This window comes from Panthera pardus, unplaced genomic scaffold (assembly GCF_024362965.1).
Source record: "Panthera pardus isolate Hobbes unplaced genomic scaffold, ASM2436296v1 HiC_scaffold_17, whole genome shotgun sequence".
NCBI classification, from domain to species: Eukaryota; Metazoa; Chordata; class Mammalia; order Carnivora; family Felidae; genus Panthera; species Panthera pardus.
Window position 1 is genome coordinate 122,325,699 of NW_026526732.1, and position 72,089 is coordinate 122,397,787.

Consider the following 72,089-nt stretch of genomic DNA (forward strand, 5'->3'; position numbering starts at 1 on the left):
CTGAGCCGAAGTCAGAGGCTTAACTGACTGAGCCACCCAGGCGCCCTGCCAAGGGTCTTTCTTAAATATGTTGCAGCATTGTAGAATAATTCTGAGTGATCAAGAAATTCATACCCAGAGTTTAGCAGACCTGAGAGCAATAAAATTTTCCTCTTGTAGCTAAACCATGACTTGATTATTGTTATTCATTTTGAATAAATAAGTCAATGAATAAATTAGCAAATGGCATTTTTTTTTTTCCTCCTAGGAGTTTCTGATTCCATGGCTGGGAACCTGGGCTTTTCTCTCTACTCATTCTCCTGAGTCAAATTAAATCGCTTATATTCAGGTGACTCCACTATTCATGTTTTTCCTGGGGTGTCTGGAGGCTGAGATCTCCCCCAGGCTGGGTACGCCTGTGGGATGCTGAAACTTGTTCATTTGAATTTCGTTCCCCGAAGGGTTTCCTAGCTGGTCCAACTCCTCACCTCCTCATCCACAAACCTGCAGACATATTGCATCTGGGACCCCCGTCAGATCTCACCCCTCCTGATTCAGTCACTGTTTAGAAAGAAAAGGTGAAGAAAGAAAAAGAAAACGATTCCTATCGCAACTTGTAGTTTTCCAGTTTCTCTGTGACGCGTCATCATTTCTGCTCACTCCTTACTCTGTTTTCTCTCTCTGTCCCTCCCCTTTCTGCTATAAGCTATTATAATTCACCGTACGGTTATACGCAAATTGAGATTATCTTAAAAGCAAAAGCAAAACAAAACAAAAACTTTGTGACTTGACCCTCTTAGGACAAGGTTTGCAAAACAATGACTTATGAGCTGAGACCACGTGTGGGGAGAAGGAGCCTCACAGGACCATCTTGCAGAGTTGCAACATGCTTGGGAGGGTCTGGTGTCAGCCTTCTGTGGTCATCACACCTAAAAATAATTTTTCTTTTGTTAATAAAATGGGAGAATGTTGATAAATTCAGCCCAAAGGGGTCAAAAGAGGAGAGCTCATAAATTCCAGCATTCCAATTAACTAACAAAGCCACAAGAATGTGTATTGGGGAATAACAAGAACACAGGTCACAAGCTCTCCTGGGTAGGACTGGAGGGGGGGGTGTGTGGGGGAAGCTTCCACCCTTTCTTCCAGAGACACGGTGGAGGGCTTGAAATGAGCCCTTCCCTAATCGCTCAGTCAACTCTGATCCTTCCAGTTCCCAGGTGTCCCAACTGGACCTTCTAGTTCCCATCTCGGATGGAAAGGGAATTGAGGGGCAAAGAACCCCAGGCATGCTCTTCAGAAGCTCAAAGCAAAAGAAGAATTGGTCCAGAAAATCAGAGCTACTCCTCTTGCATTTTTTTCCCTGTTTATTTGTGTGTTTATTTATTTTTGTTGAAGTGCAGTTGACACACAATGTTATGTTCGTTTCAGGCGCGCGACAGGGTGATCGGACAAGTCTGTACATTACGAATTCTCACCACAAGAGTAGCTCCCATCTGTCCCCATCCAAAGTTATTGCCATCTTAGTGACTTTGCTGTACTTTTCATCTCTGTGACTTACCTACTTTACAACAGGAAGTTCGTAGCTCTTAATCCCCTTCACCTATTTTGCCCACCCCCCACCCTCCCCGCTGGCAGCCCCCAGTTTGTTCTCTGTACTTAGGAGTGTGTTTCTGTTCTCTGTCTCTTTGTGCATTTCGTTTTCGTACAGATCTTCTTCTCCTTTTTTTTCTCTCTCGATTTCTTTTTCAACAGTTTTCTCCATTCTTTCTTTTTTTTTTTTTTCTTGCCAGTTACAGCCTAGCATCTAAGCTTCAGATTCTCCCTTTTTATAAAGTCTTCCTGGATCAGGGGCTCCTGGATGGCTGAACATCTGACTCGTGGTTTCAGTCCAGGTCATGATCCCAGGGTCGAGTGATCGAGCCCTGTGTCAAGCTCTGTGCTGAGTGTGGAGCCTGCTTGAGATTCTCCCTCCCTCTCTCTCTCTCTTTCTCTCTCTCTTTCTCTCTCTCTTTCTTTCTCTCCCTCTACCCTCTCCCCTGCTTGCACACACACCACTCTCTCTCTAAAATAAAAAAAACAAACACAAAAACAAAAAACAAAGTCTTCCTGGATGAGTCCTTGACCTCCCACAGTACCATTACATTTTTTCCCTTATGTACTGAACGACCACTTAATTTACTAGGATGTTTTTGAGAGCAAAAGGGCACACTGATAATAATTATTCTGGGGCGGAAGACATAGCTAAGTCCACAGCAAGCAAACTGGTATACACAGGGGCAGCTATCTAGCTGACTCAGTGTTGCTCGACGTCTATTGACATGACGCTTTTGGAATCTTTCTCGAATTGCTTCTGGCAGGCCAACTGGGTGGCAAACTCAGTGGCTTCTCTTCTTCTGGTATTCCCTTCCGTTTTCAGTCAACCCATAGCATCCCAGCAGATGCTTGTGACTTGTCTGGGTCAGGGGGAGAGCATTTAAAATGTCTCCTCTGAAAAGTGTGTATTTAAAATTCTGAGCCTGACGAAAGCACAGGTGTACGTGACAAATTTCTCTCACGCTGGCCTGCTGGATTCTGTACCTGCTCCTATGTTTATCTCTGCTTTTTCTTTTTTTCACATCGAAATAGAACTTTGGGTAAAATAAAGCAAATAAACCTGTACTGGGAAATTTATAATGCGTAGAAAAGAGAGTGTAAAATGTTTACACATGGTTCAAAGAGTAACAAGTGAAAGGAAAGGCCACAGACCCATCGGCCAGATTAAAAAATCGGATATTGCCAGTGTTTTAGAACCGCCCTCCTTACCTGGTAAATCTCAGGGATCGTGCCACCCTTGCCAGAGGTAAGTGCCCATTTCATTTTTCTGTTATTCCCAGCTTTTCTTTATAGTTTTACAAACGTGTGTATATCCCTAAACAAGATCTCTCCCTTCTGGTGCTATCATGTAATAAGGAATGAAAACACTGCCATTCTTTCTAGTATGGGAATAAACTGTTCTTTTTAGGGGGAACCCCCTCCCCATAAAACATGACGTGTTTTCCGATACTTAACCAAGGAGAACCTCAACACACGTGTAAGGGAAATTTAGGGAGAAACCCCAGCCCTTGCGTTCCACTTCTTGGGCTCCGTCTTTGTTTTCCATTTCCTCCTATTTTGTGATGAATACTCAGCCCTCCATGATGCGGAATTTACATGAAGAGCTTACATCACCAGGGAAGTGGTGACTGATGTAGGATTTCCAACTTTTGGCAATTCTGCAAGGCAGGGACCGCGTCGGGTGAAATTACTAACTATGTGAAGCATGTTGGCAATGGTGCCCACTAATTCCTATCTCTTACCTCTCACGTCCCCCCACCCTGGGGTAGTCGGCGCCCTCTCTCATGATGTATTATCTCATCCAGACAAATCTTAAAGCTCATCGCTTACGCTGATTGAGGCAGGGCTTCCTAAACATTTCCTACCGAAATGATCCAGAGGCAAAGACTAAGCTATTTTGAAGTGTTTCTGGGCATGAACGGTGAGGGAAGCATAGATTTGTTTATTTTTATTACGAGGTGTATCATCCATATGCAGAAGTGTCTAAAGTATACCTGTACTGTAAAGGATTACAATAAAATGAATACCCACCTGTCTACCACCCAGCTTTAGCAATAGAACAGAACTTATCGCTTAAATCCTCCTGTGTGAAACTTTCAGCTGCTCCCCGTATCCCATCAGAGGTAACCACTATCTTGAATTTTGTGTCAATCATTCTCTGCTTTAAAAAGTATATATCCATGTCTATGTCTGTATACAGGTGTGTGTGTGTGTGTGTGTGTGTGTGTGTGTGTTGTTTCAACATTCCTGTACACATCCCTAAACAGACTATAGTTTAGTTTTGACTTTTGTGGGATTTTATATCAAGGAAATATCAAAGATATCGAATAAATACAAGTGTTTATACTTCCCTGGGACTTTCTTCTCTTGCTCAATATTATCATTTAGGGATCTCTCCACGTGGATGCTTGTGTCTGTGGCTCACTCTTTTCCCCTGTTGTGGGGTATTCCTTCCCATGAATTCATTTATCCTACCTTGATGCCCATTAGAATTTGTTCATTCTGCTTTATTTCCTCTGATTTTGGCCCACGTGTGAATGCTAGTTTGGGACCCCTCCAAAGAACACCGATATGGATTTTCGGGTACTTGTCTCCTGGTGTGCATATGCAAGAGTCTGAGTATGGACTTCGAAGTGGATGAGTGGGTCATAAACTATGAATGTTCCGATTTCTCGGCAATTCCAAACTGTTTTCCAAGCAGTAGTTAAACCCCGCCTCCCGCCCAGATGTAGATGAGAGTTCCTATGGTTCAACATCGTCTCTAACACATGCTAATGTCCAAAATTGTTTTTCTTTCTTCAATCTGGTACCTATGGAGTGTAATCTCATTGTGATCTTGTCTTTGCATTTCTCTGATTACTGAAGAAGCTGAACATCTTTTCATGTGTTTATTACAGGCCATGTATATTTACTTTCTTTGGAATTACTTTTTGGTAATCTGCCCATGTTTCTATGGGGTTACTCCTCTTTTTCTTATGAATTGATTCAAGCTCTTAATAAAGCAGTAATAGTGATAGGCCAAAATTTTAACGATGTGGAGTTTCTTTACTTTTCTGCATTATATACAGGGTAATTATGGTTTCTCACTCCAAAGCTAATTATTTTCACTCTCTTGGTGGGCTCATTGGACAAAGAAATTGTTCTTAAAGTCATTAAATTCTTCAATCTTATTATTTAGCGTTTGTGAATTTTAAGTTCTGTTTATAGATACCTCCTCTTGGGATTCTATACTTCTGATTTTCACCTTTACTTCTTCAATCCTCTTGGAATTTGATTTTTTGTGTATACTATGAGAAACGGGTGTAATTTCAGTTTTAAAAATTTGAATGTAGGGGGCACCTGGCTGGCTCAGTCAGTACACCATGAGACGCTTGATCTTGGGTATGTGAGTTTGGGCCCCATGTTGGGTGTAGAGATTACTTAAAAAAATCTTAAAGTTTTTTTTGGATGTAGTGTTTATTAAATAGTCTGTCTTTTTTATTGATTTCAAATGCCATCTCTGTCATAAATTGAGTTTCCATGTTATACGTGGGTTTGCTTCTAAGTTCTCCATTCCATTCCTTTGATCTAGTTGTTAATTAGTGTGCAATATCGCCTTGTTGGTATCCTAATTAGCATAGTTTTACATGAGTCTCTACAGCTAAGAACACGGATTCCTCCTTTTTATTTTCCTTCCCTGAAAAGATATTGGCTGTCCATTTTCCTTTCATTCTGTTATGTAAATTTCAAAATCAGCTTGTTAAATTTCAAAAATAAACTTTTGGAAATTGTGATTGTAATCATATTTACTGTTTAGGTCCATTGGAGGAGAATTTACAACCTTATGATATGACTCTTCATATCTTGAGAACATGGTGTATTTTTCCATTAATTGAGTTCTTTAATGAACTTTGAAAAGCTTTCTAATTATGCATACCTTGTATATGTTTTTGTTAGATTTATTCTTATGTATTTATGTACTTTATATCATTTGTTGCTTTTGTAGAAGGTATTTTATTTATTTATTTATTTATTTATTTATTTATTTAGTTTTTAATATAATTTATTGTCAAGTTGGCTTACATACAACACCCAGTGCTCATCCCAACAGGTGCCCTCCTCAATACCCCTCACCTACCCTCCCCTCCCTCCCACCCCCATCCACCCTCAGTTTGTTCTCTGTATTGAAGAGTTTCTTACAGTTTGCTTCCCTCCCTCTCTGTTTGTAACTATATTTTTCCCCTTCCCTTCCTCCATGGTCTTCTGTTAAGTTTCTCAAGATCCAGATATTAGTGAAAACATAAGATATCTGTCCTTGTCTGACTGACTTATTTCACTCATCATAGAAGGTATTTTATTTTCAAGTTTATTTATTTATTTTTAGAGAGAGAGAGAGTGAGAGAGAGAGAGAAAGGTAATCCCAAAAAGACTCTGCACTGTCAGCATGGAGCCTGATCCTGGACTTGAACTCACGAACTGTGAGGTCTTGACCTGAGCCAAAATCACGAGCCAGATGCTTAACTGACTGAGCCACACAGGCGCCCCTGTAGAAGGTATTTTAAAATACATTTTGTATCTGAACATAGCTAGAAATGAATTTTGTTTGCTAATTGATTTGTTATTAATTTAAAAAATGAAATAATTCATCTTTTGATATTTTGGGTTTTCATATCACTTATTAGTAACAAAAGATCTGTTCCTTTCTTTTCAATTCTTGAACTTCTTAATTCTTGATTGATGGATTTCATTCATCAATTATTTATGTTTTACTATGATGGTTGGAACTTCCATGACAATGTGGAAAACAGGTGGTGATAGGGTCATCCCTGTTTTGCTCATAATTTCGGAAGAAAGAGTTTCAATTTTTTCCTATTATGTATGATGTTTGCTCTGGAGTTTTACAGGTCTCCTTCATCAAGTTAAGACATTGTCTCCTATTCTTACTCTGCCAAAAGTTTTATTAGAAACGGCTATTGAATATCATTATACAATTTTTTGCTGCTCTGGGGGTAATTATCTGGCTTATTTCCCTTAACTTGTTAATGTAGTGAATGACAATAATCCCGACTTGTAATATTCCTTGCTTTGCTTTGTTCTTAGCTAGTTTTTGTACAAGTCTCATGAAATATGGTAGGAAGTGTTCCATCTTTTTCTATTGTTTAGAAGAGTCTGTATAAAAAATGTTTGGTAGAATTCCCAAGTCAAAAAATCTGGCATGACATTTCCTTTATGAGATTTTAAACTACAGATTCAATTATATTTCTAATTTGTAAGGGATTTCTTTTTTTTTCTTAAAAAAATTTTTTTTGCACGCATTCATTTTTGAGAAACAGAGAGAGACAGAGCACAAGGGAGGGAGGGGCAGAGAGAGAGGGAGACACAGAATCAGAAGCAGGCTCCAGGCTCTGAGCTGTCAGCACAGAGCCCGATGCAGGGCTTGAACTCACAAACTGCGAGATCATGACCTGAGCCCAAGTCGGACGATTAACCAACTGAGCCACCCAGGGGCCCCTGTAATTTGTAAGGGATTTCTATTTCCTCTTGACTTATTTTTCAAAGTTTCTGTTTCCTACAAACTCATATATTTCATCAGTTTACAAACTTATAAGCCTAAAGATGTTCATCATATTTTCTTCTTAAACATCTGTGGGAATAATATTTATTTCTCCTTTTTTATGCCTATGCTATTTGTTTGCATATCCTCTTTATGATAAACCTACCAGAATTTTGTCTTCCCAAACAACCTGTAGCTTTTTGAATATTTATCAGAAATTTTACTGTTTTATTTGTTTCTGGACTTGTTCGTATTACTTCTTTCATTGGGTTTCTTCTCTTGCTCCTTTTCTAATTTCTTAGAATTGGTATTGAGGTTATTTAAATTTAAGTCTCCTCTTTTCTAATACAAGAATTGCAAACTATATTTTCCCCTACAAAACTGCATTTTTGCACCTCACATATTTTGTATTCATATATATAACACTTGCTTTTGTTAGCTCTAACTGCCTAAATATTGAATAAACAAAGCAATTACTATTTATTTATATCATCTGACAATGTGCTGAGAGCATTTAGGTCACAAAAAATGGTTTTCATAATCTCTAATGTATATATTTCTCTTAGCCAAGCTATACCCCAAGTGAATAGCTCCATAATTTCCTTTCTTTTCTACGTGTGCATGTCTTCAAAGGGTGAAAAATAAAATTAGCACAGTTAAAGTCAGAAAATATTCTTACAAAGGGCCAGTGAGTGGCCTTTTGCATTTTGCCACGTAAAACATCGAGAAAGCAAAACACGATACAGAAAGGAGAACCGAGCATAGACATATTCTCAGTCGTAAATCTTCCCCATCAGGCGCCACCACTGCCCTTTTATTTGGACTGTTTAAGAAACCCTGGTCTCGGATCCAGAGAGCTTCATTTGGGTTTTTTGTATGCAAGCCTTCAACACCATGTACCTTCAGCAAGACTCAGCTTCCTTATTTGTGAATTGAAAATTATCATATCAACCTCCCAGGCTTTTTCTGAGGATTTAATGAATGTGGAATCGCTTTGTTTTTTCGTTTTTCGGTTTTTTTTTTTTTTTGCTGAGTGGTTTTTTAAAAAGTGCTATGCAAACATAAAGTACCGAGTCTTTTTTTTCTTTTTGCATCCGGATTCATCCTCAAAATTTTGTACCTTGGTTCTTTTTCCCCCTATGTGCGTTTTTCTATTTTCCTATTTTCTCCTGGAAGCCTTCACCCTCCCCCTCCACAGACTCTTCTTTTCTAGAGGCCAAATATTCAGATCCTATCTTTATAGATGTGAAAGCCCTTAGAGATCACCTATTTAAAGCTCCTCCATTTGAAGATGAAAAGACAAAGGTTCAGGGAGTGATTATCCCAACGCTTACAAACAGCAGAAGTGAAATTTCCTAGTAGTTAGTGCCAAAGCCAAAACCAGAGCGAAGATATAGGACAACTGATCTGTGTTTTCTACCATATTTTTTTGCCTGATGAGTGCTGTCTTTTATTTTTATTTTATTTTGAATTTTATTTAAATCCAAGTCACTTAATGAATAATGTAAGGATGGTTTCAGGAGTGGAATTTAGTGATCCGTAACTTACATATAACACCCAGTGCTCATCCCAACGGTGTCCTCCTTAATGCCCACCACACATTTAGCCCATCCACCCTCCCTTCCCTCCAGCAACCCTCAGTTTTGTTCTCTGTATTTAAGAGTCTTATGGTTTGCCTCCCTCCCTGTTTTTATCTTATTTAGTTTTGTGTGTTTTGACTAGTAGTTAGCAAACGACTCATTTATTTATTAGGCAGTTATACTCACTACTGCATCCAACTATGACCCTCTATGAGCCCACTTGGAAGAACTAAGTTTTACTAGAAAGTTTAAAGAATTAAAAAAAATTAATGTTTATTTGTTTTTGGGGGGGGGGGAGGGGCAGAGACAGAGAGGGAGACACAGAATCCGAAGCAGGCTCCGGGCTCTGAGCTGTCAGCCCAGAGCCCGACATGGGGCTCGAACTCACGAACCGCAAGATCATGACCTGAGCCGAAGTCGGACGCTCAACCGACTGAGCCACCCAGGCACCCCGAGTTTTACTAAAAAGTTTAAAGAAAGCTGGGAAATTTTGTTCACAGCATACCTATCCATTTAAAGATGAATCTGAGGATATCCGTAAATTTAAAAACAAATACATTCAACAAAATACAACTCCCCATCGTGAAACTAGATACATATTGAGGCGCATAATGTCAGGCTGGATGGAGTGTATCTCACTGTCGTCCGTTGATCTCCCACCCTAGAGGAAATGGTGCTTACTGACAAGTCACGTGACCTGCAAACACATAGGCTGCATGAAATTTACATTGGTTGATTTGACCCCAAGGATCACCCACTGAGGTTCATTCCGCTCATGTACTGAAAAACAGTGTGCGGTCACAGTTGCCCCCAAGGTGCCATGACTTTGGTGCGTAGGCTGTGAATACCTCCAGCAAGTCAGTTGGCTTAAGCCTGGGTAGCAGTGGATGTTAAGTGAAAGGATGCAGACTTCACAAGGGCTATGGGGTGTTGCTGGTTCAACATCCTTCATCCCAAGGGAGCAAACTAGGGTCTGGTAGGTCATGTCTAGTCTGGCGGCTACAGACAGATTTAGTGTCCACCGACCGGCTCCAGCAGCCCGAGTCCAGCGGCACAAGGCATCTCTAGTCATCATGCACTGCAGAGAAATCAAAGAATCCGAGAGCAAGGAAGGCCTGGAATGCCTGGCTGCCTCCCAGCTCTCTTACGAAGAAGTAAATTCCATTGTTGTCTCGATCTCCTTTCCGCACTCTCGGAATACTGTATACCAGCCCCTTGCTCCTTCCAAGGAGAGGTTGCTCGGCCACACCAGGAAGCACAGAACTCTTAGAACATAAACTCAGAATGCTCCCCACATTTATCTCACCCCGGCTCTCCCGTCAGAGACCGCGGGCTTCGTGACTTTCTCCATGCGCCGAGCAGCGTCGTGGCTGCTGCTAGAGCCTCTTTGAACCGATCCCAAGCCTGTGTCGGAAAAGCCCGTGATGGATTCCCAGTGCCATCCTGAACGGCAGACTGGGATATCGCACCTTTCAACCACACAGCCTGGTAAACAATACAGCATGTACTCAGCTCCATAAACACTGCGCGTTGTTACAAAGGGCATTGCAAACTCAGTGTGATAGGACTTGACCTTAAAAGCTATAGACAATCTAGCGGGAGCACAGACGGTTTCATAAAGTACAATCACTTCCTGGAATTCTTGGGCCAGTGCAGTCGGAGCCGTTCAAATCCTGTTTTCCTTGCATTGTTTCCTGCATGTGAATATCATCAGTCTAGCAGGACTGTAACCATGGCACTTGTAAATAGCCCGGAGGCGACTTCTGATAAAGGCATACAGTTTTAAGAAGTTTTTTTTTTTTTTAAAGACAAGCATGAATCAACCCCTACAAATGCCATATGTCAACAACAAAGTTGACAGATTGCAGTTTTAAGAGCACAGACATCCAGACCCAGATATGTTTTTAAATCACCAAGGGGAACAAAATCGATGCCCATACTATTGAGAGCAATGTGAGTTCTTTTTCATTTTTTATAATGTGTAGATTTACACAAACCCACTGAGCAGAATCATAAGCGGTTCTTCCCATCGCGTCTTTCTCTCCCGCCGGTGGAGGGTGGGAAATCTTGTCAGTCCTTCCCTTTCTCCATGTAGTTATAGGAAGAAGAAACTTTGCTGTTACTTCTTGAAATACTCAGGTTAAGACTGTTACTTTTGGGGATTTTGACAACACTGTTGGGCGCCTCTATCCCAGCTGTGTTTGGTGCTTGACAATCTCTCATTTAAACTTTGGGATGAAATTAAGGGGGAGACAGGCCACGATAGACCACTTTAATGTCCACAGAAAACCTAAAGATATATTCCAGATTTGTTATAAATGTATAAAATTTGCACCCGCTGCATGGATCTTGATTCTTCAGGCTTATGCATGATGGAAATGTTGGTAGAGCTGACATTGTAAGTTAAAATTTTTAGCAGACTTGTATATAATGGATAGTGGACAAAATATTGACCTACGTATTTCTTTTAAGCTTCTAAGAAGGATTCCTTAGGAGAAAAATGAAGACAGGAGACGCTTATAAAACTCTCAGTTATGTTTTCATAGATCCCAGATTTGATTTTCTAAGATCTAAAATTTTAAATTGGTTTTAAAATAAGCAATGTTTTTTAAAAAGGGATGTGATGTAGATCATGGGGACTATACTTAATGCTGGATATTTGCTAAGTCGTGTAGTTGCTAGGAGAACTGAATATTAAAATTTTTCATCAAAGAAAAAAGTTTTTGTAACTATGTATGGTGATGGATGTTAACTACGCTTATTGTGGTGACCATACAGTAGGACATATACAAATTTCAAATCATTATGTTGCAAACCTGAAACTAACATAATGTTGCATGTCAATTACATCTCAATGAAAACAAATAAAACCTTCAATTATTTGTATCTCTAAATTTTAAAGTTGTTTTTAATTTTATTGGAGAGAGAGAGAGAGAGAGGGAGAGAGGAGGCGTGAGTGGAGGAAAGGGGCAGAGGGAGAGAGACAGAATCTTAAGCAGGCTCCATGCTGAGCAGGGCCCCATCCCACGACCCTAGGATCCTGACCTGAGCCGAAATGAAGAATTGGACACTCACCCACCCAGCCACCCCGGTGCCCCTCTATTTCTAAATTTTACATTAAAATCAGTAATATCTGAATCAATGTTTTCATGTGAATATCAAGAATTAGTTCAATGCCTTCGGGTAAAAATTAAATCTTTAACTTTGCTAACAGACACGGCAAGTGCTAAAAGTCTTAGGATGGTAATTAACAAAATGCCTCCCCGTTTAAACTTTTGTCTTCAAAAAAATAGCCTGGGTATTTTCAATGAGTTGCTTTTCTGAAAATATCTTAGAATGATGACCTGGTTTCATAGCCTCATTTTCTATGAAATTACTGTGTTTCGTAAGTTCTGTAGCTGCTGTGTAAAATCTGTAATGCATTTTTAAAGCAAGCAAGGCTTAGAAAGCTCTTGTCTGAGGCCACACAGCTAGCAGGTAGCAGAGTCGGGATCTGAGTCTGGATGTTCACGGCTTTGAAGCAATTTTATTTAACCCCAACAATGAGACCGCACTGATGGTGACAGACGTCAGACACCGATGTTCTAAGGAATCTGGAGAAATAGGAAAGGATGGGACAAAACTGATGTGCATGAGCGGAAGAGGCTGTGAGTCAGGATCAGGAAATAAATGACATGGTTTAGTCATGAAGCACTATAATTTCGTCTTGACTTTCCTTCTCCATTGTCCTTTCTCATTGTCTGGCTTGTAATGGGGTCACGGTTTTGTCAAGTGGTTAAATTCCTGCATGTTTGTTTTCCTCACGGGAGGCAAGTAATGCCACGTTGATTTAAGCTAATAAACTAAATTCCAGTTCTCCAAATTTCAGTGTCGCATACGTGACAACGTATCATTCAATTCACGTATTTAACCACGGCCCCTGCATGACCTAGTGCCCCGACGTCATTTCTCAAAGAATCTGACTTCTTTATTTATTTATTTATTTATTTTTTTTTTAATTTATTTTTGGGACAGAGAGAGACATAGCATGAACGGGGGAGGGGCAGAGAGAGAGGGAGACACAGAATCGGAAACAGGCTCCAGGCTCCGAGCCATCAGCCCAGAGCCTGACGCGGGGCTCGAACTCACAGACCGCGAGATCGTGACCTGGCTGAAGTCGGACGCTTAACCGACTGCGCCACCCAGGCGCCCCATGACTTCTTTTTTTATTAATAGAAGTTCCTCCACCTTGTGGATAAGGTGAGGAGCACTTTCCCGGAGGGCCAGCAGACTGGGAGACCTTGTTATTAAAAACCACTTAGGGGTTTCCTGTTACCATACTGCCCACGACCCAATAATGGCACCCAAAATTTGGTCCTCTGATAAGCATTACTAATTTCCTCTATAGCCAAAGGGAGGCACATACATGACTTTGGAGCCAGGCCGGGCTTTATATATTGCGTTTACTTCGCAGAATTCATTTACGGGCATAGGTAGGGGATAAGATGCCTCCTTTTCATGAGGGTCCCGAAGGGACAGCAGGCACACAATATTGCTTCATACCAAACAAACAATACAACACAGAAGACTCTTTCTAGCATAATAAACAACTCACGGTCTACAGTCTCTGTGTTCTTGACATTGACAATGTTTTTTAAAGTTAGATCAAAAAGGGCTTTTTTAAAAAACTAGGTGTCTGTATAGGCAAAAATTCTGTGCAGTTGTTGGATGCAATAGATCGGAAAGTCTGGTGATCAAAATGAACAGCATTGCCTGCATTTTGTGGGCATTTCTCCTTGAAAGCTGTGGGGTAGAAAGAGATTATTTTAGGTTGTAGTTCTGTCTGTAATGTTATAGCAATTATAGATTATATTACTTCTGGAAACTTCATTATGCCTGGTAGAAGACAGACCAAGTCAATAAAGAAGTGATATTTTAGTTTTAAGTTTTGAGAAGACCCCTGATATTTCTCCGATATTAATTATTACTATTAACTCATAATTAAGTATGTTTGTATGCTTCTCTGGGTTTTAAGAATTTTTTAAAGAGGAAGAGTGACAGACTGTTCTCTTTTAAAAGAAAACAAACTTAAACACCAAAAAGGAGTTAAGGCCAAATATGAGAGAAACATAGAAGTGCCTCCGAAAGTCTGACAGCTTCACTCTTTCTGTCTCTTCTTTTGAAATTCTTGAAAACCTACAATAGAAAATTTTCCCTAAAAGAATGTAAATACCATGTAAACCAGAAATACGAATGAGGATATTCTTAGTCCTGATTTCACCTACAGTTATCAACATATTTATCTATGTATAAATACATGCCAGCCTTCTGCTTAGAAGAAAGAAAATATTCTTAGAACGGTTATCTACACTCAATAACAATTTGTTTACCACGAGTATATACTATTGGCAGAGTAATAGTGAGGAAGAAGAAGTGATTCGGATCTGTGTCCAGCCAGCATGGGGATTACTGTCTCGTAAAGGAGCTAGGTCATGAGCGCAGGCATGATTTGTGGCCACAGATCAAAAGAGATAAATTGCAAAAGACAGACATGGATAAAGTGCCAAAGGAGGTCCCGTTTGAATTTTAATAGACTCGAATGCAAACTCAAGCCATCCTAAGGATAGCAGCACACAATACGCACGGGTATCGGAGCATTTTAATTCATCAGTAACTCTGTTGAACTGTGTTTGGTACGGAATGACCAAGATGCTGGCTATAGTGAGTTACCTGCTTGTGAAAACAACCAGAATTCAGTTTAAGGATCGTTTATTCCCTTATTCGTCATTGGCGGTTGAAGCTTCTCGTGGCTTTCTAAGAAATCCATTTTATCCCAGTTGAAGGAAGATAGATCATCTGCTGGGGGTAAAGTGTGTCTGGACAAGCTCAATGAGAGTTTTCCTGACTAGCAAATACGCTGTTCCCCAAAGGGTCACAGTAAGAAGTCTCTCCCTCCAACCATCAGAACTACCTCACTGATAGTCATGGTTTTTGAAGAACCATTTGTACAGCTGTGATCCTGACCTGTAGTGGTCAATTATCTCCAAATCCTTTGCAAGAATTGTTTCCAACCGTCTCTATAAACAGCCAGAATATCACCCACAGTTTCCTGAGGTAGCTGATTTCAGTTCAGACGCGGACCCAGCCCTCCTGAAAAAAGCTTGCCTCAGAGGGATGTTTCTTCTAATAGAGGCAGGGAGGAAGAATTGTCAGGTTTTCCCACAGCACTGAACCAATTCAACCCACACAAAAGTAAAAACTTTCCACTGTTGACAACCTGTGGCACTTTTTACCAGACTTCTCTTCTTCTCTTTATTTCTTTCCAAGAGGTAGGGAGCAAATGTAACAGATATCTTTTTTTTTTTTTTTTTTTTTTTTTTTTTGTCTTTAAGGCAAAAAGAGGGCACCCTTTCGAAAATCACAGGTTGGTCATATTTTACTGTAAAAGCAGAGAATACATTGCCCCCCAAGTCAGGGGCAGTCAGGTGTTCTACTAGGGCTGGGAAGGAGGGTACCTCCCATCTCCCACCCACCCCCACCTTCTTAGGGATTTCACCCCATCCATGAACAGGATCAACTTTATAAAATCAAAAAGTGAGATGGCATCCTCTGGAGAGGTTAAAATTTGGACACTTATTGGTTGGGCCTCAAAACACAGGTGTAAGCTGTAATCTGGAGATTTAAAGAAGAAAAGGAATACTTCGAGGTTTTCGGCATTTATTGCACCCCAAATGGCAATGCGGATGATTAATAAGCCTGGGTGGTGACTTACCAATAATAAGATTAGAGTCACCTCAACCGAGGTGGAGGCGATTCGTGAGACGAATGTCGTCCTGACATAATTGCTGCCAGTGATCGCAGATTTCACCCAAAAGGTATGTAAACAGGTCTGTCAACAGACCTACAGTCAGATTACTGCAACTGAGGACCATGGAAGGATTATGGATATTCTGGTACATCATCTTTTTCTGAAAGGCTTTGGCTATTACTCTTTTTTTTTCCCTTTAAGAACAATAACTAATTATCATGAGTCGTTTCTGATTCTGTTGGTCACTTCGAATAAGAGAAGTCGAAGGGTCCTTGGAACGGCCTGGCGACCAGGTCTATACAGTTTTGTTAAAATAATTGCTATCTGCAGGCTAACACGTCGTAGCCAGCTCCTCTGGGTTTTGTTTTTCTTTGAGCCACATTTGGAACAAGAATAAACAAATATCATTGCAAAGTGATGAATTGGATTTACTCCTGGCTGATTCAGGCCTGGGCGATGGCCCTAAAATTCTTGCCTATAAGTCTGGACCTGTTGAGTTATTCAAAATCAGCAACGCTGGGGTGCTATATGCTGGTGTGGTGCAAATCCAAAGTCATTAAAGGACCCAGAGCAAGAAAATATTATGCTCTGGGTTGCCTGGGGGATGAGCATACCTCACAATGCCTATGCACGTATCTAAAAATAGAGAGGGTCTTCAAACTTCTACCCAAGGTCGACTCTTCTACTTGGTGAGAAGTAAAAGTTGTTGGATGTTTCTAGGTGGGTTTCCTCAAGTCGACAAGTGATTCTGGGTTCTTAATTTAATAGATATAGGGTGAGAATTTCCCTGAAGGTAAAGTCTTGCGCTCAATATCCAAAGTATAGTTAAGATAATTAATCTAAATTCTTTTGACTTTATTCTTTATTTGAGATAATTTTGTCATCTCTGTTCAATAGAAGTCTTGAAGTCTGTGGTATATGACTTAAGTTACACTTAATTATTTTTTTAATGTTTATTTATGTTTTGAGACCGAGGGAGACAGAGTGCGAGCGGGGGAGGGGCAGAGAGAGAGGGAGACAAAGAATCTGAAACAGGCTCCAGGCTCTGAGCTGTCAGTGCAGAGCCCGACGCGGGGCTCGAACCCATAAGTTGCGAGACCATGACCTGAGATGAAATCGGACGCTTAACCAACTGAGCCCCCCAGGCCCCCCAGGTTACACTTAAATAACCTTGCCTACACCTTCAAAATCTTGCACGTGCACATTTTGGAAATTTCATGGGTCAAATGTCAACTATTTTTTGTTCAACAGCCAGTCTTTACCAAGAAACACATCAAACATAAAATTTGCTTCCAAAAAGTTTAATCCCATACTCCCATCCAAGTACTAACCAGGCCCGACCCTGCTTAGCTTCCGAGATCAGACAAGATCGGGCGCGTTCAGGGTGGTATGGCCGTAGACTAATTCCATAGTCTTATTACATCAAGTCACTTATACGAGGGTCTTGGGAGAAGGAGCCTAAGACATCTTTGCCTTGAAGACGTGATGTATGTCAGTCTGTCAACCTAAAGTTCTTCGCAGTTTTACACTAAAATATAGACGGATAAGATTTAATTTTTTCTCTGATGGACCAGTTTCTCCCGCAGAAACATTAAAAACCAGCTCCAAATGTCCAGGAAGACCTAACAATCTATTTTACTCGTTACCACTTCTCACCATAGTATGTACAATATTTTATGACCTTAAGGAGATGACAGGGCTATCTTCTTCTTCTGTTTCTCCTTCCTTTAATTTTTGGGGCAGAGGTAGAGATAGTTAACAAAATGGGGTATGTTCGGTGTGGGAATTCGAGGCCCACCCCGGGCTCTGTGCTGACAGTTCAGAGCCTGGAGCCTGCTTCAGATTCTGTGTCTCCCCCTCTCTCTGCCCCTCCCTGGCTCACGCTCTGTGTCTCTCTGTCTCTCAATAATAAATAAACGTTAAAAAAAAAATAAAACAACAACAACAACAAAATGGAGTATGATGATTGGGCAATTTTAAGACATTTGCAGATACTTTTGTTCTTAGCATCTGAGGCAATCAGGCAGCTCTATCTCTGTCTACAGTGTGGCTTAGGATCTCCAAACTGCCCTGGGCAGGGAGGGGAGGACAAGACAGACAGGGAGCACTTGGATTCACTAGGGAGGACCAAGTGTTCCTTGTTCAAGTCGCTGAGGCTGCCGGTCAGATTAAATCTGAGTGTTCTAGCTCATCATTCAGATGTTGAGGGCCTTGTGCTGAGACCTGTTGAGGGTCTTGTGTTGAGACCTGTTGAGGGTCTTGTGTTGAGACCTGTTGAGTGTCTTGAGACCTGTTGAGGGTCTTGTGTTGAGACCTGTTGAGGGTCTTGTGCTGAGACCTGTTGAGGGTCTTGTGTTGAGACCTGTTGAGGGTCTTGTGTTGAGACCTGTTGAGGGTCTTGTGTTGAGACTTGTTGAGTGTCTTGAGACCTGTTGAGGGTCTTGTGTTGAGACCTGTTGAGGGTCTTGTGTTGAGACCTGTTGAGGGTCTTGTGTCATTCTGGGCAGCCATGCCAGGGAACCCCACTGACACTTAATGCTCAGAAAGTCATACTTGCCCTGGGGTAGATAGCTTTCAGAAAGCAAAGACTCTTGGAGATACTGGGCATAAAATGAAGAGAAAGGTGAAAGGGAAGGAAAGAAGAAGAAAGACTCTTTCCATAATTTGGCCATTGTTGAAAGTGCTGCTGTACACATATGGAAAGAGCCTAAAGGTCCATCAACTGACGAATGGATAAAGAAGATGTGGTTTACATATACCATGGAATACTACTTGGCAATGAGAAAGAATGAAATCTGGCCGTTTGTAGCAATGTGGTTGGAACTGGAGGGTGTTATGCTGAGTGAAATAAGCCAGGCAGAGAAAGACAGATACCATATGTTTTCACTCTTATGTGGATCCTGAGAAACTTGACAGAAGACCGGGGGGAGGAGAAGGGAGGGAAAAAGTTACAGAGAAGGAAGGAGGCAAACCATAAGAGACTCTTAAATACTGAGAACAAACTGAGGGTTGATGGGGGGTGGGAGGGAGGGGAGAGTGGGTGATGGGCTTTGAGGAGGGCACCTGTTGGAATGAGCCCTGGGTGTTGTATGGAAACCAATTTGACAATAATTTGTATTTAATATAAAAAATGAAGTCTTTGTTTAAATCTTTTACCCATTAAAAAAAAAAGAAAGAAAGAGGAAGAAAGAAAAGAAGAATGTAGGGATGTGAGCAGAAGGAGAGAAGGGAACAACAGGACATTCTGTTGTCAGTAAGAAAGCCCATTTCCATTCCAGCCCTAAGGTTTGTTCATCCAGATATCACTGTATCCCTGGTAACACGGGCCTGCTCAGGGCTTGGGGAAATTTCTCCAAGCATTTTCTAATATAGGTTCTGATATGGGGACCTACAGGTGTTAGAGGGCAGGGTGGATGTAACTCCCCAGGAGTTAGAGGGTTTTTCTGACAGAAGCTGCTCACGGAAGTTTTTTCTCCTAAGAGGTGCATCTTGAACTAGTATTCATGAGGATTAGAGGACTGACTTTATGACGCATGAGGATTGGTTGACCATTCCCAAGGGAAAAGAAAAGCAGCCTACACAAGCTTGTTTAAAAAAGTTGTTTAAATGTTTATTTATTTTTGAGAGACAGAGTGTGACGGGCAAAGGGGCAGAGAGAGAGGGAGGCACAGAATCCGAAGCAGGCTCCAGGCTCTGAGCTGTCAGCACAGAACCCCATGAGGGGCTTGAACCTACAAACTGCAAGATATGAGGGGCTTGAACCTACAAACTGCAAGATATGAGCGGAGCCAAAGTCCGACGCTTAACCGACTGAGCCACCCAGGCGCCCCTACAAGATTGCATTTAAAATGAATTTAATAAAAAACAGAAAGAATAAGGACCGCAGCCAAGGTCAGCCATCCAGATAGTGGGAGCCTTAAAACAGAGACCAAGGGCGTAACGTTGGTAATGACTCATCTGCTGAAGGATCCCTGTGAGGGACAGCGGTGGAGGTGGAGGTGTTGTGGCAGAAGCACAGAGAAAAAGGAGTTCTGAGATCCGATGGGTCTCTTTGCATGAAAACAGTAGAAAAAGTTTCATGCCTTCCCAACCAGCCAATTGGTCCTGGGAGCATTTGGTCTAGCCAAAGTTCAGATGGCTACACTGAAAAGAGTCCAGATCTTTGCGTCAATTTTCCAGATAGGAAATAAGTGGATGAAGCAAGTCTAAACACTTTTGCCATCTTTTCACTGTTTATTGTCTCCCCTTTGCTCTCTTTCTCCTCCTGCTTTTTAAGTAAAGTATTATCCACCCATTTGTTTATTTTCTTCTATTTCTTTTTTCCCTATATTTCTTTTTAAATTATGCAAGAAATGTAAATATACTCACATGGTGGAAGATTAGAATATTATGGATGTACATGGAATAAACATGAAAACCCACTTCATGGTTCTCTATATTCCCACACCCCTCTTCAGAGGAAATCCATATCAATAGTCGGATATCTCTCTTTTCAGTTATGCATATGTCCGCATACATATACAGGCACATAATCATATATGCCTGTATTTACACATAAACTACATATATGAATATGCTACACACATATATACACATCTATACATGTATACACCTATATACACATACACATATATCCACATCTACAACTACACATAAACTATATATGTGGATATACTACATATATACACATCCATACCTGTATACAGACATTTACATACCCACAGGCATACCTACAACTACACCTACACATAAACTACACATATATGTACACACTCCTACATATATACACCTACACACATATACACATATATACCTACATCTACACATAAGCCATATATATGAATATACTACATATATACACATCCATACATGTGTGTACATGTATAGACATAGCATATACACATAAATACACACGTACATTTAATTTATATGCTTAACCAGAATCGCGATATTCTTTTTTCCAAAATCTTCAAGAGATAGATGAAAAATTTGGTGATATGTCATTGTTTTAAGATCCCCATGTCTAGTAATACCTAGAAACTAGTGTGTAAAAATATGTAACCAACGCCTGAAATTAATATCACCCTGTGTGCTAGCTAACTGGAATTAAAATAAAAACCTAAAAAAACAGGTAACTGGACATGTTTTCTCATGCGCACATACCTCCCATCTCCATCTCTCAGGATTGTTTTGTTAGCAAATCACAGTTGTTTTGTTTTATTTATGTGTTATGTGTACTGATTGGAGAGGCCATAAGCCTTTGGGAGACTGAATGGGGTATTCTCCAAAATTCTTGACATCGCCGCCTCAATCAGAGAATTCCACAGGCATGAGTTCTTACATGAACTTGGAAGTACCAAGATTAATGACCTAAGCGCTTCAGTTTTAGCTTCAAATCTAAAAGTGGAAAGAGACCCACCCATAATTAATGGAATACTGTTGACTTAGACTGGTAGGCTTTTTGCCACAGACAAAATAAATGTACCCGCTTTGCAAACAGCGTTCAGGTCTTACCTGTTCAAGACAATTTGGTATCCTAAATCCAGACTTCTCCACCAGACCCTCCGAGCATGCTGTTTCACCAATCAGACAGATCCCTAGCTTCATAAGTTCCTTCACCACGGGGTTAATATAAATAATAACTGACCTCATTCATGCGCTTGCAAAATAATTTAATTTTCCCCGAAGTGATCTACTCTCAAACCCTTAGGAATACCACAACTCCTATCCAGAAGAGCTGAAATTTTAATCTTCGAGAGATGCAATGTATAATAATTTATCGAAGTCGCCTTAGAACAGGAGACAGCAGGGGCACCTGGGTGGCTCATTCGGTTGAGCGTCCGACTTCGGCTCAGGTCATGATCTCGAGGTCTGTGGGTTTGAGCCCCGCATCGGGCTCTGCCCTGACCGCTTGCTCAGAGCCTGGAGCCTGCTCTGGATTCTGGGTCTCCTTCTCTCTCTGCCCCTCCTCCCGCTCATGCTTTGTCTCACTCTGTTTCTCAAAAATAAATAAATGTAAAAAGAAAAAGGACAGGAGACAGCAAAGCTTTCAAAACTGAAAGTGGGAAGCCAGTTTCTAAACTTTTTTTATATCCCAAATATGGGATGGCGAAGGCTAAGAATTATCCCAACATTTTTAGATGGAAAAAGAGGCAAAAGAAAATATTTTGAACCTTATTTTACTTATATATTATCGATGTGCTGATGACTGACGGTGACATTTTTGGTCAGTCATTTTTTCTGGGGTCAGACTTAGATATACAAAGACCAACTTTTCACCTATATCTACTTGAATGTCTCATAGGAATTACAAACGTAATTCCTGATTTCTGCCCTCTTCTCCTCACCATGTATACCTACTTTCCCAAAGACATCTTTCTCAGTAAAAGACCCCACCACCCACCCAGGTGCTCAACTAAAAAATGTAGGAATATTCCTACTCCTACATTTTCCCCAAATCCTCACTTCTAATTCACCACCAAACCTTGTTAATTTTACTTCCAAATAGATCTCCAATCTTTCCATTTTGACCCTAGTCTAATCTGCTGTTATCTCTTACCTGGATGTTGCAGGAGTTCCCCAAATGGTTTTCTTGCTTTTAATTTTACTCTCTCATTCGTCGTTTCCCAGATAGCAGCTAGATTGATCTTGAAACCCTTGAACAGCTTCCCATTTCACTTGAACTAAAACCTTATCCCTTCAAATGGCTTGTAAGTAGAGTGGCCGTCTGTCCAGGCTTGCCGAACCTTGTTTATACCAGTCTTGTTTTTATCAGTAGACTGAGTTCTTACTCTGAGCACTCTTTTTCATTTCTGAAGCGTCCCACTTTGGATGGCAAGTTGTGATGACTTTACTTATAAGCCCCTACAGGCTTTGGCATCTTTCCTCTTCGATATTAGGTCAGGCTGTCCTGCGTCTCGTTCCTCTTACTCTAGTCACACCAAGTATCTTTTCGCTACTCAAATATGCCAAGGTCCTTACTACCGAAGGGACTTCACACTTCCTGTTCTTTACTCCATTTTATATCTGTTTCTTTTCTACCTTTAGCTTCAACATCATCCTGTAAGGTTGTTCTTCTCTGATGGCTCAAACTATCAGGAGATTTGCCCCTTCCTGACCCTCTCTAATAGCGCAACGTTTGTTTGCTTTTCCTAGCAATGCATATGAGTATTTGCAAGTATACATTACTTGTGCATTTACTGGTGCAGTAGAGTTTTCTTCCTAGACAATTTGGGAAGACAAATGGGAAGAGAACACGTATGCTTTCTTTCAGCACTGAAACTGGGCCCAGCCAAGTGCCTGAGACACAGTAAGTAATCAGGATTTGTTGAATGGTGAGTGAGTGAATCAGTATATGAAATGGATGATTTGTAGTCATAAATTAGGAGAATTTGAGACTGATCCATTTGGGTGTAATTGGAAGAAGCCCAGCTATAACAACTGAGACCGTCTTGAAAGTCGGCCATACACCTGTCTTTGATTTGTGACCAGTTATCGATTATCTTGAGGCACTGAGCGAGGGACTGAGAATATAAAAGTTAACAGAGTACCTTTTTCAAGAGTTGACAGTTCTTTAGGAGAGATCACCAAAAACAAGTTATTTCAGCACAATTGGAGCACAGGGAAGGAATAACCTAATCCAGACTGGGGTTTGAGGAATCCTTTCTCAAGGAGGTGACCCCAGAATTGATTGGGACAGTTGTAGATCAGATGTAACATTGTCATTTTTTAAAAAAAAACTCTTTTAAAAAATGTTTAATGTTTATTGATTTTTGAGAGAAAGGGAGAGAATGAGCATCCGAGGCAGGTTCTGCGCTGACAGCAGAGAGCCCAATGCAGGGCTCAAACTCATAAACTGTGAGATCGTGACCTGAGCTGAAGTCAGACCCTTAATTGACTGAGCCACCCAGGTGTCCCTACATTATCATTTTTAAGTGAGTAATGCATTAAATAGGTGAGTGAACATCTGTCTGCTAAGAAGCTTGCATTGTGACATTTAGATCACAAGATTATAAAGATTTTGGTCTCACGACCACGTTATGCTGTTAAATATGGTTGAGGACCCTAAATAACTTTGACTTATGCAGGTTGTATCAACCTGTATTTACTGTCAGAAATTACAACGGAGGCGTCTCAAATATCTATCCATTCATCTAAAAATAACAACACTAAATTTATCAGATGTTAACAGAAATAACCTATTTTGATGCAAATCAGCTATATTTTCCAAAATAAGAATCAAATTTGGTGAGAAAAGAAGCATTGTTTTATGTTTTTTTGCCAATCATCTCTAGTGTCTGGCTGGAGTTCTCATATCAGTTTTTGCATTGAATCTACTGTGTTAATGTTAACTTTTTGGGAAGCATATGGAGAAAATCCAGCTTCTTAGAGATAAGTAGTCAAGAAAGTCAAGAATTCATGGACCATCTGGAACAGACCTGCTACTCTAGACAATAACCTTCCATTACATTTTGGCTGGTAAGCATTAAGCAGAGCCATGAATTGATATGATTTTGTGTTTTAGGTAGGTTATTCTAGCTGCTTGGTCACAAACTTGAATGAGTGAGACCACAAGTTCAGAGGCTATTCCACAAGGTAATGTGACAGAATTAAAAGGACTAACTTACTCGTAGATGTTGCACGTGAGGGAAAGAAAAGAGGAGAGGCTGGCCGCATGCAAGCGGAACACAGGTTTCTCTTTGACATGACCAAGGCTATAACGTTGCCAGCAACTGTAGTAAGGATTACATTTGGAAGGGTAAATCTCTGTGACGTGGGAGGAAAGGGTGAGAAGTTCTATTGCGAATATGTCGAGTGTGAGTTCGGGTGAAACGTCCAGATAAAGGTGTCTGGGAGACGTTGGATTATGTGAATCTGGTGTATAGGGAAGATATTCACAATGGTGATAGATAATTGCAACTCATCAGCAAACAAGTGGTGGCCACATATTTGAGAATGGAATGAATTCTGCAGAAAGAACAAACAGAGTGTGGAGAGTGAGCAAGCAGAGACACCTGAAAACTGCAAAGTCAGGGTTGGATGGACATTGGGAATCTCACAGAGTGACCAAGAATGAGAATCACTGAGGAGGTGTGGCGTAACTAAAACGATGAAAGTACAAAGTTCATGGAGGCTCATGGTTAATGAGTCCGTTGCATCAGAAAGATCAAACAAGATAACAGCAGACAAGATGACTGGTGTTCTTAGAACAGTGTCAGGAAAATGGATCGGGGAAGAATGTAGGGTAAATTAGATTGCGGAGGGCTGAGGAGTAAATCGCAGGTGCAAATGGATTGAGGAAAAGTAACATTTTCCTAGAAACTCGGCTGATGATGGCCTGAAGAATAATGCTGTAACTAAGACACTTAAGAGAATTTGTCTGATTAGCAGAGAGAAGACTTGGACGTGTTTATGAAGTGAGGCAATGAAGCCAATTGAGGGAAGAAGTTGAAGACATGTGCTATCAATCATCACAGAATATTCTGGCGAATGGAAGGGATTATCAAGAGAGTAGGTAGTATATATCTTTATCTTTGTTGTTTTCTTCCAAATATCACAGAATGTTGACCTGTCAGAGAGAATTACAGATCAGTCGTAAAGACTGAAAAATTCGGCAGTAAGCAACAAATCATTTCTGTGGTTACTAAAGGAAATATTAAGAACTTTTCTACATTTAGTGACTTGGGATGAAGAATAAGAAATAAATGCTCCAACACACACACACACACACACACACACACACACACACACGCGTGCGCGCGCGCGATGAGCAAGACCTTGAATAGGAGAGAGAAGGAGAAAAGGTGAAGATTAGGTAGATAGTAATGATTCTTTTACCCCACTGGTTACAAATTATTCTCTGCTTCTTAGGGAGGAGAGGCTAGCCATGATACCAATGCTTCTGCAGAGTAAACCGAGTGAAGTTCTCATTACAGAAAGCAGGTGTGGTTTTTCTCAACGAATCCTTTTATTGTCCTCAAAAAGAATGGGAATAAAGAATGAACTCCTTAGGGAACTTTTCCTAAGTTGTGCTGTTTGGAACACTAGCGTCCTTTGAAATGTTAACAAATCATTAAAAATAATAGGCAGTTTACAGGCAAATGAGTTCGGGAAACACTGAGTTAAGCAAAGCAGAGCAAAGCTTTTTGAACAGAAGGACTTCTCAGAATCAGTACTATGATTACATGCATTGGGAATTATTCAAGTGGGTGATATAGTAGGCACTATTTCCCAAACTTACTTAATCACTGTTTTCATTCAACACTCACTGACTTCTTGCCAGAAATTGGTGTACTAAGGAGTGTAGTTTGGGAAACACCACTCTAAGGTGTTAAACTCAGAAGTGCCTACCTGATTAATCAGGGTCACGATCCTTGTGTTTAAAATAGGTAAATTAGCCAGATACCTCCCTGACCCCCACATACTTAAAGAATTTAATCTTAAAGCTTATTTCCAAAAACATTACACTGCAAATAGTATTAACACAGTGATTTCTAGTTTTGGTGTTACAATGTTCTGTTTTTGATTTTATAACACCTACTCATGTCTGAAAAATAGTCCATAGACATAGTAGACTGTCAATAACAATGCTGATTGTTTTATATTTAAACTCTTTTTTTTTAATGTTTATTTTTGACACACAGAGAGAGAGAGAGAGACAGAGCATGAGCAGGGGAGGGGCAGAGAGAGGGGGACACAGAGCCTGAAGCAGGCTCCAGGCTCTGAGCGGTCAGCACAGAACCCGATGCCTGGCTTGAACTCACGAACAGTAAGATCATGACCTGAGCGGAAGTCGGACGCTTAACCGACTGAGCCACGCAGGCTCCCCTGCTTACTTTATATTTAGATGAATTGTTACTTAACTTTGCTTTTGAGGTCAGTGGTAATATCCGATGGTAAGGGAAGCCAGGGGGAAGGCATCACCCGTGTTTATGCCCCAAGAAGAAGCATGGTGCGCCCAGAGTGTCTTTGAGAACCACAAACAGACCAACAAATGCATTACCCCTCCAACAAGATTTTGTCATTTGGTTCCAACAAGAACAAGATAAGCTTATGGAAAATGTTTTATCTCGATTTTTTCTTAGCTGTTTTCTGTTCCTTCATAAGAAGATCTCGTGGATTTTTTTTTATCCCTTTGAAATGCAGAATGTGCTTGAATTCCAACTCAGTGTAGATGAGAATCACAAAAGAGTAAAAAGCATGATCCCTGCTCTCAGTGAGTTTATAGTTAGCTTTGGTAGATAAGAGAATAAATGAAAACATCAAATGATATAAGTTTAAATTGTGTTACACATTATATGTGAAGCCTCATAAGGCAGTACATAGTTAATTGAAATAAAAGACAGTAGACAAGGCACTATGAGTCATATCTAAGTGCATATATGTGTATGAATTATATTATGACCCGCATGTAAATGTATTTTAGAAACATGCTTACATTAATTTGATGTCCCGCCGAGACAGATGAGGCTTGTTTTTTTGGTTTTATTATTTTCGGATATACGGACGAGAGTTGAGACTAATCTGCTTCTTCCACCAGTCAGCTAACCACTAAGAACATGGAACTATCCCTGTGTCCTTGGAACACCCAGTCCCATCTGGACATTGGCTGGGATCTCGACAAGTTTAAATTAAGGTCTGATCTAAAGGAGAGACTCGGTCCCTCCACCTGGATCTCAAGAATCCAGTCTGACACCCAAACCAGCCATCTGGTAACAGCCAGGCATTCCTGACATAATTCCTTGATGAGTCATTTTCAGAACTCTCAAGTTTGTGAAATGCACTGCTTTATTTTCATCCACTCTCTCTCTCTCTCTTTATTTTCAGCGAGAAGAGCTTCCTGGTGTTGCTCTTCCTGTAAAAACATGATTAATATTCAGTCGTTGATTAGATCCAAATTTCTATAGATGGCAATGAACAGGTTGTTTTGTTCTTTCTCTCCAGCTGAGAACTCAGGGAAAGAACGTCATTGAATTTCAATTTCGACCTCAGGGAAATTCTTGATGACTTCATCCACTACATTATAGACTTCCCAGGGATGTGCCCCGAGCTTTCTGTGGAAACATTAAAACGAAATCCCTTTGAAAATGGGCCATTGAGAATATATACAAAAGAGAGGGTGGGCTGGAGAGAGTTGAACGATCATGGCTGATCAACTAGCAGCTCAGTTTGTCATATAGAAATTATTAATTTTTAAGAAATATTAAAATAATTGGGTTAGAAATTCTAGAGATCCTAGATTGCTAGATTGCACCAAGACGTATTCAGGACATGCCACGTCTAGACAAAAGAGAATAAGCTGAAAGGAATTTACAAAAAGAATACTGTTCTCTGATGTATAGTCCAGGCTTTCAATGTCAACACAGTATTATCAGTTAGAAGTTTCGTAGCCTATATCATATCCTGAACACAGTGAAGTTGATAATCGTGCTTTAAATACATTTTCCATACTTTCTTAGGATTCGTGTTTCATTTATTGAATTTACTTGTCCCCTTCTTTCCAAAATGTCTTTGATTTTGATATTTAGTTAACAAGTGACATTCTAGGTAGGGTGAGAAGAAAGCAATAAGCAAATCAATAAATGCCTGTAATTGTAAGCTGCCAACAGCTACAGAAGGCTCAAACAGAGTCGGCAGCCTTGGGAAAATAGAATAACAAATACATATTTCATACATTTTAATAGTTAGATATAAGTGTATAATATTAATATATAGTGGTTGAAACATACATGTCTCCATCGATATCGTACACAGATATTGTAAAGATGTACATGAATAAAAAAGCACCTACAGGGAAAAAGAACATAATTTATTAGTGCGATAGGAAAAGAGGAACAAATATTTCAACTTCAGGGCATGTTGAACGCAATTGTGCAAAAAGCAGCCCCGTGGAGTTCTGAGGACATTTTATTTCCCTAATGAAGTTTTCCTGAGGATAGAATATGAAGTGCTCTTAATTTTAAAGGGCATGAGGCAAAGTGAAGAGTTAGCAATTATCTCTAAACGTGGGCAACAAACCGCTTGCTTCCACTGCTCCCAGGTTTCAATAGTTATGGGTCATTCCTTTAAGCAAATTGTGAGACATTTCACAAGCTATTGACAGGGCTAGGTCCTAAGTAAATAGGAGACAAAAATGTCTGTGTCACTATTATGTTTCATTTATATACCAGGTCTTTGAGGGTTTTTTTTTTTTTAAAGTTTATTTATTTTGAGAGACGTAGAGACAGCCTGAGCGGGGGATGGGCAGAGAGAGAGAGAGAGAGAGAGAGAGAGAGAGAGAATCTAAAGCAGGCTCTGCACTGCCAGCACAGAGTCCGAAGTGGGGCTTGAACCCACAAAACTGTGAGATCCTGACCTGAGCCGAAACCAAGAGTCACACGCTTAACCCCTTGGGCCACCCAGGCATCCCAGGTCTTTGAGTTTTAAAACGGAATCCATTATCAGAAAGAATGGATGATATCTAAGACCTCTACTTATCCTCTGGAATGTAGCACTCTTGACAGGGATACCCTTGGAGCATCCAGATACAGCAATATTCAGAGAATAACAACATTTTCATGAAGTTAAAAATGCATATTTCTAAAAATATAAATGTAAGTATAATATAGCTTCGTGGGCCTCAGAATGAATTATTGGCTTCTCAAAAACCGGATCTCTTTTGCCCCTCCTACGAAGCAGGTGATCTGGGACTGAAGGGTAGGACTACTCAATCACAGAGCATTAGCTGTCTTCTGATATTTAGTACCATGTTTTAAATAATGACCTAATACAATATTTTTTTTTGATTTTAAAGTTGTTTATTATTTGTTGCTACTTTGCTCAGAAGATGAGAGTTTAGGAGTCTTACATGTGTCCCCACCCTACCCTAATTATTAGTAATTGAACCATGTAGGGTATTACGATTTCATTTCCCTTTTCGTGTATCTTATCATTTTTCTTGGAGTTAATTCTTGCTTTTCTTTTGTGTGTGTGTGTGTGTGTGTGTGTGTGTGTGTATGGTTACCATTAGGTTTGTTATTGTTTTAGTTTTTAATGTTTGGTTTCCTATGCAGCTAACACTAACTAGCTCATCCTGAAACTCACTAATAATCAATAAAACCCCTTTTCATGTAGTCAAATACATCAGTTGAACCTATGAGTTCCATATTTTTCCTGAAGCCAATTTTTTTGGAGCCCTCTTCCTCCTGCTCGAATCTGGATGGGTAGCTCTCAGGCCTGCTACACAATTGTCTTCTTGGACACAATTTCTTCTCTCCCATCATGGGAATGTCTTTCATTTCTCTTACGTGCTGGATCTCCTCTTTCCTAGATCCCACATCTTCCATTCTCCTGGTGCGTTTCTCCTTTGGTAACTCCTCTAATGAATTTCTGGGAATCATTCCAGAATGTTCGGCTTAGATCGGGGCCCGGCAAACTAGAGCCTGTAGGCCAAATTCATGGCCTGTTTTTGTATAATCTATGAACTAAAAACGGTTTTTACATTCTTGAGGTGTTGTTAAAAGTCAAAAACAAAAACAAGGAATAATAGGTGGCAGAGATTATATATGACTCATAAAGCCTAAAATATTTACTATCTTGTCCTTTACAGAAAAAGTTTGCCAAAGTCAGACTAGCCCTTGTGGTGATTTTGTAAAGGTGAGTACCCTGTACCAAATCTCTTTCTTTGTAAATTAGAGTGATTTACATGATTTACATTGATGCAACTAGTGTTTTCTTGTTTGTCTATGATTTTAAATCACTGATTCAATATCTTAAATGGCTAGGTTATTTCAGGTTTTTTTTTTTTTTTAATTAAGTCAATTTTAACGATGTGTTTTTAAAAAACTGTGGGTTTTTTTTTGTTTTGTTTTTAATTTATTTTCATTTTATTTTATTTTTACTTTTTGGCTTGATCAATTCAGCTAAGATGCTGTCAATTTTTTAGTATTTACATAGGATAAATTTTTAGGTTTCTTAGTCCTCTATTTTCTCTCTACATTGTATGTTACTAACTCCAAATTTAGCTTTATCATTCCATTCTTTCGTCCTTTTTTCTGACATTGTTTCTCAATTTCTTAGGCTAAATGCTTATTTTTTAAAATTTCATCTTTTAACATTTCTAATTCAAAGATTTAAGCTCTATACTTCTAAGTATTGCTTTTTCAGTATCACTCAGGGTTTGATGTGTAGTATTTTTGGGTATTGGATAGTTTTATTTTTTTTTAATTTTCATTATTATTTCTCTTATGTCTCAGATATTGAACTATGTTTTTCTTTGATAAAAATTCCATCATATATGAAAAAATTCCAGATAAAAAGAACAATGCTGATTATATTTTTATTTAATTTATAATCTTGCTGTATTATGGGTGGAGAATTAAGTCTTTATGATACCAAATTTTGAGATTTGCCATTTTCACAATTTAACCATACTATAGGCTAGATTAAAAAAAAATTTTTGTATGATTAAAAAGTACGTTTTGGGGGGCGCCTGGGTGGCTCAGTCGGTTAAGCGTCCGACTTCAGCTCAGGTCACGATCTCGTGGTCCGTGAGTTCGAGCCCCGCGTCGGGCTCTGGGCTAATGGTTCAGAGCCTGGAGCCTGCTTCCGATTCTGTGTCTCCCTCTCTCTCTGTCCCTCCCCCGTTCATGCTGTTGTCTCTCTCTGTCTCAAAAATAAATAAACGTTAAAAAAAAATTAAAAAAAAAAAAGTATGATTTGGGTGCAACATTGTAAACATCTCTATACTGAACTTGTTAATTGTGCTATTTAAAATCTATATACTTATCAAGTAGGAATAGGGATGTTAGTGAAATTATCTATTTCTTATTGTGGTTCTGTTGATTTTCATTTTACATATGTTGGTGATATGTTATATATATCATCCTCCTAGTGAACTAAACATTTTATCCCGATGTAGTGACTGTTTCTCCAGTATTGCTTTCTATAAAGTCTACTGGATTTGGTATAAATATAGTGATGTTGGGTTTCTTTTGGCTAACATTGTCTTTTACTCTCAAATTTTCTACATTATTTTATATATATATATATATATATATAAAAGATATATATACATATATATATAGAAAAAATATATATATATAAAAGATATATATACATATATATATAGAAGATATATATATATATACATATATATGTATATATGTATATATATATCTTTTGTTAACAGCATATAAGTGACTCTTTTAAATCCAAAGTAATAATCTTTGCTATTGGGCTGCTAAATTCAGTGGGTACATATTTATTATGATTATTTATATATATGGAATTATTTCTACCATTATAAATTCTTCCCCCTTTTCTAAATTTTTGAGTGCATTAGTTTCTTCTCTGTCTTGTTTTTTTAAATTATTTGACTTTTTCCCTCTCATCTCATCTTCTATTCCTCTATTGATTTTAAATTATAAACTCAATTTCTTTTTCATTAATACTTACCATAAAATTTTTTACCATACTCCTTTATTTTATTCTAACGTGTGATGATTGATTTTATGTATCAGTTTGAGGGGGTTAAGAGATACCCAGCAAGCTGGTAAAACATTATTTCTGGGTGGGTCTGCGAGGGTGTTTACAAAAGAGATTAGTATTTGGATTGCCGAACCGAATAAGGTAGATGATCCTCCCCCGTGTGAGTGGGCGCGGTCCGGTAGGACCCAAATAGAACAAAGAGGCAGAGGAAGGGTGAACGCGATGTCCCCGTTGGAGTTGGGCCCAGCTTCTCCTGTTCTGGGACACCAGGACTCCCCAGTTCTCAACCCTTTAGACTAAGATGGAGAACCCTGACTCATGTATAAAGCTAATCACTACCTTTGCCCTGCTACTTAACATTTTGGCTCCAATAGCACTACAATCCCAAGCAATTTATCCTCTCTTCCCTCCCATCAGTGCACTGTATTTTTGTTCTCATGTGTATTTTAAACAAATTAGAAAATATTAGTTATTTTATACAATCACTGCTTGTGTGAATTGCTCATATGCTTTCCCAATTTCTTTACTCAGCCATTCCTTCTTGCATTACAGACAATCTATATGTGATTATTCTGCCTAAAGGAGTTTTTTTAATCCTTTCCTTTAGTAAATGTTACTGATGGAAAATTCTCTTATGATGTTTTTTTCCTAAAAAATATCATTATTATTTTAGATAATATATAAAAAATAAAATATAATATCATATAAAATAATATATATTATTATATCTAAAAAACTATTAAATAGTTTTTTCTGGGTATGCAGTTTTAGGTAGATAATTGTTTTTGCATAGCACTTTGAAGATATCATTCCAGGCATTTCAGCTTCCATTATTGCTGTTGAGATATCAATGAGTCAAATTGTTGTTAATTTGTCAGTAATATGTTTTCTTTCAGGCAAATTTTAGATCATTACTTAATCTTCAGTGTTTTTCGGTTTTACTAGGATAGGTCTAACCGTAGATGTATATTATTTATCTTACACAGGATTCTTAACTCTAAAATCTCTTACTTTTCCATAATTCTGAAGAATTATTTTATTCTGTGTTCAAATATTTCCTTTCCCTTTTTTCTCTCATTTCTTTCCAATTTTATAATGCTTGTTGGGCATTAGACTCTCTCCTCTCCTCCAAGTCTCTTAAACTCTTTTTTATATTCTCTTTCTTTGACTCAATATGCTAAATTCTGGGTAAATTCTTTGGATATGCTTTCCATTTCACTATTTCTTTCTTCAGCCTGATCTGATATTCTGCTTAACTCATCCTCTGAGTTTATAACTTCAATTGTTCTCGTTTTTACTTCTAAGTGATCTATTTTTCTTTTTCAAATTTGTTTGGTAATTTATAGACACTTATTTATTAATATCTTGATCATTTCTTTTATTTTTAAAACCTATTAAGTATTTTTACTGAAAAATTTAAATATCAGAAATATTGGCTCATCTGATTCTGCTATCTACGTTGTTTCTGCTGGTTTCCCTTTAAGACATTTTTTTCCTTTGTATATTTTGTGATTTTTAACTGTGAATTCACGTTCTGCGGAACATTATCCAGGGAAATATTTTATGGGCAATGTTGAAAGTGGATCTCTGCTTAGAGTATTTTCACTTGATTTCGTGAGGTGACAGGGGCACTAGTGACCTAAAGCTACCTTAAAATACATTTTTGGAATCAATTGCAAGTCTGAGTCTGGGAAGCAAATTCACATTAAAGACAGATTTTGATTTTAAATTTTCTTTTCTTTTTTTTTTAACATGTATTCATTTTTGAGAGATGGAGAGAGACAGAGCATGAGTGGGGGAGGCGCAGAGAGAGAGGGAGACACAGAATCAGAAGCAGGTTCCAGGCTCTGAGCTGTCAATACAGAGCCTGACACGAAGCTCGAACTCACGAACCGTGAGATCATGACCCGAGCTGAAGTCAGACACCGAACCGACTGAGCCACCCAGGCGCCCCACATTTTGCTTTGAAATTCCAAGGAAATATTTTTGCCCTTCACACCACAAGTTTAAGACACGCAAATTTTTGATATCCCCTTCTATGAGTGTATTTATATCAGCCCGTGCCATCTAATAACTATTTCTTATTAGACTCTTCACTTTGGATAAGCCCTAGATTTTTGTCTTCAGCTCCCTCCACGCTACTGTCACCAAAGCAGAGTAAAATCCACACTAGTAATTGTTGGAAGCAAGATTCAACAATGTATGCTAAAATCAGTAGACACAAAGTTGAGACAAAACAGGGTATTTTAAAGAATATGGTTTTAAAGAATCTCTGCTAAGATATTATTAATTACAAAAGGAAAATTAGTAACTTTGTAGTGGAGAAACCCAACAGACAGCCCCTTAACCACATTGTCAAGGTCAACATCACCAGCAATAGTATCATGTTGACATGGTGACGCACAGAGAAGAGAAAATCACTTCTGTGGTGTTCTCTCCAACAACATGGAACCTCAATCGAATCATGAGAAAACATCAGACAAACTCAGATTGAAGAAAACTACAAAAGTAGCTGACCATTTTTCTCCAAATGTCAAGGTCATGAAAGACAAGTAACGACTAAAGAACTATCAGAGACTGAAGGAGAAGTACCAGCTAAATGCAATGTAGAGTCCTGAAAAAGAAGAATGTTGAAACTCCTAAGAAGTCTGTAGTTCATAATTTCTTAGTTTTGGTCATTGCACTGTGATTATGTAAGATGTTAACCTTGGGGGAAGCTAGGTGAAGGATACTTGGGAACTCACCGTACTGCTTTTGCAACTCTGTCCTTCAAACAGTGGTTAGAGTGATACGATAAAATCCTCCAGTAGTTTCCAACCAATGACCAGGCCCCGTATAGTCTAGACCCATGCATCTCTCTGAAATCATCCAACCATTCTTTCATGTAAAGTACAGGCCAGTAAGGGATTATTGATCAAATATAGCAATTTCTTTCTTACCTTAGGATCTTTGCACTTGCTGTTCTCTTTGGCTGGAAAGTCCTCTCTGAGACCCCAGATCTCAGGATGATGGGATTTTTAAACTCACTATTCAGGGTTCTCTTCAAGCGTCACCACCTCAGACTGAGGAGTGAAAAAGCAGCCCTGTCCTGACTGGCAGTCATTCTTTGTCCCATTTTTCTACTTTTTATAGCAATTACCATTTTCTTAAAGCTATCATTATTTTTCGAGTTGCTGATTTTTTTTTTTTAACCTTTATTTATTTTTGAGACAGAGAGAGACAGAACATGAACGGGGGAGGGGCAGAGAGAGAGGGAGACACAGAATCGGAAGCAGGCTCCAGGCTCTGAGCCATCAGCCCAGAGCCCGACACGGGGCTCGAACTCACGGACCGCGAGATCGTGACCTGAGCTGAAGTCGGACGCTCAACCGACTGAACCACCCAGGTGCCCCTCGACTTGCCGATTATACGCATTTCCCTCTTATACTCTTAAAAAGAGCAGTTTTCTTGTGCGATTTGTTCAGTGATCTACGTACGGGACCCGGAACCTAGTAGGCCCTCGAAAACATTCAGAATGATTAATTTCTCTCTTTTTCCCCAAAGCCAGTCACAACTACTTTCAGATGCTTTATTCACATTGAGACATTAATGGTTGAATGGGAAGACGTAATTATCCAAGCTCTCTTATCTCACATTGGATGGAATTAACCATAGGAAAAATATCTATCGTATGAAAGACATATTATTAACTATAGAACAGAAAACTAATTCTGAGTTTTAAATTCTTGCAAAACAGTAGAATGTGTGCACCGGAAAGAGGCAGTGTGTACAATATGGTAGTAAAACATTTGGGGCTTATCATGGATTGAATTCTACTTTGCCAATTACCACCATTTACTTCTCATGACTTTGGGCAAGTTATTTAATCACTGTGCTTCAGTTTCCCCACCTGTAAGTTAGCAATACTGTTAATAGTGATCGTAAGTACAATATAGCATTTTATGAGAATTAAATTAGAAATCATTTTAATAGGGTACACTATTGAACTCAAAATGTTAATTCCATTTACCTTTCACTCCTTAACTTGTTTCCATCTTCCAGAACTGATGAATTCCGAGACTCAGGAGTTAATTGCTTTAGCTATGTAGATAGTTAAGAATAGAGTTACAATAGATACTTAGGTAATAATATCTCCATGTGTTACTGATTTCTGGAAGTATTTATATTAGATAATAAATTTAAGCGTCAAGATAAGTGATAAGATAATTTATAATCAGATTCAGGGCTTGATCACTGGGAAATAGAAAGAACTTGGAGGTCAAGGCTTATTCCCCGAGGGATTGGATGGGATTCAGATTTCCCTGTACCAAACAGGAAGTGCGAAACTGGGTAGCAAACCTACATATGTGCCAGAGTGTGGCTGTGAATTCTTCAGGGAGAATGCTTTCCCCTCCCATCCAATGCCAAGTTTTAGGCAGGCACATCTCCATGTCTCCTTCGATATGTGGGTATATTTCTAGTTTGCTTCGATACATCAGTTTCCAGTACTTGCTAGCTGATTATTAACTATGCCATTCACGTATAAAAGCCATTTTTTTTCTTAAATTTTCTTAAATTTTTTTCACGCACTTCAGTGTCAGAGAAGATTCTTTTATCATTAGTGGCAAACCTACCGACAATTAGAGCATAAAGGCTTTGACAGCTGACTTGAAACACATGTAGAGCAGGAAAGTATTAGTTCTGCTGGACAACATTCAGCCATATCCTTCCCCGTGGTAATGACCTTCCTTTTCTTCATTGGGCATTTTATGAAACATAAAACAGCCAGATCACAGGGACAGTGCTAGAGAGCAGTTTGAGCTATCATTATTGAAACAGCTTCCAACTACCCACATCTTTGAGGAGAGACGTGTGAGGGAGAGTGGGCCAGGCTTTCCTTTTTTCCTGCTGGTATTTGTTTTTGCCTCTGATGGTATTCCCTGCTCAGTAATATATGCTTTGACTTTGTGACCTGTCTTCCTGCAATAATTCTTTGGTGGAAAAATCCACTAATTCAGCCAAGAGTTAGTTCTTCCTCTGGCCCCACGTGCCTGGCCCAGAGATCACAGCTTTTTGGGTTAGCAAACACATTCAGCCGGGTTACTGTATGAGTCATTCAGGACTCTTTCCCTAATGCTAGGCCAGTGGGACATCATTCTGTTTCCAAGTTCAAGATCTCAATTAATTTGTGTATAATGGAAGATGACTATAACCTGGGATAAATAACAATTGATGAGCTAGTATACTAATCTTCTATATTTTTGGAAGTGGTGTTGGGGGAGAGCAGTAGCAGAATTGAGGAAGAAGGAGAAGATGTATTCTTTCAAAGAGTAGAAAAGTCTATTGGCTAAAATTATCACAGAGTCTCTAACAGAGATTACCAAGCTTACTGACGACAGATAATAACATTAGTATTATTTGCCTTACTTGGAATTTTAAAGCATTAAATTGAATAATTCAGGACACTAGATTCTGTCAGAAGATCTGTTGGCGTATTCCCGTTTGGTGTCGTATTATCTGTGATACTACAACATGTCTTGGTTCCTGCATATATAAAACATTGACTTTAGAGTATTTAAGAATAAAGCTTGGCCCTTGTGTGCTGCTGGTGGGAATGTAAAATGGCGCAACCAAAAATTTCATTTTAATTTCAAAAAATTAAAAATAGAATTATCATATGATCCAACCATCTCCTTCTGGCTTTATATCAAAAATAGTTGAAAGCAGGGTCTTAAAGAGATATTTGCATACTCATGTTCATAGCAGCACTATTCACAATAATTATGAATGGAAGTAACCCAGGGTCTATCAATGGATGAACGGATAAGCAAAATGTAGTACACACACACACACACACACACACACGCACACACACACAAACACTATATAGCCTTAAAAAGAAAGGAAATGCTGTCACATGCTACAACATGGATGAACCTGGGGGACATTATACTAAGTGAAACAAGCCAGTTACAAAAACACAAATACCGTATAATTCCACTTACGTGCAGCATGTAAAGTAGTCAAATTCATAGAAATAGAAGTGGTTACCAGGGGCTGGGGGTAGGGGCAAAAGAAGGGAATTTATTGTTTCACAGGTACAGAGTTTCAGTTCTACAAGATGAAACATTTCTGGAGATCTGTTTCACAAGAATGTAAATATACTCAATGCTACTGATCTGTATCCTTAAATATGGTTAACATTGTGCATTTTGTCTGTGTGTGTGTGTGTGCGTGTTTTACCACACACAGAAAAAGAATCATTTTTATAAAATGTAGGAAACATTCTTTTTCTGTCTATCTCATAGGATTGATGTCAGGATCAGAAGAAGGTAGTACATGGAACAATGCTCGGCCAAGGATAATTCTTGCAGCACTGCGTGTGATAGAAAATAATTGGGAACAATCCAGGAGTTCATCAGTAGGGGGCTATGTCCCCAGACAGTGACATATCCGTGTATGGAAGACAATGTAGCTATAAAAACAAGTGATGAGAAAGCGCTCTTTAGGGAACAGTCTCTAAGAGGTTAAGTGGAAAAAAAGCCCTGCAGAACAGAATTTATAACATGGTGCCTTTTGCGTAAGAAACAGGAAAATATGAATATATATTTGCATATTCTTGTATTCTCATGAAGAAATTCTAGACGGTATCAAAGAAACTCAAAAATAGTTATCTAGAGTGAGGAGGAAATGGAGTGAATGGGGCCAAGGGTAAGAAATGAGATTTATCACACTTTCCGTTTAGATTGTTTTGATCCTTGAAACACCAGAATGGAAAAGATCATATGTGAAGGGGTTTTGAAAGCTATAAAGCATTGTATATATGTAAAGGGCATTGTTACGATCATGATTGATTATTTACAGTGTATTACTGATGATTAAGTACTTTAAGACACCTGGTCAATCAAAAAATTATCAGTCAAATTCCTTTCAGCTGTATGATATACCTAAACAGAAAACATTCAATTCCGGCACTCTTCAAGCTCTCATAAATTTGGGCCATGTTGATTTGTCACACTCTGATTTGCCTCCTCTCCCTTTCCCAAGGTCTCTCCTGCTCAAATAGTTTGATTTGTACATTTCAGTTGGAGGTGACACATCACCTCATTGGCAGCCAGAGCTGGTATAGCCAATAAGATTGGTGCACAATTGCCATCCCACTTCCTAATTGGTGGGTGACTTCTCTTTTAGCTGCAGAGTGACTAAATGGGGGAGGCCGTGGCCCCAGAGAGATATCTATTCTTTGATCATGAGGAACAGAACAAAGCTGCCTCCAGCCCATGGTGTTATACTTCCCAGAACAGTGGTCTTCCAAGGGAGGTGATTTTGCCTCCCAGAGGACATTTGGCAGCATCCGGAGATTTTTTTTTTATTGTCATGCCCAAGGAGTGGCCTGCTACTGACATTCAGGGGGTAGAGACCAGAGATGTTGCTAAATATCCTGCAATGTATCAGCCAAGACTTATCTAGCCCAAAATATCAATAGTGTCACCAAGGTTGAGAGATATTATCTTAGGAGAAATGGCATTTTACCCGAGGACTTTGAAAACCAGAGAGCGATGAAGATGTATAGAAAGGGCTTCTTAATGCTGAAATGGCAGGACCATGGCAACTGGTGGCAGGATATCTTGGGCTCCCCTCAACACATATCACTGTGTGTGTCTTCTCAGTCCTATTCTCCAAGCTTCCCTGGCTCACAGTTGATTAATGGGTTAGTTTGCTTGCTTCACTTGTTATGGTGAAAGGCATGCCAATCCCTAACAGCAGGAGTCCTGTTTTCCTAAAAGGTTCTGTCCCTATCAGTATGCTCTCTGCTACCTCAAATATGATCATCTTCAAGGCCCATCCTCTGCCACCTCATGCTGATTATTTCCTTTGTTTCCCCATCTTACCCCTTGTGTACCTCTAGTCTAGCATGGGTCAAGTTGATGGGTTATGTGTCTGGGCTCCCTATTGTGATGGGAGCTCCTTAGGAACGTACTCTGTTTTGCTATTATTCCACACAAAGTAAATGCTCAGGATGTTTGTCGAATCAGTGAATGAACTCAGCTTTAAAATGTAGAGAAAATCCTATTTCCAAGAGAATAATCATACCATGTATTTTTCATACTGTTAATAAAATCACATTTTTAAATGCACATTTTTTTTCCCTCAGTAGAATGCAGTCCATCTAAAAGAGTCTGGCTTTGGGGGACCTGGGTGGCTCAGCCAGTTGGGCGGCCAACTACAGGTCAGGTCATGATCGCACAGTCTGTGAGTTTGAGCCCCTGGAGCCTGCTTCCGATTCTGTGTCTCCCTCTCTCTTGCCCCTTCCCTGCTTGCTCTCTGTCTCTCTCTCTCTCTCAAAAATAATAAACATTAAAAAAATTTTTTTTAAAGAGTCCGGCTTTGTGAGAGGAACATATACCATGATGGCCAAAGGGGATCTCCTCTGTTGACATTAGTTGCCAGATTTACAGGTTTCTTACAGTTTTCTTTTTATATATTGTTTTCAGCACTCAAATAACTGAGTGCCCATTTTATACAAACCGCTATACCATGTGATTTAGAGATACAGGGACGCATCAGACATGGCTGATAGAATCTGACTTGTGGTGGGAAACGGAAAGAGGCTCAGTTTTAAAAAGTTGACGAACAACATATGAATAATAAAAGGAGAACATGTAACTAATGAGTAATATAGGCACAAAGTCTATTGACACTTAAGAGGCAGGCTTCAATCCGAAAACATTGTTCTCGTGATTGCTTACAAATGAGGGCTGTGTTCCGATGGCTAGAGCTCTTTCTGCTCCGGGTTGCAGCGCCACTTGACGGGTGAGGAAGAAGTCTGTAAGTTTGCTGAGAAGTGCCATAAATACACCAACAGGGCTGGGCTCCATTAAGGAATGACACAGCAAATGTACTAGATGATAAATGGTGTGGCCATGACCCCTCTCCACCGGTACCTCCCACGGTAGGCTGCGGAGGGAATGTGTCTGGACTCCCTTGCACAAATGCTAGGTAACTGCTCAGTGGTTCTCTGTCACCAGTTTCTACGGAAACATGTTTATAGGAGAAGACCTGGCAAATTTGGCCTTGCGCCTACAGCAATGGTTTTCAGAGGGTGGTTCTTGTCCCAGCAGAGTTGGTATCACCTGGGAGCATATTACAAACACAGATACTCGGTCCTCCCTTCAGATGTACTGCACCAGATAGTTGGAGAATGGTGTTGTAAATCTTTGTTTGAACGAGTCTTCCAGTTGGTTCCGATGTCCTGTGAAGTTTTGAGAACCACTGGTCTGTAGGAAGCACATCATTAAGGATTTATTTATTACTTACCTGGTGTCATCTTTATGAGGGCTCAGGAGACAAATTCGTACCCGCTATGCTTTCTTGAGCATTTAAAAAAAAAATCATAGGAAGAGAGTGAGTTACGTAACTGATCAATTTCCTGTTTCTCCCTGACCGCTAAAAAAAAAAGCAAGAAATCAACACCCATGGGGCGCCTGGGTGGCTCAGTCGGTTAAGCGTCCGACTTGGGCTCAGGTGATGATCTCACAGTTCATGGGTTCGAGCCCCGCATCGAGCTCTGTGCTGATGCCTCAGAGGCTGGAGCCTGCCTCAGATTCTGTGTCTCCCTCTCTCTCTCTGCCCCTCCCCCGCTCACACTCTGTCTCTCTCTCTCTCCTTCAAAAACAAACATTAAAAAAAAAAAAAAAAAGAAATCAACATCCATGTCTCTTAACAATAGTACATATTATGGTGCACATGGTTGTATTAGCTTCCCTCTTTGTTTTCATATTCCTATCCCTTTTCTCAGGTCCATTTGATTTCTCTATTTTATTTTATCGCATGTGTCCCCCTACGTTATTCATTTATTTTTTAATGTGGACTGTGACTATCTCAGTGGGAGGGTGTTAGTTTGTGTTATGTGTCAGTCAAGGTTAACCAGGACTAGTGCATTTGACCTGCCAGTAAGAGTTAAAATGTACTTTTCCTATTCCGATTCATCTCTCATCTTTGGGCTTAACCGGCTGTGAAGCAAGCAGTTTCAAGTATGGTAGTTCTTAGGTGTTCCCCTGACCTCCGGAGCTTGAAAGAGTCCACATGCTTTACGGAGCTTTGGAAACTCTGGCTCCTAATACCCTGAGTCAGTCTGAAAACACGCCGCATGAATTGACTGCTTTGTCTATCCTTGGTTGTATCAGAAGTTACCTCTCTTGCACAAGAGATGTGTTCCTAAAAAGCTACATGTAATCTGAGCCACATTTGCACGCTAGATGGGTATTGAAAGGAATCTTACGGTAAACCCTTCAGTACTACAAAGAATTGGCTTCTCCTGTGATGTATTTGTTGTAAAATCAGATTTTCAAAGATGAGACTTTATACATAGTGAGAATTACCTACGTATGGCTTACGGTACTCTATACGTACTTCTACCATGAACTAAGGTAAGAGTTCCCTGAAGTGTAAAAAGTAGGAGAAAGTCTGAGAATCAGAACACCAAAACTTTAATAAGGTGACGCTCTTTCATTGGCGAAACTTCGAGTCTGGTGATAACAACGGAGCATTTGTGAAAGGCTCACTTACCAAACTTTTTTTGTGAAAACAGAATTAAGTCAAACCACACTACAGCATACTAAGAATGTTTGGAAACGCAGTAGAACATTCCAAGATAAAATATTAGGTCATTTCAGGGCTTTAGGTGGGGTGAAGTGAGCTAAATTGGGCCTCAGATTGCTTTTTGGTGTTTTTTGTTTTTCTTTTGAGAGCTAAAATATGTGCCTGAATGGAAGAACAGGAGAAAGGGCATCTGAAATCCTGCCTCATTCATTCATTCATTCATTCATTCATTCATTCATTCAATAAATACATATTGAGTTTCTACTATATGCCTGGCAGTGTGCTAAATTCTGAGGATATGGCAGGAAAAAATGGACAAGTGTCCTGCTCACCAGAAGCCCACAATATAGACTGTAAACCAGGGGACAGTGGTTTCGGTCTACTCACTTATCACCCTGGCTCTTTGTTCGCTAATGTGTAAAATAAAGTTGTTAGACTAGATACTCTTTCTCTGATGTCTCGGGTAACTCACGATGGCTTTGGTTCTTAAATCAGAGACCACTTCCTTGATAATGCAAAGAACTGAAAGTTCCAGAGTTTCTAGCTTTAGGGTAGCCAACGGATTGGAAGGGGGAGGCTGAGGAATTTGCAGGGCAGCTCCATTTCCTGAGTCAAGACAGTATTTCCAATGACGTTGAGTGCCATTTAAGATGATGGGCAAGTGGAAATTGAACGAAGGCTCACGTCCCCAGCCATCCCCGTGGCACCGCCTGTGTTTTGTCTTCTTTTATTCCTTTCCTTTTTATTTTATTTTATGTTTTGCCTCTTCATCCCAGTCTGGTATGTGAGACAACTAAATTTGAGAACATGAGCTAGCAAAGTCAGAGCCAGTTCAGGTCAGGCGAAAATGAACTCATCCGTTTCCATTTTGGGGGATAGAGTGGGAAGAAACAGAGATGTGCTCCAACTTCAGAGTCAATTAACATAGAGAGATGAAAAGCCAGCACAACCTAAGTCTGTGTTTTCCTGAGAGCTTTCTGGGTCCAGGGTGAGAGCAGGAGGCCTGGGGCAACTTCAAACAGCCTGCACTTTCCTCTTCTGATGTCCACAGAAACAACAGACTAAAGGAGTCTTAAAGAATCACCTGAACTGAGGTGCCATTTTTGCTGGTAGTCCTAATACCATGGTCCTTGTCCTGGTTGGCCAAGAAACTCTCCGATTTTTAAAGACCACGGGAAAGTGATAATAAGGTTGGTCATTACATCCTTAACCAGATATTCTGCTGTTGAACAGTTCTATCTATTGCAAATCTCATTCTCTGGGTTGACCTGGATCCCCATTCTATAATTCTCTCCTATTTTCTCCTTCTGTCATTTGCTTTACTGACTAAAGAAAAGGGGGCCAACCACATATTCTTTTCCAGTTAAATACTGCACATCCCACATGCTTGTTTGGAAACAGTGCCATACCTGTGCACTGGTGACCTAGAGACGGCATGAAGTTCATCGTAGGCCCCAAACAATGTTCTCCTGCCATGTTATTTTCTGCAATGTTTGCCTTGTCTGGAAAATGTCCTTAGATTTTTCACCAAGTTTCTCCTCCATCTTGAATAAAATCACTCTGGGTTTTAATTTCCTCTGGGTCAGCCTGGGGTCACCTATTAACTGAATGAACACAAATAGGTTCTTGGTGCCATCACTGAGTCGTTGCTGAAAATATGAAACCCCTGCAGACCTGGGACCTACCCAGTAGATATCACTCCCCCACATTATCACATTTCCTTCCTGGACTCATTTGCACTTTATAGCTTTCTTGCTCAGGAATTGCATTGCTAGTCCCTACGGCTCTAGACATCTGTTTTCTTAACATTAATTTCATGTTCTTTTTTTCATATTCCCCAGCTCCTTCTTGCAAAGGATACGCCTTGACCCCAGGGAGCACTGTCCTTCGGATGAAGTGATTGCTCGAAAATGCTTATTTTTAATTCTTTCAAAGCTTTGTGAAAACCTCTTTAAATCTGTACAAACATGACTGATTTTCAGACATTCACTCGGGACTTGTTACATGGCTGCAAACAGCTTCTGCATAGGAAAAGCACATTGCGTTATGTTTGTGTCTCTTATAATCCAAGAGGGTGAATCAGCTCTACATAATATTTAATAAAAACAGCAACTCATCAGAGAACGGTTACTTCTAGGCAAGAGTGTCTGGGAGATCATGCTTGCCTTTTGTCAGTTGGGCTAGAAAGCTTTATTTTTTTTTAAAATATTTTAATGTTTATTTATTTTTGAGAGAGAGAGAGAGAGAGACAGAGACAGAGAGAGAGCGAGAGAGAGCGAGAGAGCATGTGCAGGAGGGGCAGAGAGAGGGAGACAGAGGATCTGAAGCAGGCTCCATGCTGACAGCCCAGAGCCTGATGTAGGGCTCGAACTCACAGACCACGAGATCGTGACCTGAGCCAAAGTCGGACATTTAATGGGCTGAGCCTCCCAGGAGCCCCAGAGTGCTTTATTTTAGATGGTAGCTTTATTCTGTCCCTTTTTTCAGAATTTGGCAAACTGACCTGTATGACCCAAGGTCCATAGACAATAGTAATTCATCAAATGGTTCTCAGATGGGCGAATAGCTCCTTTCGCTGCTTGAATGGGCTCCCTCATCTGTGAACGACTGTTACCATTCTGATGGCGAATGGAAGATTTCTAAAACGTTCCTTCCAATTTCACACCAGATTTAGAACCAAAATAGAAGCCTTGTCCTTACTTTAACTGATGCTGTATTGACCAGGAGACAGAAAAGTTGCCTGCAGACTGGAAGCTAGGGAAGCCAAAGCGCAAAAGAACCAACACACTGATCTAAAGACACACGACGAGCCACCAGGCAACCTTGGAAACGAATCCAGATTCTCGCCTCATAATCCGCCGCTTGCTGTCTCCCGAACATACGACGTCCTAGAAAGAGACACATCTGGGTTCAAACCCCAACGGTCACTGGTAGATGCTGTGACCTCCGATGACCGTTTCTCTGAGCTTCTGTTTCCCGATCAACAACGTTGTTGTCAAACCTCTCTCGGAGAGTTGTGAAGATCCATAAAGTGATGTCAGAGCGATGAGGATAGTGTGCGGAACGTAGCTGGATGCTGCCATTTCAGCAACATATTCCTACCTCCATGGATTTTTCCTTAATGATTTCTACTTTAAAATAAACATTAATAACAAAACCTTACGTATCGCCGCTTAGCTTCCAGATCTCTGGTGCTGCATATATGAAAACAAGACAGGGGCTATTGAGCAGGGCACGGTCATGAGAATGGGGTCTTGATTGTGGACATAAGTCCAAGACTAATTCAGAGTGGATGTGAGAAAGCAAACTCTTCTAGAAATCCGTATCTGTCTGTACCTCTGTCTTCAGGTCTTTGTGTTTTCCCCTCATATCTTCACATCCTAAGTTTCTGGCCACTACTTGTTTCTGATTATTATATTGTCATGCTTCATTTTCTTTATTTTTCTCCTATCATATATATTCCATATATATGCTTTTTATCTATTAATTCTTTTCTGGCTTCTCTTGTTTATTCCCTGTGAATATATTAAGCCAGAAAACTGGAACATCTTCATATTGGTGAAGTCACAGTTGTGGGATTCTATATCCTGGAAAAGTATGTCACGCAATCTCCCCACGTAAAGAACTGACTTATGAAAATCCATATTCTTGGGCTCCAACCCATATCTAATGAGTCTATCTGAAGTGAGGGGTATGTGGGCGAGGGTACAGGGAATTTCTATTTTTAACAAATGGCCCAAGTAGTACTTCTGATCTGACAAATTTGAGAAAAAACTTTTCCCCTTGGCCAGGTAGTTTTACATGGTTTACTGGCTCTGGGCAGCCTGTGCCAAAATCATGAGTCTGAGAGAGCTAGGTGAGAGAATGTGGATGAGTTTATACAATTCATGCCCCTTTTGAGAAAATGTATTCTCCAATGCATAGCCTAAGGGTCTTGGTTTAGAGGAATCCTCTTTTTATTTATCGGACAGTGTGCTACAGAAGCTTTAGAATTCATACACAATGATAGTCAAATGATTTTATTTTTTACGCTGGAGATGTACAAAGACCGCTGTTAAAGAAGGGAAGTTTAAACAACAGAAATCAACAGGCTTGTCTCAAATTCTAATTGGTCCCTGTCTCGTTGCTGCCCTGGTAACACGTAAGATGGTTTACATTGTTATTTCTGATTGTTGGCTTTTGTCCTGAGCCCCATTCTCATCTAGGGAAGAAACTAGTTGAAACATGGCGGGCACAAGCAGAAGGTACAACTTCGATGTTTTGGGGATTGTGTGGCTAAATATCCACAGAGATAGGGACACGATTTGCAGCCTGTCCTACCCACACCCAACCTTATAAGAGACGATACCTCCCTAGGGGTGTCTCCAAAGATCTGCGAATTTGTCACTCCAGTTCCTTCAGACACGTAAGCGACACGGAACATTTTGTAAAGTTAGCTTTTTGGTAGAATCCAACCATTATAACACCTGAACTTTGAAGGAAAAGAATATAGAACTACTGTTTCAATAGGTCAAAGTGGATTCTGAAAGATGCCCTGCCTCGTGTGAAACACGCTCTCGCGCTGAGTACGCGTGCCTCAGTGGCTCACTGAAGGTCATCTTGCCAACGACGGCTATTGACCCCCACAGCAGTGGCCCACCAGCCAGCGGCATTTGATGATGGGTGATTAAGAAGGGGTGTGTTAAAGGCCATTGCCAGCAAGTTGATAAGGGTTAATGCGGAGAAGAAGCAGCACGTGGAGACAAGCCAGTTTGTTGAGCCAACACAAGCCATGCTAACCGAATCGTGTTCTGCTAGAAGAGCCGGAAAAGTAGAGGAGCTCACCCTGCGGGGCAGACCACTCACCGAGATTCCATTCACATGTGTCACCAGAAAGAGCTTTACTTTCTGAACACTTCTAGAAATCAACTGACGCCGTTTACTCCAGCGGGAATGGCAGGCAGCCATCCTGGAGGATATTAAACAGTCCTCTCCCGTCTCCACAGTGGCTTATTGTCTCAGCATAAAAACATTTGTTTAAATATTAAACAGTGAAATCTCGCCTGGTCATTAGAGCCCATAAAAAAAAAAAAAAAAAAGAAGAACAGGACGGAAATTGGTTAATAATCTTAGACTTTGGCCAACTGAGTGGCTGGAATGCCATTTGTCTTGGTGGCATGTCAACCACCCAGAGGAAGCCCCGTACATCACAAAGCCGGCTTCGTCCTCACACTGTTTACAGGACCCTCGTGATACGTGCTTCTCGTCTCCTTAAACGTGCGTCTGCCCGGTGAGATCGTTTGCGATTTTCTCAAAGGCCGTTTTGAATATCTGGATTCTTAATTCCTATTTACCCCATAAGAGTGTTTTGATCTAGGAAGGACATACTGAGTGAAACGTGCTTCTTCAATCAACGGCAACTCAATTAAAATCGACCAGGACGCTTTTCTCGGTTCCCTTCCATTCCAGAGTATTCATGGATACCCACCAGGAGCTTGTCCTCTAATGGAGAGTGAAAAGGTAGGGAAGGTTCCTCTACTACATGCCGCATATTATCTGACCAGAGGAGATGACACCCTAATGTGTCACCCTGATCCTAATGGCTTTCTCCTTAAATGGATTTACTAACATGGCTATCCACCCCTTTATCCACCACTGATATATTTCCATGGGTCTTCCTACAACTTCTGTCAAATACAATGATAAGTAAGGAAGAAAGATGGCGGGCCACGCTTTTCTTTTCTTTCTCTTTTCTTTCTTTTTTTTTTTAATTTTTATGTTTATTTTTATTACTTATTTTTGAGAGAGAGAGACAGAGTGTGAGAGGAGGAGCAGAGGGAGAGGGAGACACAGAATCCGAAGCGGGCTCCAGGCTCTGAGCCGTCAGCACAGAGCCCGATGTGGGGCTCGAACTCACAGACCGTGAGATCACGACCTGAGCCGAAGTCAGACGCTCAACCGACTGAGCCACCCGGGCACCTCGAGGCCACGCTTTTCAATCACCGGTCTACTCAGATTTGTAACTCTTTCCCCAAAATGGGTGGCATTCTCAGAAGAATGAAATACTGTCATTGGTTTATCAATAAAAATTTTATAGTTCCCTTAAACATCTTGAAGTCAGTATATGAATAGCATAGATAGATGAAGGATAGCTATTTTGCTAACAGTACTTGTTATTTTTTCACTGGAATGTGATTGTTTGGGTTGAGTATAAACATATTTATTTAACTAGCTTTCAAACAACATTTGATATAGTATCTCAATAGCAGTGATGTGAATTTTGTGTGTGATACAGATGAGGCTTAAATAAAGCCGCCTTTATTTAAATAGTTACCTGCTGAGCATGTACCATGTGCCAGGCCTAGTTCTAGGTGTGAACTGGGACAAAACTCAAGATCCCAAGAGAGTGTCGCATCCTAGAAGCCAGGGGCAGAAGGGGTATCGAGGAGAATAAAGCAAGCAAGTTACATCAGACGCCACCAGTCATAAGTCAGGTGGCATGGGGACCGAGGGCTGAGTATGGGTTTGACAACAAGGTCATCGCCGACTCTGCTAGTAGCCGGAGTACGAGTGGGGAGGTTGGAAGCCTGCTTGGAAAAGCTTAAAAGAGAAGAGAGAAGAGAAATCGAAGGACGTTCCAAAGAAATTTCACTTCAAGGAAATGTTAGCGAGTGGGACCGTAGCGGGAGAGTTTGGTCAAGAGAAAGTTTCTATTTTTTAAGATGAGAGAAAACAAAAGCATGCTTGAAGGCTAAAGCAACTGAAAGTCAAAAGATGTGTTGCTTATAAAACCACAGCAAAGAGCAGAAATCAAATTGTACTCGCGGGGGCTGTGAAGCAAAATTAAAATCTAAACCACGTTTTAATATGAATAAACTTGCTGAGTCCACAACCCATAGGTAGCTTTTAACTGCAGCAATCTGAGCTGTGTGCTAGAGACTGTTGAGTATTTTCATGTCAAGCTTTTATTTAACCAGGATGTTTCGGGGGATAGGACGTTTTGGTCAAGAGCCTGATATGAAGTTTCCCTGAAGTGGATTTGAATGGTGTAAAATGTACTTAACCCTAAAACTGCATTGAGTAGTCTTGAGTCTTTTATGGTTTATATGATCCCTTAAGACGTTGCAAGAAGTCTCAGGGTTAATATTATGAGCACTGTAAAATATTGAATATAATACATAGGCAGATAGACTCATTTGGGACTAACCCTTTTATACTAACCTGTAAAGGGCCAGGTAGTAGGTAATTTCAGTTTTGCAGAGCATAGGGTTTCTGTTGTAACTACTTTACTCCACCGTTGTAGACTAAACGTAACCACAGACAATGCTAAAGGAATGAGTGTATTCCAACAAAATTTTGCGTGCAAAGGAAGACAAAGGACCAGATATGGACCATGTGTATTCCAACAAATTTTTGCATGCAAAGGAAGACAAAGGACCAGATATGGACCATGCAAAGTCTTCCAGCCTTTGCCCTAGAGGATGATTTATTTTTTAAAAAATATTATGGTTAAGGCTGCAACGCCTTAGGTAGCCTTGGGTGTCTCCCCCCCTTTTTGGAACTGGTGGATTGACATAAGTAAATCCCTGACGTGAAGGAATATTACAGCATTCAATTTTCAGATTGCAGAGCCAGAGAGAGTGGTTTGGGATGACTTTGTGCAAATCACTTAGTCTGTTTAGGTCTTGGTTTACTCGTCTATAAAATGGGGAAAAGATCTATTTCATGAGATAATTGTGAAGAGTTATGAGTTCTTTGGGTGTGTGTGTGTGTGTGTGTGTGTGTGCTTGTTTTACCTATATCTCCTTGTTTCCCTGGATGTTGGCTCTTTGGCATACTGTTGAGTATGAAAATTTTCACTTATGGGTTTTTTACTGTCTGTTATTTGGATGTCATACAAGTGGAGGTTTGTGGTAAATCTCTTAGATAAGACACTTCACCCACCAAAGTCCACCTTCCCAAACCTCTGCATCCTACCTTGATTCTCCAAGTCAAATGACAATTTTTAGTCTTAGTATGTAGTTTCTCACAGCTAGTGATAATATCTTTGAAAGAGTTTAACCAGCTTCCGTTCTTTGTTTCGTGAGTGTGGCAAAGTATTAAAATCAAAACCTTCATCCAGTGATCTTCGTCTGTGTGAGCTGCTGTGTGGAGATGTGGTCACTTGAGATGGAACCATGTGGGAGCGGGTCCTGTTTGTCAGAGTGATACTGTCTCTTGTTGGTTGTGTACATCACAACTGCCCTCTTGGCACTCTTGGGTCTGTCAGGACATAAAACACTAGACACCTGCATGTTCACATTCCCACGCCTTCTAGAATGTCTGGAGATTTGGTGAGCTACACTTTGCCCGAGGCCTGGCTGATAGAAGTTTGTATCAGCCCTGCCGGACGGGACTGGTCACATCTGTGTCTAACTTAACCCCACAAAGTGATGGAAAGCGTCTTAACAAATGAAGAAAACCCAACTTCCCTTTCGTCTCCATTTGGCATTGGGAGTCCCTGCAACTCAGGGAGCAAATGGGTCATCTCCTTGAACTTGCTGGGCTAGAGATGAGTTACAAGTAGAAGACAGTCACTTCAAGCCCACATATACTTCATCAGATGCCTCTGTAGGAAATACTATTCGTGTCCCCATGTTAGATGAGCCACCGAAGCACAGAGAGGTTAATAATCTCACCAGGTTATGGATCCTTTGGTCCCCTTGTGTCCGGGATCATCCCTTTGAGGCCATTACACTGGCCTGTCCATCTGAACGTGTTTTCTTCTTGCCTTCCATGGCACTTATGGATTGCATTACAATGGCCTGTTTCCCTGTTGCAGGACTTTGCACGGTGTCTCATGCTTAGCAGCGGTTCTATAAACTTCTGGTGATTCCATGCAAGAGGAAATGGCGTCCATGACACGAGATAAAAGGACTCATGCGAGAAAGAACTGGCTGAGGACATATTTAAAACAAAAGGGAACACTTCTCTCAGACTCATCAAGATGCATACATGGAACACGTTCAGCTTTGCCGCACCCCCCTCAAACCTCAATAAATGCAATGAAACAGAGGGGCGCCATTGCTGTAAGGACACTCATTGGCGAATGCTGCATTTTATTTCCATTCTAGTCGGCAACCCCCAATCCCACCATGGCATAACTCCATTACAGAAAATAAAACAAATAAATTCAGCAGGATGACAAGGAACAATAGCAGGGGCCAAAAGGAACAGAGGGAAGAAACTGGCCCAAACCGTTTTGTATTCTTCAGTTCTCTTTCATTTACTCCTTTTCGCAGGTCACTTTCCTTCTAACGAAACGAGTGGAGATGCTCCCTGCATTTCCCGTCTGTTGTTACTTATCTAGATGGGTGGTAAGTGCATTGGGTAGAGGTCACGTCTACACTCTCCAAGCCTTTCCAAAATATTTACACTATCGGTGGGGCCGATCCTTGTTCACAAACCCGACCCACCAGAGAAAAGAATGCAGAGTCTGTAGGAACCAACCAGCCTCCACTTGTGCTCAGGTTAAACTTTCCATCCCGATGCCAGACCACAAACAGCAGAGCGCCCCAGAAGTTTCCTGGAAATTGGGCAACACTGAGATGACCTTAAATCAGTGTTGCCTTGGAGATGGCTGCAGTGTGTTGGAATCAGCCCCGGGCCGCGTGTCTGTCCCCGCTGACCTTGCCAAAGGGAAGGGCAAGGTCAGGAGGCCTTGGAAGAACCAATTCTGTGTGGCATATTGGTTTGGGGAAATATGTTTACACATTAAACCTCTTCATCTTTGGGTGTCTCCATTTGCCAACTACGTGATCTCCTCTTTTGAATCACGGCATCGTCTCTTTGGTTCTCAGAGAAGGCTTATATTATGCGTGATGGCAAGGGCGGTTGTGATTAAAAAGTTAAGGTGTTGGACAGACCCAAGTCTCTATATCTTTGAGTTAGCTGTTAGCAAGATGATCAAATGCCAAAGAGAGAATTTGGTTTGCCTTTCTTTCGTGCCAACCCAAGGCTCGTGTCCTCCTCTCTTTGGTCCTTCCACACCATTAAAACAAGGTGGGGTCTCAGCACAAAGACACTGCACTTGAATCTGAAGCTTTACTTCCATCACTGCTGCATCGGATGAAACCTTAGAAATCTCAGAGACCTTAGAAATCTGTAACCTGGCATCTAAGATCCTTGTTACTTATTCTTAAGGAGCAAAGAACTTGCCGTTGCGTAGGTGGTAAAGAACACCCAAACTCCTCAAACATCATTTTTACTCTAAGGGAAACACTTGTCAGACTCCAGTCGTTTCAGATAGGATTCCTGAAAAAGACATTTCTTTCATTCTTCTCTCCCTACAGGCATAAACATTCTGCATTTTACACTTGAGACATACAATGTTATCTACTTCTGGTGTCTTATGTAACTTTTTAGGAATGCTAGGAGACTTTCCGGGCTCCGTGAGGTTGGGAATGGGGAATGGAGAGAAAGGCGTTGGAGGTATGGAGAGGGGGGGTGGAGAATGGGGAGGAGAAGAAAAATCCACTGTTTCCATACATCAACTGAGTTGGCTGTTTGTGACAAGAAGTTATTGCAATTAAGATACAAGCCGGATGTGTGGGCTAAACAATTTCAGCTGATATCACAGGCATTTATTGATAATGAAAACTCAGAGGAAGGGAGCTGGAAAATGGTTGTCTTTAGCGGTTTCCTAGGCAAAGGGACAAACCATATGGGTTAATCAAAAATTACCACATCTTATCTAGGAGAAGAGAAAACTGTTTATTTTACTGCAAAAGGAATGTTTCTGTCAAGTTTTAACGTCAACCTTTTGGGTTAGGGCTCTACATTGTACACTCAACCACACAGGCACATTGTTTTGCTTCAAACAATCATTTTGGAGTTGCCGGATGACCTGGCAAATGGTCCCAGCTATAAGAATAAGGGATAAACATTCAGAGGAGATCACATCCAGAATACCTTGATTGTGTGGGCCACCTGAACCCGATTAAACCTGAATTTGTCTATCAGGAGAATAAGTAAATACTCCCTCTATACCTAATGAACTAAAATGGATTTTGTTTGAAATTATGCTACTTTCTTTTTCTTAAAAAATGTTTTTGAAATGTCTTATTTATTTGCGAGAAAGAGAGTGCACGGGGGAGGGACAGAGAGAGAGAGAGAGAGGAGACACAGAATCCAAAGCAGGCTCCAGGCTCCGAGCTGTCAGCACAGAGCCCGATGTGAGGCTCGAACCCACGAACCCTGAGAACATGACCTGAGCCAAAGTCGGTTACCCAACCGACTGAGCCACCCAGGCACCCCTGAAATCATGTTATTTTCAAGCGAGACGTAATCGGGGAAAAAACAAAAACAAAAACAAAAACAAAATAAAACAAAACAAAAAAACAAAAAAATAAAAATAAAAATAAAGTCCCGAAATATTCTTTGGAAATGCAGTGGTAAGTTAATGAAAATAATTAGTAAATATCAGAACTCTTGAGAGAGACTACTTTAAAAGTAAAATATAAGAATAGAGCACTTTCGATAAATGCTAAGGAGAGAGTAAAAAAATATGGAAATATTGCTAACATATACAGGGAAATGCAAAGACAGTATAAAGAAAAGGCATGAAGTTTTCCAGAGAGTAACACTTCAAGATCCTTTACTAAAAAACTAAACGGTGCATATGAAATGAGCCTTCATAATTAGTCACCACACCTTCATTGCCCTCCTAAAAAAGGCACTTTGAAAATGACCTCATTTCCTATTTCTCTTGGATGAACACATTAATTAGCATGTTCATTTTCTCATCCTCCGTCGCATGACTAAGAAAGTCAGGTCACTTATCACCAATAAAACAACAATTGGAAAAAAAAAAAGAAAAAAGAAGAAGAAAGAAAAGAAGACAAAAATTGGATACAGATGGTTCCCCGAAGCATATCTACATGAAAAAGATTGGCCTGCTAGGTTACTGAATGATACGAATGGGGTAATATCTCATTTGGGTTTTTATCAAGCTCAAAATCGCTCAAGCCCAGTCTGCATCAGTTCACAGACTTTCCAGAAATCACTCAGGTAAGTTGTTTGAGTTGGAACACACCTGAGATTATAATAAGGACTTAGGTTGCTTCTGGAAGACCTTCGAATAAAAGCTGAGTGCCAGAGAATTCGGATGAGCGGTCCTGGCTTTCAATATTTAGGTAACGTTAGTGTCCGTTCTAGTCGGAAAGTGGCCTGTGTTGAATTTATCTATATCATAGACCATTACGGGGCCCTCATGGAAGATAGACTGTCTGGCTATCAGAAACAAGTATTACGGCTCTTTTGGTCTCTGCAGAACTTTTTCTAGGAAAGCAGAGAGGACCCAGTAGGACCCAGTAGTAGAGGACGATCCATCCTCTGTTCTTTGTGAAGCATGGAACGATCCATCCTCTGGCCCGGCTTTCCCTCTCTCCATGAACACGTTCTAATCGGGCAACCAGAAATAGTATTCTATCTGGACCCAGGTGACAGATATGTTGGGGAAATAGATGCATACGAAGAAATTGACTTTCTTAGATATGAAGAGATTCATGTGCGTTGTAGACCAATCAAAAGAGCCAGAACTGGGGCACCAAGACTTAAAGCAGCTGCATTCTGAGGAGGCTCTGTTTCCCTGGCAACAGCAGCTCTGCAGACACAAACCTTGAATTTCTTTTAATGTTGTAGAGAAGAACACCTAAGCGACCATAGATGGGGTTTTATCCAGGTGTGTTTACAAAATCTTCCTGGAGTTTCCCTTACCGGGGGAGAAAGAGGAGATTTGTAAAATTTTCCAGATACGGGCTGAATAAGCCTAGAGGCTCTTATTCCACGTGTGTCGATTCTATTGTTTCTAGAGTATCTTTGAAGCTTGATATGGATGTTTCAAGACCCAAATTAAGCATTTCGTGGGCCAACCCATTCATCATTGTGTGTGTGTGTGTGTGTGTGTGTGTGTGTGTGTGTGTTTGTGTGTGTGTGATCATACTGTTGGGGAAACTGAGGGGAGGAAAGATTCGGTAGCTGTCAATATTTTACATCATCGCATGCACTTAATACAATTTCCAGAAAAGAAACGAATGTCAATAAAGCACTGCTCCTCAATTCTTCCCGCTCACCTCACTCCTCATTGAGCAAGGACCACTACTCAGAATTACACTCCTCCTGCATGCTTTACTTGCCTTCCTTAACCCCTAGTTTGGGCAAATGTGTCATCTTGACTTTAATTTATTCTCTACAGGGTTCATTATACCTGTGGTTGCTTTTCTATAGCATCACAGGGGATCAGAATTGCAAGCATGATCTTACCAAGGAAAGGGAGCCATATTTATCAACTTTCATTTGAAGCAAGGTCTCTCTCGCACCTAAGTCTGATCCTCTGGAGTGGTACAGAATTAGTCGGCTTTCATTTTTTTTCTCCCCTGTGTTTTGCGTGGAGAGCAGTTTTAGGGGTAAAGAAAAATGGAACAGATAGTACAGATAATTTGCATACCTCCCGTCCTGAATTCATTTCTCCCTATGACCAACATCTTGTATTATTGTGATACGTTCGTTATAAGTGATAAGCCGGTATTGATACAGTAAAATTAGGTAAAATCCGCTGTTTTCGGGGTGCCCTTGATGTTGCGCAATATATGGGTTTTGACAAATGCATAATGATGCATATCCGCCATTCTAATATCACATAGAATCAGTTCGCTGCTCTAACACCCCTCCACGTTCCAACTATTCATCTCGCTCTCCCCGCCCCAGCCCCTGGCAACCACCCATCTCTCCCTGTCTCCACCATTTTTCTTCTTCAGAATGTCCCATCGTCCTAAACATACAGCATGTAGCCTTTTGAGATTGGCTTCTCTCACTTAGCAATATGTGTTTAAAGTTCCCCCCACGTCTTTTCATGGCTTGACCCCTCATTTCTTTTAACTGCTGAATAATATTCCATTGTATGGATGTAACACGGTTTATTTATCCACTTACCTGTTGACGGATGTCTTGATTGTTTCCAGTTTCTAGCAGCTATGAAGAAACTACTCTCAACATGTGAGTGCGGGTTTTTATGTGGACGTAAGTTTTCAATTCATTTGGGTAAATACCTAGAGGTATGATTGCTGGATCGTAGCGTAAGACTATGTTTAGTTTGGTAAGACATTGCCAAATTGTCCTCTATGTAAAAAAAATTTTTTTAATCTTTATTTTTGAGAGAGAGAGAGAGAGTGAGCAGGGGAGGGGAAGACAGAGAGGGAGACACAGAATCTGGAACAGGCTCCACGCTCTAAGCTGTCAACACAGAGCCTGACGCGGGGCTTAAACTCATAGACAGTGGGAGATCATGACCTGAGCCAAAGTCAGACGCTTAACTGACTGAGCCACCCAGGGGCCCCCAAACTTTCTTTTAAAGTGGCTCTGTGAGAAGGAAATATTCTGAAACTATTTTTGGAAGGAGCAAAAATGTGCGCACACACACACACACACACACACACACACACACACATGCATTTTTAAAGTAAGCTCATTGCCCAACATGGGGCTTGAACTCACGACCCTGAGATCAAGAGTTGCGTGCTCTACCAACTGAGCCAGCCAGGCACACCGCAAGAAGACATACATTGCGTGAAATTCATTTGCCATTTGTATATTGCAAGATATTGAAGATAAACTAATAGAAAAGAGTCTATGATTTCTTCCTTATATTAAAGGGAAACCCAATACTATTCACACATGATGAAGACACAAATACATCTTATTTTAGTTTATTACATAACTCTCAATGTAATTAACCAATTCCATTGTATATCTAACCCCAGAACAGTGCCTGGCATATAGTGTGCCAATGATGAGGCCCTCGATTTGCAAACATTATTCTGGTCTTTGCCTTTATCCCTTCCTGAGTCTCAAAGTCCTGCAGCCTCAAATAACCCCCCCTGCCCAGAGCCCTTGTCAGCGTCATGGCCATCTGCACCCTCTGCCAAAGAGCCAGAGGAACCACAAGGGCGCGGGCCATGCATTCTGCATGCGTTTTCTATTGCTGGGCTGGATCTATGTCCTTGACCTATGCAAAATCATTCATGTGGCTGATTCCATTGTTGCCGTGAGAATCAGGCTTTTGTGTTGTCATGGTAGATAGCAGCAGCCACTGCTTTCCCCAGCCACCCAAATACCGTCCTACCCCTCTCACTACAATAAATGATTCATATGTCCTGGAAACAGAATGTCCTCTCTTCCCTCCATCTTGCCTTCTTTCCTTAATGTACTGAGGGTGACATTGCAGGGTGACAGACATAAATAAGACACTGCTCTGTCTAGAAAAGCCGAGCTTCAGAGAGAGGGGTAAACATGTAATCGGAAAAGTGTAGGGCCATGCGTTAAGTAAGATATCCGTTCAGAATGCTCCCAGACCGCAGAGAGGTGCTGGCAGTTCCTCTAGGGTGTCATGGGGGTGGGGGGTGTGAGGTTTCGGCTAAGCGTTGAAGCGTGAGTAGGAGTCTGTTTAAAACAGATGGGGATGTGGAGGGTAAGATCGAATGAGAAGCGAGTCCTACTGATTAACATATCTCTGCAGAAGAAGTTAGAAAAAAAAAAAAAAAGCATCTGGCTAGAAAGAGGTAGTGGTGTGGAGGAAGCAAAGAACATACCGGAACATTTGCACAAACCTTCCCAAAGCAGGAGAGGCCCAGCACGGCCGGAGGCCCCTGAGACCGGGCAGGGTGCCTGCTGGTACCCCCTGGTGCCTGGAGATGTGCATTTGTTCATGTGTGAGGGTCGCTTAGTCTCCGATTTTGCACGAGACAAGCCCTGCTATCTGGGAAGCCAAAGCCTTGGTGTTCTGCATAGCTCAGAATATGGAGTGTAACGATCACTCGCTGGGAATCAAAACCGAAAAGTGAGTACCCTTCGTTCTTCAGATGGAAGAACCAAATCAGTGCTTGGCATTCCTGGACCAGCAGCATCAACATCAGCGGGAACTAGCCAGAAACGCAAATGTCCGGGCCCCACTCCAGATCTTCTGAATCAGAGCCTCTGGAGGTGGGGCCCAGAAATCTATGTTTTAACAAGTTCTCCAGGGAATTCTGATGCTGGCTGACATTTGGGAACCGCTGCTTTAGACAACTGGAGTTGTCCATGGGAGGAAGACTGAAATTTTAATCAAGCCTTTGTTTCTAGCATTAATAAGCCAGCTTCCAGTGAAAGAACAAACCTCATACAACTCTAAGGATGGGCCAGTGTTAGGATTTTAGCACAACTGGCCCTGAGTAATAGAGTGAAACTGATCTAATCCGATGCTTCACTTTCTTGAGATGGAGCAAATCTTCTGGATCTGGGCGAAAGAATAGAACGCATCATAAAGATTACTGAACTATAAAAATTACGGTGTTTTATTGACGCACGTGGACAGTTCAGTTGTAAATGTTTATAGCACTTCATAAAGCATGTGAGAAAATACATCCATCCACGTGAAAGACATAGCAGTAATCGAGGTTTGAGAAGCATTGGCTGGGGCTGGGGGGCCCTCTGTAATAAAGCCAGAGAAAGGGGGCTAAGGGCCAAGCCGTATTGATAAATATTTACAAGCAAGTCACTGAAAAGTGAGAGAGGTTCTATTCTAGTCGAAAGGCAACAGGTCATTCTTGAATAGTGGCCTCTGAAACTGGAAACAAATTTGTTGCTGAAATACAAATTGGAGGAAATTGCTTTTGTGGGAAAACATTTCCTCTCCTCAGTGGGTTTCTCTTTTGTGTTCTGCCTGTTCTGATCGTGGAATTTCAGAGGCAACTGGGACCTCCTGATAGGGGCTTGGCTTCTGTTCCCAGCTCCTCGTCCCCCCCCCCCGCCACAGTGGCCTTCGGCAAGGTGCCTTCTCACCGCGTCTGCTTTTTCTCATCAGAGATGGTTACCTTATCACCTAACTGCCCGTCAAATGCTGCACGAACTCCAGATGATTGTTTCTAAATACAGAGCCTAAAATAAAATAAAATCAAATAGCTCAAGGAGCTCACGGCAGTCATCCCAATTTTCTTCTTCTCCCTGCACTGTGAGTTCCTAAGTCTGAAGATTTTAAATCATGGCCCAGAGTTTGATTCTGTCAGGAAATCTTCAACATGGAAAGGAGTTTGTGCCTCTGAAAAACGTGAACAACAGGAAACCAGGACAGTTATCTTTTTCTTCAAATAATGATAATTGTCAAACCGTGGTATCGTGCACGGACTTTTTTTTTTTAAGTGCCTCCTGAGTCCACTTCCTTGAAGTCGTTGTTCAGAGGTCATTTCAGCGGAGAGCTTGCAGAGTGATATCAAAGGGTGAGGGGGAATGGAAATGGGGGTGCAGCTCTTTCCCATGTGCGGTTAGGCGGGGAGCTCAGATGAGAAAGGAGAATACAGACCTCGCTGGTGTGGGAGAAGGCACGACCACATAGGGACAAGTATTAAGTTGAATTTCGCCAACTCTTCAAAAGACACCCTTAGAAGAAAAGACAGCTTGGAATGAGAGAAACTATTTGTAAGGCGTATCTAAGGAGGGGTATCTAGCATCCCGCATATATTAAGAACTCCTACACAGCAACACTAAAAAAGACAGAGAGCCAAATTCAAGATGGCAGAAGACTGAAATGGACACTTGACCAAAGGAGATACTTGAATGGTCAATTAGCATATTCAAAACGTGCTCAAAACCAATAGTTGTCAGGACGATGGGAGTTACAACTGTGATGAGATGGTACTATATGTCTACCAGAGTGGTTAAATTTAAAATGTTTACTTATTTATTTTGAGAGAGAGAGAGAGAGAGAAAGAGCGCTCAAGCAGGGGAGGGGCAGAGAGAGAGAGGGAGACAGAGAATCCCACGCAGGTTCTGCGCTAAGGATTTAAGAGAAGTAAGAATCTATGTCCACAAAAAGGCTTGTACAAAAATGTTCATGGCAACTGTATTCATAGTAGTTTTAAACTGGAAACAGCACAGGTGTCTAACAGTAGGATAATAAGCAAATAAATGGCAGTGTATTCACGTAACGAAATGAATTCATACAGTTTATGTAATGTTCAGCAAGAAGGGGCAAACTACGAAACACATGACGCTGTGGATGGGTCTCAAAAACAGGCTGAATAAATGAAACATTACAGAAAAACATACATGATAAGCGATTCCTTTATATGAAGTTCCGAAACAGGCACACAAATCTATGTTGGAAAGAAATCTAAATGGTGGTCGCCTCTGGGAGGCTATGCATGTGTATTTACTGGGAAGGGACAGGTGGAAAGTTTCTAGAGTGATGGTAATATTCTGCCCTAGTCAGTTCACGCTGCTGAAACAAAAATATCACAGACTGGTTGGCTTCAACAACTGTGAAATAATAAAAACTCAACCAAGTAAATTTGAAGATCTAATTGGCTTTGTTAAGTGATCGTGAATCAGGCTGCATCCCATCTGGCAAGTAGTGAGATGCTCCAAGGAATTGTACAAGATGGACAGTTTTTTTTTTTCTCCCAGAAAGAAGGTAAGACAATAAGTTATTAGCAAAAGAAAAGAAAAGGTTATTTCAGGCAAGGTCACCTTCTCTTAGGGAGAAGGGAAGAGGGTCTGATTAGATGGATTGCCTTGTCTTCCTTTGGGGGTTGGAGAGAACCCATGTGACAGATTACCTCATTGGTACTGACCTGAAAATTCAAGATTGGTTGGTTTAAAATTCTACTGTTGGAGAAGTTGAAACTGCAATTAAGTCCTGGCTTACTCCACCTTGGGCTTTGTGGTTTTCTTTTTTAACAGTTACTTCTTGTAGTTCTGGAAGCTGGGAAGTCCAAGATCAAGGCCCTGGCTGATCTGGTACCAGGGAAAGGCAGATTCCTGGCTTGTAGACAGCCAGTTTCTTGTGTTTCCACATGGATGAGACAGATTATTTCCCTCGTGCGTCTTCTTTTAAGGAAACCGATCCCATTGATGGAGGGCTGTGCCTTCCTAATTTAATTACCTCCCAAAGGTGCCTGCCTCCAAATACCAACACATTGGGGATTAGGTTTCGAAATACTAATTTGGGGGGAACACAAACATTCAGTCCATGGCATATTTGATATCTCGATAGGGGCTCAGATTGCATAGGGTCTATATACATTTGTCAAGTTGGTGAATGTGTGCTTAAGATCTACCCATTCCATGTATGTAAATTTACCTCTAAAGGGAGGAAAACATCATAAGAAAATATTGAGAAAAAATGTGTGTGTGTATGAGTCACCCAGGAGATTTGCAAGAAAAAACAACAACAACAACAACAACAACAACAAAACATATATATGTATTCCTGGATCCTATCTCCATATATTCTGATGGTGGAGCTCAGAAAACAGTATTTTCTAGATACCTAGACACGAGACACATCTAGACACATCTAGACACATCTAGACACTAGAATGATCATGAGCGGTGGCTCTGAGATGTGTACTGAGAACCAATTTCCATACCTCATGGTCGATTGAAATGTGAAATGATCTCCCGGCCATTTCCTCTGCTTCTCAATCCAACTCAAAAGGGTTAATGACTAAGAAAAGGATTCGTGACTAAGATGGTTAATGACTCAGTAAACTTTGAAACATTTTAAGAATTACCAAAAAAAAAAAAAAAGTCCATTACAAAGTTATATTTGAGTCCTTCCCAGAGTAGATCTTGAAATTCCCATAAAAATATCAGGGTGCTGTGCGATGAGCTTTGGGGACAATTCTTCTTTTTTTTTTTTTTTAAGATTTTTTTAAATGTTTATGTATTTGAGAGAGAGAGAGAGAATAAGCGGGGGAGAGGCAGAAAGAGGGGGGACAGTGGATCTGAAGTGAGTTCCGTGCTGACAGCAGAAAGTCAGATTTAGGGCTTGAACTCACAAACTGTGAGATGGTGATCTAAGTCATGATGCCCAACCTACTGAGCCACCTAGGCACCTCTGTGGTCATTATTTCTTTAAGGCTTACTAAAACCTGATGAGGTATGTTTTATCATGTCTGTTTTTTAGGTGAAGACATTGAAGCTGAGAATTTAGGTGAATTTTTTTTTTTTTTTAGATCACAGAGACAGGGCCAGCTTTCTGGGCTATGTGGGGCCTTCTTCCTGGGACCAAAGATCTGCTGTCTTCTCTTGGCATTTTAATTATTTTATCATTGACTTTCTGTTTTTTTTTTAATGTTTATTTATTTTTGAGAGAGAGAGCACAAATCACGTTGGTGTAGAAAGAGGGGGGCGGACAGAGGATCTGAAGTGGGCTTTGAGCTGTCAACAGCAAGCTCGACGTGGGGCTCGAACTCACAAACCATGAGATCATGACCTGAGCCACAGTTGGATGCTCCACCCAGGCACCCCTGAATTTCTAATTTTAAAGTGAAGTCCAAAGAGACAATGGAGGGTACGCCAGGAGTTGGAACCTTAGCTTACAAGTGGTCCTTCCTCTTATTGCCTATCAGATGCTCTTGTCCTTCTTCTCTCCTCCCCTCCACCCTATGACAGAGAAATGACTGTAGGCGGAGACCGATGTTCCACCATTGTTGTCAGCTTCCTGGCCAGGCATACAGGGAAGGTCAGAGTCTGTGAAAGGGGCAAGAGACCTCTCCTGCCTTGCCATGACAAGTTGTCTTACCATGTGTACTTGGTTATGGCAAGAGCCACTTCTCTATCCCCAATCCATGTACCCATCCCAACCAGGAGGCCGCAATCCCTTGGAGACTGCCTATCAGCTGTGGGTTGGGGAAGTAGGCCTGTGGGAAGGAAGACTGACTTCTTCACCCCCGTAAGGACTCACATTTAATTTTGCCCTGTCCTCCCTCCCCGCCAACCAATTATGTAACCAGCCCTGCACAGAACTAATAAATGACAGATTCAATTTTGAATCCAAGTCTGACTCACCCCAAAGCTCTTGCATTTCACCATAGCTATGTTTAAGGCAGGGGATTTGGTTCTAGAAATTATACAGATAAGAATCCATGGCTGTTCCTTGCATCAGGTTGTTTACAATGATGGACACACTTCATATAAAATACAGGCTGAAGTGGGGCGCCTGGGTGGCTCAGTCGGTTAAGTGTCCGACTTCAGCCAGGTCACGATCTCGCGGTCCGTGAGTTCGAGCCCCGCGTCGGGCTCTGGGCTGATGGCTCGGAGCCTGGAGCCTGTTTCCGATTCTGTGTCTCCCTCTCTCTCTGCCCCTCCCCCGTTCATGCTCTGTCTCTCTCTGTCCCAAAAATAAATAAAAAATGTTAAAAAAAAAATACAGGCTGAAGAGTTAGAGAACAAGTAAATGGCAAATTGACCTACAGTGTGACAAATGCAATGACAGAAATAAGCAGAGGGTACCATGGGAAGGAGAGACGTGGAACATCTAACCTAATTTTGGAGATCAGGGAAAGCTTTCTGGAGGAGTTGCCATGTTAGCTCTAATCTCACTGGCGAAATGAACAAAACTCACAGAGAGCGTGAGGGGTAACGGACAGCAAGGACTGGCGAGATGGAATGTGGGGAACACAAGTAGTTTAGTATGTGTCCAGGTAGAAAATGAGAGCTGGGCTTTAGGGAAAAGGTGCTAAGGAAAGAGGTGGGCAGGTGACAGGCACTGGGTGATGAAGGGTCTTGTGAAGCAGAGGAGGGAACAGAGGAATCACTGGCATGTTTTAAAGAGGCAGATGAGGGGTGCCTGGGTGGCTCAGTTGGTCTGACTTTGGCTCAGGTCATGATCTCCTAGTTTGTGAGTTCAAGCCCCACGTCGGGCTCTGTGCTGACCACTCAGAGCCTGGAGCCTGCTTCGGATTCTGTGTCTCCCTCTCTCTCTGCCCCTCCCTGCTCATGCTGTCTCTCTCTCAGTCTCAAAAGTAAATAAATATTCAAAAGTAAATAAAATAAAGAGACAAATGATATGGTAAGTTTTATAGCTGGAGGCAATCATTCTGGTGATCAGGATAGTGAGCTGACCACCAGATCAACAGATACTTCCGTTTGCCTGCCAATCAAAAAGCTGATAGAAAGTGAATAAATCAATAATAGCAACAGAAAACAAGAAACTATAGCCTTGGTGGATCTGAGATTTTGAGGAATTCCTAGAAAAAAAGAAAATAGAAAAAAAAATCATGTACTCTCCTGTGTCCAGAATAGAGTTCAGAGCAAAAAAGAAATGGCTACAGAAGTTGGGAGTCCCAGGACCCAGGGAGGAAGCATCATGGAGTTTCCCTGGGCGTGGGGTGGGGGTTGGTGGCTGTGGTCAAAGAAGTTGGAGTGTGGCTCTCCCATCTCTTGCTTCCTCGTTTGGGCTGCACATGGACAGTCATGGTGGCTACCAAAAACTGAGCCAATGAGGGTGGGCACTACAGAAGAAAGATGGAGAAGTATTACAGGAAGATACTGGTCTCTCAGGGAAAGGACTCTCTTTCTCTGATCCTGCCTTATCTCACCTAACGTAATGCCCTCCAGATTCATCCATGTTGTTGCAAACGGCAGGATTTCCTTCCTTGTTATGGCTGAATACTATTCCACTATAATATATCACATAATACACATTATCTATACATCACACTATGTTTTATTGCTTCATCGGTGGAAGGACAGTTAGTTTGTTTCCATATCTTGGATACTACGACTAATGCTGCAATGAACATAATGGTGCAGCTATCTTTTTGAGATACCGATTCCATTATATATGCAGGAGTGGGATTGCTGGATCGTATGGTGTTTCAATTAAATTCTTTTTCTTGAGAAACCACCATAGTGTTTTCTATAATGATTACAGTTAAAAATACGGTACTCAACACTCAAAAGTTGTTGAGAGCAGATATTCAATCACGGATTTTTTTTTTTTTTTGAGAGAGAGAGAAAGAGTAAGAGAAGTGCAGCATGAGCGAGGGAGGGGCAGAGGAAGAGGGAGAGAGAATCTTCAGTAGGATCTGCGCCCAACCCAGAGCAGGGACTGGCTCTCACGACCGTGAGATCATGACCTGAGCCGAAATCAAGAGTCAGATGTTCCACCAACTGAGCCACCCAGGTGCCCCGAGAACAGATCTTAAGCATCATCATCATCACCACCAACACCACACACACACACACACACACACACAGACACCAAAAGTTCCCTCTGTTAACTCTTAAGGTGATGGGTGTGTTAATGATCTTGATCAGGTAATCATTCTATAATGTATAGGTATATCAGATTGTCATACTGTATACTTTAAATATATATAATTGTGTTTGTCAATATTCCTCAATAATGTTAAACAACAACAACAACAAAGACAGGATTCTAACAACCAATGGTTCACTTTTGCCATGTTCTACCCTCACCAGACCCAGGTTCTGAGAAATCAAAAGGACTCAAAGTAAAGCTCTCAGAAGCAAAGCCTAAAATGCAACAAGTTAGAAAATGAATAACAAGATGTAGAGTTTAAAAAGTAGACAGAGTGAAAAACAAAGACATAAATTTAAAAATTTCCCAAATAGCAGAAATGACTAATTAGAAAATGTTTTGGAAGGAAAAAAAAATTCCCTTTGCAGTACCAAAAATAAAAACAGAAGACCTTACAATAAATTCAAGAAATATACAAGAAGCTATATAAAACAAAACTGTAAAACTGTAGTGAAGGACATTTAAAGACTTAAATAATTACCCATGTTCTTGGACAAGAAGATTCAGTGTTGCAAAATAGTTGTTTCCCCCCAAATTATCCCATGAAATTAATGTGACCCCAATTAAAATCCCAATAAGATGTTTCATGATATATGACAAATAACACTTATGAAAATAACCAAGAAAAATTTTTAAGTAAGGAAAGGAAACTTATCTTATTAGATATAAGAACATGTCATTAAACTATAATAATTAAAACAATGTGACATTAAAATAAAACATAAATACATATTAATATAAAAGAATGGAGAGTCCAGAATCAGACCATGTATATATGGGGCTGTGGTTTATTGGAAATGGTTTCACACCATTGGAACAAAGACCATGAAATAAAAGGTCTTTGACCATTACTTATTGGTTTGGGGAAAAAAACAGAAAATATTGTGTTCTCCTTCATACATCAACAACATGGATTCCCAATGGATTATCAAAACACAATTTTGAGTAATTTTTAAATATGTGGTTAGGACTGTCTGAACCAGACAAAAAAATCCAGAAGCTCTATATATCAGATGAAAGAGTGATTGATCATCGATCAATCTATAGATAGAATTCATGCAAAGCAATTTAAAAAATCTATTAAAATAAATGAAAATATGTGTTTGTCAAAACATAGAAGTAGAGATAACAGACAAAAAAGTAAAATATGTTTTATATTTCTGGAATTACTAATTCTAATAATAAGTAAATGCCATATGTTATCATTTAAAGGTTTTTTTTTTTTATAATTATTTATTTTCGAGAGACAGAGAGAGACAGAGCACAAGTTGGGAAGAAGCAGAGAGAAGGAGACAGAGAATCCAAAGTAGGCTCCAGGCTCTGAGCTGTCAGCACAGAGCCCCACATAGGGCTTGAGCTCACGTACCGTGAGATCATGACCCAAGCCGAAGGCAGATGCTCAACCAACTGCGCCACCCAGGAGCCCCCATATGTTATCTTTTAATTAAAAACATTTAAAGGGTAAAATCAGTTGCAGAAACAGGTACTTTTGTTGAAAGTGCTAATAGGTAAAGTGTGAATAGGTTAAAAAAAATTGGAATGTAATTTGGGGCAATATCTATCAAAAACAAAAAAGATCCTCTCAACCACTTTTAGAGAGTTTATTCTATAGAAATGGGGCTGCTTTACAAATATGGAATTTTTAATAGCATGGAACTGTAATAAGCTTGAATGTCTATCAATATGAAATATTTTACGGCAATTAAACAGAATAGGATAGACCTTATATACCTAAATGGAAAATGCTGTGAGACAAATTATTAAGGGAAAACTAAAGCAGCAGAATAATATATACGGTAAATCAGGCTTCTGCAAAAACTAACAAAGACAAATGTGTATGGAAGTGTGAGGGTGTTAAGGACAGACAGAAATGGGAGAGATTCATAACAAATCACTCCCAGTGCCTCTGGGGAGGAAAGTGGACTTTGGGGTGGAGAATGTGTAGGGAAGTGAAGGAGGGGAGGGGCAGAAAGGAAATGTTTGGATAATTTGATATCAAAATTATCTGCATTGAAAATATATCTGTGCAGAATATATACTTGTGTAATACTTAATATTCAAATTCAAAGATTTTAAAAAGAGCTATGGCTAAGGCATGGATTTAGGGTTGCCGTGGGATGATCATGTAAACAAAACTAGAAGGAATTGAACCGTTCGGGAGCACCTGGTTGGCTCAGTTGGTTAAGCGTGACTCTTGGTTTTGGCTCAGGTCATGATCTCAGGGTTTGTGAATTCAAGCCCCACATTACATCAAGCTCTGCGCTGTCAGCGGGGAGCCTGCTTGGGATTCTTTCTCCCTCTCTCTCTGCTGCTCCCCTGCACTCTCTCTCTCTCTCTCTCTCAAAATAAATATACTTTGAAAAAGTAAATAAATAAAAAGAAAAGAAGCCATTTGGAAGAGTAGCTCAAAGCTGAAGTGGGAAGATATTGGCTGACTGAGCTGGGGAAGTTAAGGTGGGAACAGCCATCTTTCAAAATCGGAAATTCTAAAATTATGGAAAGGGCAATACTGAAAGGACATGGTGCCCATTACATCCAGATGCACAGGGAGTTTAAGATGGTTCTAGCTTTCGTGCACCTGCCTTGGAGCCCCACCACCACGTCATGTATTCCCAGCCCAGCTTCTCTTCCCAGGGGTGTGACTATTAAAGGTTTACTTTGCATACATGGGGTCTTTCACTCTACTTTCTGTGTATGTTACACAAACCTGGACATATACACTTAACAACTGTCTTCTTCTTTTTTCTTTTAAATGGGGATTATGCCTTAGGTATTATTCTGCAAACTGATTGTTCATGTAGTAAGATGCCTTGGAAAATTGTATCATCTATCGATCTATCTATCTATCTATCAATTTATGCTTTGCACAACCCGTTCAATAATTGATGTCATGCATACAGGCAAACGCTGTTGCCTTGGACCTTACTACAAAGCCAAGAAGGGAGAGGCAGCAAAAACTCACGGATTTGATTTAGTGGCCACCCCGAGTAGGCTATGGGAAAAAGTGATGGGAAATTTTTTTCAGTGGCTTATAATTGATTGTTAAGTGAACATCCTCGCTGTCTCGAAATGGACAACTCTCCACAAATGTGTCCTTACGCCACATAGTCTAAGCAAACTCCAGACGTACTTCTATATTTCCTATTTACTCAATTAGAGAATTATTACTCAGGCTCTTTGGTGTCAGTCCAACTTCCATTGATGAATTACACATGGTGGGAAGGACGCACACTTGATTATCTCTGTGACCGTTCATTTGTTCCAAGGGTGATCCGTCCATTTTAAAGCATGGCTCATTTACTTACAACGCTTATGTTGTAAGATGTCTCATCCCAGTGTATGTTTTTAAGCTCAAAAATGATAGCAATTTTTATATTTTGTCTCTGAGAATATCTGGTGGGGTTTTTTTGGCTGTCTTTGCATTATAAGTTGGATGATATTTGGGGGAATATGATATATCTCCTTTCGATTTCTTTCCGTTTCCTCTATGATGTTTCATCTTTTACTCATTTGTGCTTGTCTTTGTAAGTCTTTTCCATGTATTTCTAATTTCTGCTCAAGTTCCTGAGAAATTATAAATATCAGCTTGTTTGAATTTCATGTAATTAGCCATCAGTGATACTCTGAATGCTTGTCAAATGAGGACCAATGAGAATTATACAGGTGCTCTGTCCAAAAGTCTCTTTTTTTCTTTCTTTCTTTCTTTCTTTCTTTCTTTCTTTCTTTCTTTCTTTCTTTCAATCCCAGTATTAGGGGCTATAGTCAGGACAGTGAATGATGAAAGAAAGGTGACCTTTGAATAGTGAAGTTGTCTATATTTACCAATACAGATGTAATGTGTCTAAGGTACTTTGATAATGATAAAGTGAAGTTTTATTTCCTAAAGGAATCACTCCCAAATTTTCTCTCATGGATCCTTCAGGGTCACTACATAAAGCTGATGTGTATCAATCAAATTTCAGTTACAGACAACAGAGGCACTCGAGCTATTTTAAGCAGCAAGGGATTCAAAACAGAATCACATACCGGAGGGGCAGGCTCTATCTCTACCACAGTCAAGATGCTTGGGAATCAGGAAGCCACTGCCCTAAATTTATCTAGAATCCAAGGCTCAGATTGTCATCATCTCCAGGATTTCGTGTTCTGAGATATTTGGGGGATGAAGGAGTCATCACCGGAATGACTGGTTCCAGAGTCTAGTATCCTCTATGATACCTCTGTCAGAAAAATGGATACCTGACCTGAGGCTGCCTGGCTCCCCTCCGGTGCAGTGCTAAATTCAAGCCTTTCATGAGGGCATCTAATCAACAAAACCAAATCGTGTCCAGAAACTTCAGCCGCAACGAGTCTGGGCAATGCAATGTTCATTTTCTCACAACTGCAGTTCAAAAGGACACAGCAGAAGAGGGTGGGAACAGCCGTGAGGTGAACTTGCAATATCGTGGATGTCCACATGGTCTTTCTTTTTCATTTTCTTCTGATGCCTCTGATATTCCCTTTTCTCCTGCACGGGAGTTACTCTCCAACCCTTCCACTATACAAAATCATTTCTTCATTCCCATCTCCACTGCAGCTGCCTCTGCCTTTGCTTGTTCCTTTTCTGTTGTTCTTATTGTTGTTGTTGTTGTTCTTCTTCTTCTTCTCCTTCCTCCTCTTCCTTTCCCCCCCCTCCACTTCCCCCTCCACCTTCTTCTTTTTCTTCTCCTCCTTCCTCCCTCTCTTGATCCTCCTCTTCCTCCTCCTCCTTTTCTCCTCCTTCCCCTCCTCCTCCTCCTCCTTCTTCTCTTCTTCTTCTTCTTCTTCTTCTTCTTCTTCCTTCTTCCTTCTTCCTTCCTCCTTCTTCCTTCTTCTTCACCTTTTCTGCCCTGTCCCTTTCTCTTCTAAAAAAATACACCAGACCTCCTTATAGAATAACAATAGCTGAATTCTTCCAGAATCAGCTAAAATTTCTAGTATCTAAACATACATATCCATATAAGTTTAAAAACCTTAAACATTTAGCTCTCCAGCTGTCACTGTTACAATGCACACATTTTTTAAAATGTGGTTTGCAATGTGTTCTGAAGGCCAATGAAAAATTTTTGTTAGACCCAGGGAAAAACGGATTTCAAAGCAGAAGCTTTTTATCTTCTCTTAGACTACATAGTCACCCAATTCCATGAATCTTAAAGCCAAGAACTGTAGGATACCTTACAGGGAGATTTTTCCTTCTTATGACTTCCCAATCATCCACAAATGTCACTGCTTAAACTGTGAGTGCATTTTTAATAGACCTATAATGTAATCCCTTATCAGTTCAGTCAATGCATTCAGTGAAGGCTAATGTGTGCTTACAGAAAAGAGACTAAAAAGTAAACTTTGCAAGGAAATGAATAGATGCTTTTGAATGAAAATTCCACTGAGTTGGATGAGACTCTAAGAAAACTCAATTTGAGAGGTGTGGGCCATGAAAACAATGTGTTGAGGACAAAGTCGTCTCATACATTTAGCAAAATCGAAATCAGAGTATTAATTGATGGTAGCCAAGCATTTTTTAAAAAATTTATTTGAGACAGAAGGGACAGAGAGAGAGAGAGAGAGAGAGAGAGATCGAATCCCAAGCAGGGTCTATGCTCACTGTGGAGCCTGATGCAGGGCTCAATCCCACAACCTGGGTTGGACCTGAGCTGAAATCAAGAGTCAGACGCTCAACTGAGTGAGCCACCCAGGTGCCCCTAGCCAAGCATTTTTATATGCAAACACTCAAATTAAGTTACATTGAATAAATGTAAAGACATACACATTTTAACTCTCTAGTGTGTTGAGTTAGCTTTCAAATATCTTTCAGGAGCTTGTGTGTGTATATGACCTTCACTGCTGCTGACCTCATTGGTACTGGCTGTGTATCACTTGAGACCAGTAGAATCTGTCAGTTAAAAGCATTGTCTTCCCATCTTCTCTGTATGTATCCCTATCCTGGGAGCTGAGTGTGTGTATGAGTATGTTCCAGAGAGTTAGTAGAGGAGACACCAAAAAACAATTCAAGATACGTCAGAGCCGGAATACTTTTCAAGGTAGTTGTAGAGAGAAAACTCTTCTGAGTGAAATAAGAAGACAGCTAAGCGGTAAAATTAATTACACTGACAATCAGCACATTAGGACTTCAAAGAAGAGAATGTTAGCCACTTTCTAGCCTGGAGGATTGAAACAGTGTCCAACCTGGACCCGACGTCCATCTAGCCTTCCTCCATCCTCTGTGCTTTTTCCGGAGATTTTTCTAGAATGTCTATCTTCTCATTTGCCCTCATTGTTGAAAACTTTTTAATGGCTCTCTGCTCCCTTAAGGACACTGTCCAACTTCTGTAGAATAAACAGAAAACTGTAAGGATTTGACACCTTTTACTTTTCCCGGCTTTACTCTTGTCCCACGCCTCTGTGTCAGGCCCATTCACATTCCTATATCTCCAAACCACCCAGGATGTTTCACACTTT

The 72,089-nt window shown here is 40.6% G+C and overlaps 1 long non-coding RNA gene across 1 annotated transcript; it reads left to right on the top strand.

The window, feature by feature from the left end:
- The first annotated feature begins 47,651 nt into the window (after window positions 1–47,651).
- Window positions 47,652–52,602, top strand: LOC109249628 (uncharacterized). The gene is made up of 3 exons (XR_002072674.2): window positions 47,652–47,789; window positions 47,877–48,019; window positions 51,321–52,602. It is a non-coding gene; the product is annotated as an uncharacterized LOC109249628 (long non-coding RNA).
- The last annotated feature ends 19,487 nt before the right edge of the window (window positions 52,603–72,089 follow it).